The sequence below is a fragment of the Lathyrus oleraceus genome, chromosome 5, assembly GCF_024323335.1.
Source record: "Lathyrus oleraceus cultivar Zhongwan6 chromosome 5, CAAS_Psat_ZW6_1.0, whole genome shotgun sequence".
NCBI classification, from domain to species: Eukaryota; Viridiplantae; Streptophyta; class Magnoliopsida; order Fabales; family Fabaceae; genus Lathyrus; species Lathyrus oleraceus.
In genome coordinates, this window is record NC_066583.1 from 598,784,341 (window position 1) to 598,856,429 (window position 72,089).

Genomic DNA, 72,089 nt, shown 5'->3' on the forward strand with positions numbered 1-72,089 from the left:
GCAACTTAGCTTCCGAGAGCATACACCTTACTCTCTCAATTGGTGTTTGGTTCGTCCTATCTGCTAAACAATTCAACTAAGGAGTTTTGTAAGGAGATTTTCATGTGCAATATCATGTTGCTTGCAATAGGCATCAAAGGGTCCATAATATTCATCATCATTGTTAGAACAAATACAGTTCAGCTTCTCACTTGTTTGCCTCTCAACTAAAGCATGGAATTCTTTGAACTTTTCCAACACTTGATATTTTCTCTTCAAAGTATAAACTCATAATTTACTAGAACAATCACCAATAAATGTAACAAAATAAATTTCACCACTAAAGGATTTTGTAAGAACAAAAATTGTTCTACAACAGATTCCTTGATTTTGATGATAACAAAGGATGAAACCAAAAATGGCACCCTAACGAAAAGTTTCTAAGTGTGCAGGGTTCTAAAGAAAGAAGAAATGAATCTGATGATGTCATCAGATGTACAACAAGATCAGATACAAATTCTAGAGTATTAGGAGCAATCTGAAGTGGAAGCACGTTCAAGAAAGTCTAGAAGCTCTGACTCTGGACAAAACTGCAAAGTATCAGAAGCATCTGAACATGAAGTAAAGTCTAGAAGCTCTGATTCTGGAGAAACGTTATCTGTATATTCTGAAAGTTATCAGCGCCATCTGAACTCTCAAGAGATCAACATCAGAAGCAAGATTCCAAGATTCTCCAGAAAACACAAATACTCTGATTATGGATTTGCTAATCATGAAGAAATAACGTTCAAGTCAAGTAAAGATTTTCAAATAGATTTCCTAAACAGAGAAAGAGACGTTAATCTCCACTTCCAAGAGAGAAGATACTACTTGTGGTAAGTAGTCACTTCAAAGACGAAAAGTTAAACTGCAGAAGCTATTTAAGTGATGGAGTAAACTCAGTTTAATATCCACCAGATTCAACCACTACTTCAACTCATATATAAATAGAGCTGCAATCAACATTCAGCAATAAGAAATCAACTAGCCAAACTACTGAATTATTTCACGCTCAAGAAAATCATCTTTGCTCTCAAAGAATTTCACTAAGCTTTTGCTTATTAAGTGAAAAATCTGTTCTTAAGTTTGTAATACTTGCTTTCCTAGAAGCACTCTAGATTACATATCTTGTATCTTTTATTTGTTTGATTTCCTCAAGTGACTTTGTGTGGTCTGTAGACTTGAGAAGACTAAGAGATTTTCTTCTCTCTTAGGTGTTGTTTGTAATCTTTCAAGATTAATGGATTAAGTCCTTGTTGAAGGTGAAATCACCTTGGCCGGGTGGACTGGAGTAGCTTTGTGTTATAAGCGAACCAGTATAAAATCCTTGTGTGATTTTCTTTTTGAAAAGCGCTTATTTTTCCTAACAATTCAAACCCCCCCTTTCTTGTTTTTCTCACCTTCAATTGGTATCAGAGCTCCGGCTCTGTTATTGATTTTCTAATCAAACACTTAACCGTGTAGAGAGATCCAGTACGAGAAAAATAATGGCCCACTCAAATGAAAGAGATTCTTACAATGCCAAGCCTCCTGTTTTTGATGGAGAAAAATTTGATTACTGGAAAGACAGAATCGAAAGTTTCTTTCTGGGTTATGATGCTGACCTCTGGGACATTGTCACAGATGGATACAAACCTCCAGTCTTAAATGGAGCTGAAGTTCCCAGAAGCAAAATGTCAGAAGATCAGAAACGTGACTTCAAAAATCACCACAAGGCCAAAACAATACTTCTAAATGCTATATCATACAACGAATATGAAAAAATCACCAACAGAGAGACAGCCAAAGATATACTTGACTCTCTGAAGATGACCCATGAAGGAAACTCCCAAGTCAAGGAGACGAAGGCTCTGGCGCTTATCCAGAAGTATGAAGCCTTCAAGATGGAAGATGATGAAGCTATAGAAGCTATGTTTTCCAGATTTCAAACTCTTATTGCAGGTCTTAAAGTGCTAGACAAAGGATACACGACTGCAGATCATGTTAAGAAGATAGTCAGAAGTCTGCCAAAGAAATGGAGACCAATGGTTACTGCTCTGAAGTTATCAAAGGATCTGAACAATATCAGCCTTGAAGAACTTGTTAGCTCTCTCAGAAGCCATGAGATAGAACTAGAGGAGGATGAGCCTCAGAAAAAGAACAAGTCAGTGGCGCTTAAGTCCAGATCTGAAAGACGGAAGCCTGACAGAACCAAAGCTCTCCAGGCAGAAGCTGAAGACACTGACGATTCTGAACCAGAAGACTCTGATGATGAAGAAGAGTTGTCCCTACTAACCAGAAGAGTCAAGCAACTCTGGAAAAAGAGGAACAACAACTTCAGAAGACCTAGACCCAGAGGGGATCGATCAGAGTCAACTTCAAAAGGTAAAGCTAACAAAGATATTACCTGTTATGAATGTAAAGAAACAGGTCATTACAGAAATGAATGCCCTAAGTTGAAGAAGGACAACCCTAGGAAAGAAAGCTTCAAGAAAAACACCTTCAGAACAAAGAAAGGACTGATGGCTACCTGGGATGACAGTGAATCTGGATCATCAGAATCTGACTCTGATGAACAAGCCAACGTAGCACTTATGGCTACCACATCCAGCTGTTCAGACGAAGAATCTGAAGAGGTATTTTCTGAACTTTCTAGATCTGACTTAGAATCATGTTTGTCAGAAACTCTTACTTCTTATCAGAAATTAAAACAAAAGTTTAAAAACGTTAAAGGTTGTCTTAAAGCAAAATTTGAAGAGTGTAGTGAACTTGAGATAACAATTCTATCACAAGAAGATACAATCAAATCTTTAACGTTAGAAAGAGATGGAGCTAAAACAAAAAGCTTAGAATTAGAAGAAGCGTTGTCTCAAGCACCACAAACTTCAAATGAAATTATTTATAAATATGAAGAAGCCTTTCAAAAATTTCTGAAGAATGGAATAGACAGGAGTATTATGGCATCCATGATTTATGGAGTAAGTCAGAATATTAAAAGGGGAATTGGGTATGATCCTAAGGAAGATGAAACCTCTACCAGTAACCAAATTAAATCGCCTTTTTCATATCACTACACACACACACAAGAACACAAATTTAAAAATGCTAGAAGACCCAAAGTTGTAAGAAACTCTGGGAAAACTAATCTGAAAGGACCCAAGAGATTCTGGGTACCGAAAGATAAGATTATCTATGTTGCAGATATCCTATGCAGCAAAGTTCAGACACCAGTCATGGTACCTGGACTCTGGATGCTCGCGACATATGACGGGAAGAAAGTCTATGTTCCAAAGCCTGGAACTTAAAGACTCTGGATTCGTAGGCTTCGGAGGAGATCAGAAAGGAAGGATCAGAGGCTCTGGAACTATTGGTAATGGTACTCTTCCCTCTATATCTGATGTTCTTTATGTAGAAGGATTAATGCATAACTTGTTATCCATAAGTCAATTAAGTGATAACGGTTATGATGTAATCTTTAATAAAAAAAACATGTAAAGCCATTAATCAGAACGATGGCTCTGTCCTTTTCACAGGCAAGAGGAAAAACAACATTTATAAAATAAATCTTTCTGATTTAAAAGATCAAAATGTTAAATGTTTAATGTCAGTTCACGAAGAGCAATGGGTATGGCATAGACGCTTAGGCCACATTAGCATGAGAAAACTTTCTCAGCTAACTAAACTTGAGTTAGTCAGAGGCTTACCTAAACTGAAGTTTTCTTCAGATGCTCTGTGTGAAGCTTGTCAGAAAGGAAAGTTTTCAAAAACATCTTTTAAAAAGAAAAATGTTGTTTCTACCTCTAAGCCTCTGGAGCTTCTTCACATTGACTTATTTGGTCCTGTGAAAACAGCATCAGTCAATGGAAAGAAGTATGGACTAGTAATCGTTGATGATTATAACCGCTGGACATGGGTAAAATTCCTAAAGCACAAGAGTGAGTCTCACTCTGTATTCACCAGTTTCTGTTCTAAAGTGCAAAAAGAATTTGACTCTAAAATTGTTAGAGTCAGAAGTGATCATGGTGGAGAATTTGAAAATAAAGATTTTGAAGAATTATTTGACTCTAATGGAATATCCCATGATTTCTCCTGCCCTAGAACTCCACAACAAAATGGAGTTGTAGAGAGGAAGAATAGGACACTCCAAGAGATGGCCAGAACCATGATCAATGAAACCAATGTAGCAAAGCACTTTTGGGCAGAAGCTGTAAATACAGCGTGTTACATTCAGAATAGAATCTCTATTAGACCTATTCTGGAAAAGACTCCCTATGAACTGTGTAAGGGAAGAAAACCCAACATCTCATATTTTCATCCTTTTGGATGCATTTGCTTTATATTAAATACTAAAGAACATCTGAACAAGTTTGATTCCAAAGCACAGAAAGGTATTATGTTAGGATACTTAGAACGCTCTAAAGGCTACAGAGTATACAACACAGAAACCAAAATTGTGGAGGAATCAATTCATGTTAGATTTGATGATAAGCTTGACCCTGAAAAGTCAAAGCTAGTTGAAAAGTTTGCAGATTTAGATATCACTCTGGTAGAATCTGAGAAAACTCCAGAAGCAACCGTCACTCCAGACTCTGAAGAAATTAAATCTCCAGAAATTCCAAGGAAAGTTAAAAGTCGTATTAACGTATCTGAAGATTTGATTTTGGGAAACAAAGATGAACCTGTTAGAACCAGATCTACCTTCAGAACTTCTGAAGATATTCCTCTGGGACTAGTGTCTCTGATTGAGCCTACGTCCTGTGATGAAGCTCTTCAAGATAACGATTGGGTGGCAGCTATGCAAGAAGAGTTGGATCAATTCTCCAAGAATGATGTCTGGGATCTCGTTCCTAAACCCAGAGGCACTCACGTCATTGGAACCAGATGGGTTTTCAGAAACAAGCTGAATGAGAAAGGAGAAGTTGTCAGAAACAAAGCACGACTGGTAGCTCAAGGTTATAGTCAACAAGAAGGTATTGATTATAATGAAACTTTTGCTCCAGTCGCGAGGTTAGAATCTATTCGTCTTCTTGTATCTTTTGCTATTAATCATTCTATTAAACTATATCAAATGGATGTCAAGAGTGCATTTCTTAATGGTTATATTTCAGAAGAAGTGTATGTCAATCAACCTCCAGGCTTTGAAAACTCAAATTTTCCAGAACATGTTTTTAAACTTAAGAAATCCTTATATGGACTTAAACAAGCTCCCAGAGCTTGGTATGAACGCTTAAGCAATTTTCTTCTGGAACAAAATTTTATCAGAGGGAAAGTTGACTCTACACTCTTCTGTAAAAACCTTAATAATGATCTCATGATATGCCATATTTATGTTGATGATATTATTTTTGGTTCTGCTAATATCTCTGTTTGCAAAGAATTTTCTAAGTTGATGCAGGCTGAGTTTGAAATGAGTTTAATGCAAGAACTAAAGTTCTTTCTGGGAATTCAAATCAATCAAACTCCAGAAGTCACGTACATTCATCAAAGCAAGTACATTAAAGACGTTCTGAAGAAGTTTGACATGACTGAATGCAACTCTGCAAAAACACCTATGCACCCGACTTGCATTTTGGAGAAGGAAGAGGTAAGCAACAAGGTTTGTCAGAAGCTCTATCGAGGTATGATAGGCTCTCTTCTCTATCTGACTGCTACTCGTCCTGATATTCTCTTTAGTGTCTGTCTTTGTGCCAGATTCCAATCAGATCCTAGAGAATCTCATTTAACAGCAGTTAAAAGAATTCTTAAGTATCTGAAAGGAACTCCTAACCTGGGCCTGATGTATGAGAAAACATCAGAGTATAGACTTTCTGGTTACTGTGATGCAGACTATGCAGGAGATAGAATAGAACGAAAAAGTACTTCTGGAAATTGCCAGCTTCTGGGAAACAATCTGATCTCCTGGGCTAGCAAAAGACAGTCAACTATTGCTCTATCAACTGCAGAAGCAGAATACATCTCAGCATCACTGTGCACAACTCAGATGCTCTGGATGAAGCATCAGCTAGAAGATCTTTAGATATTTGAGAGTAACATTCCTATCTTTTGTGATAATACTGCTGCTATTTGTTTAAGTAAGAATCCCATTCTACATTCCAGAGCCAAACACATAGAAATAAAACATCATTTTATCAGAGACTATGTTCAGAAAGGGATAGTAACATTGAAGTTCATTGATACAGAACATCAATGGGCAGATATCTTTACTAAGCCTCTAGCTGAAGATAGATTTCTTTTTATATTAGAAAATCTGAACATTAAAAATTGCCCTGAGTAAAATTTGGCTCTGAACATGTAAAAAGAGACTCTGATAAAAACAAATACACTTCTGCCTCTGACTCTGATACTTCTACAAGTTAAGGAGACATCTGAGTTAGAAATCTTCAGAAACCAATCCTTTGGTATTCCTGAAGATCAGATACATCAACACGTGGAGCATTAAACGTCTAACCCTAGAACTTCTAGACAGCTGTCAATAGAAATCAAAGGTCAGAACGTTTGAAATCTCCTAGAGCAGTGTGCGTACTGTTAGGATTAGACATTCATTTATTAGCTGTAATCATTTTTCCCCCCAAGCGTGCTATTTTGAGTGTTGTGTCTAACGCATTCTGAGGTGTCGTTTTGCATGTGTTTTTCTTAAAGTATATAAACACTTTCTCTCACATTTCACACTTATCACTCTCACTCACTCTAAAACCCTAAACCCTCTCTCGAAGCATTCTCTGCAAGTTTCTTCATCTTCATCTTCTTCTTTACAATGGATGCTCAACAACAACAACTGTTCAACTACTCACAGCAAATGGAGTCAAGTTCCACCGCTCAAACCTCTAGTATTTCAACTCCAACCGTCACCGGTGTTTCTATAACCCCTGTTTATCAAGAACCCCACATTCTTGACCGAGAACGCCACATAAACCTTTCAACTCCCTTTGAAGGTTTGGATGTTTTGTGTGAATCTTTGGTTGATTTTGACAACCTAAGAAGAAATGGCGTTGATCTCACTAAGGAACTTCGTCAACAAGGATGGGAAACCTACTTCAACAGGCTTTATGGTCCAATCTACCCTCTTCTGGTCAAGGAGTTCTGGAGACATGCTGATGCAGATGACCAATTCATTGTCTCTTTTGTTCTAGGGGTAAAGATTGTTATCACTGAAGCATCAATTGCCTCCTTGTTGAATATGGAGGAAAGTGGAGGAAAAAGGATTTACAACATTCCTCCCAGGTCTAAACGCATCACTGAAGTCATCAACCCAACTATCTTCAAACCAAATGTTGAAGGAAACCCCTCTAAAAACAAAGAGCTACACCAGAACCTCCGAGTGTGGCTAAAGATCATTCTGGGTACTATTCACCATCGCCCAGCCTCCAACTCCTCTGATTACATAAATGCTGATCAAAAATGCATTTTATACTGTATTCAGAAGGGTATCCAGATCAACCTCCCTGTTCTCCTGTTCAGATATCTGAGGGATTCTGTCAAAGAAACCAGAAACAATATGAAGCCAAGGTCTTACATCCCTCTGGGAAGATTGCTTTCTGATGTCTTCATTGAGCATGGATTGGTTGACCAACTGGAAAAGACCAGATGTATGGATGATCTGGCAATTGATGTGGGAAAGCCTCTAAATGCCAAAAACCTCAAAAGCATGGGAATCATCAAAGAGATTAGAGTCAAGCCCACTCTGGATACATCCTGGGAATCTCTAAAAGATCAGAGGAAGATGCCTCATGGCCTGGCCAGATTCTTCAAGAATGAGCCCAGAGACGCTGTTGCTCTCTATCTTCATCGTCTGCTGGAAGAAGGTATTGATGTCTCTGATTTCAGCCTCGATGACTGTCTGGACTCTGAAGAAGATTTAGTCAGATACAAGAGAGGTGTTTCTGAGAGGAAGATAGCACCACCAGCAAAGAAGGCCAGACTTGACGGAGCTTCTGGAAGCGGATCTTCAGCTCCTCTGCAAATCTCAACTGGTAAGTCTGTTCCTCCTGTCTCCTCTAATCTTCAGATGGCTTCCTCTAACCCTCTCTCCTCTCAACCCATTTATACTACATCTGAAATCCCACCCTCAATCACCAGAACCTCCCAACCTACACCAGTTCTAAACATAGTCAGAACCTTCATTCCTCCCTCTATACCTGCACAAACTCACCAAAGCACTTCTTCTTCTTCATCATCCTCTATGCCAGAATCACCTCCCTACGTTACTGTTTCCTCTGACCCTGAACCTTCTGATCCTGACTCTCCAACAATAGCCACTCTATATGCTCATAGACTTGCTTCACAACAACCACAAACCACAGAACCTGAAACAACTTCACTTCCACCACAACAAACAACCACCATCCCCTCTGAAACTCTACCCTCTGAAATTCAACCATCTGATCCTTACACCTCTGATATCACCCCTCCAATTCTTTCCGCTGTCCCAGAACCAGAATCCGAACCTTTAGATTTAAACCCACTTTATGCTTCATCCCCCAGTCTTCAACCAGAAGCAGAATCTGAACCTCAAACCTTGAATCTCAGCCCTCCACCTCATACCTCTGAACCAGAACCTGAACCTGAGCTTTCTAAACCTACCCTTAAGGAAGCCATCTTTATGATTGCAGAGGCTTCAGCTCAAAAGGTTGATTCTCTGGTCACTAACTCTGAAATCAGTGATGATCCTGAATCTGTAAGGACACACTGGAACAGAGTCATTGGCTGGATGACATCAGAGTCCTTTAGGCTGAAGAGCATATCTGAACAAGTCAGAAATGACTACATCAGAAATGCTGAGGTAAGACTCCAGGAGAGACTTGCCAGAGAGGCTGAAGCCAGAAGGCTTGAGGAAGAGAGGTTGGCTAGAGAAGCAGAAGAAGCAAGAAGAATAGAAGAGGAAAGAATTGCTCAGGAAGCAGAAATCCTAAGGCAACAAGAAGCTGAAGCTAAGGCTCTGGCAGATGCAGAAGCTCAAGCTGCTGCAGAAGCTGAAGCCCAGCAGGCTCTGACTCAGGGGGAGTCTTCAACTGCTGTTCCCATGATCCTTCAGACTCTGAAGGACCTTAAGGAAGATCAGAACATCCTCCGAGACAGAATGGACAAGCAAGATACTGTCAATGAGAACATCCAGAAGATGCTTGCCATGATCTTGCAGAAATTGCCTCAGAACCCTTAGGCACTTAGGATTTTTTGTTTTGCTTGCCTTCTTGTTTTTGCTTTCTTGTTTTGCTGACTCTGATGTCTTGTGTTCTCTTGGTTTTTCGTTTCTGCTATATTTTAATACAATGTTTTGTTTTTCTCTTCAATTATTTATTTTCTATGTCTTTTTGATTCTGACAAAAAAGGGGGAGAAATCATTAAATAGCTCTGATGAAAATTGTCTAAAAACCTTATGCACTCTGCAACAATTGTAGAAATAGCTCTGATAAAAATAACTCTGATTAAATAGCTCTAACATTAAATTTAAGAAATTGCAGAAAGTTTTCAGACATCTCATTACTTGGAAAGCTCTGGTAAGAACTTCTGAACTCCCTAGCACTAACTCAGGGGGAGCTTTTGTCTATCTGATCTTATTTTATTCATGTTTCATCTGCTATTTTAAGTTGTTTTGTCATCATCAAAAAGGGGAAGATTGTAAGAACAAAAATTGTTCTACAACAGATTCCTTGATTTTGATGATAACAAAGGATGAAACCAAAAATGGCACCCTAACGAAAAGTTTCTAAGTGTGCAGGGTTCTAAAGAAAGAAGAAATGAATCTGATGATGTCATCAGATGTACAACAAGATCAGATACAAATTCTAGAGTATTAGGAGCAATCTGAAGTGGAAGCACGTTCAAGAAAGTCTAGAAGCTCTGACTCTGGACAAAACTGCAAAGTATCAGAAGCATCTGAACATGAAGTAAAGTCTAGAAGCTCTGATTCTGGAGAAACGTTATCTGTATATTCTGAAAGTTATCAGCGCCATCTGAACTCTCAAGAGATCAACATCAGAAGCAAGATTCCAAGATTCTCCAGAAAACACAAATACTCTGATTATGGATTTGCTAATCATGAAGAAATAACGTTCAAGTCAAGTAAAGATTTTCAAATAGATTTCCTAAACAGAGAAAGAGACGTTAATCTCCACTTCCAAGAGAGAAGATACTACTTGTGGTAAGTAGTCACTTCAAAGACGAAAAGTTAAACTGCAGAAGCTATTTAAGTGATGGAGTAAACTCAGTTTAATATCCACCAGATTCAACCACTACTTCAACTCATATATAAATAGAGCTGCAATCAACATTCAGCAATAAGAAATCAACTAGCCAAACTACTGAATTATTTCACGCTCAAGAAAATCATCTTTGCTCTCAAAGAATTTCACTAAGCTTTTGCTTATTAAGTGAAAAATCTGTTCTTAAGTTTGTAATACTTGCTTTCCTAGAAGCACTCTAGATTACATATCTTGTATCTTTTATTTGTTTGATTTCCTCAAGTGACTTTGTGTGGTCTGTATACTTGAGAAGACTAAGAGATTTTCTTCTCTCTTAGGTGTTGTTTGTAATCTTTCAAGATTAATGGATTAAGTCCTTGTTGAAGGCGAAATCACCTTGGCCGGGTGGACTGGAGTAGCTTTGTGTTATAAGCGAACCAGTATAAAATCCTTGTGTGATTTTCTTTTTGAAAAGCGCTTATTTTTCCTAACAATTCAAACCCCCCCTTTCTTGTTTTTCTCACCTTCAGATTTAACTTTAATGGACCACAAACATCAGAATATACCAATTGAAGCAACTTTGACTTTCTTTAGGGAGGACGTCTCTTGAAGGATACTCTAGTATGCTTAATAGCCATGCAATGAGAACACTTCTCCAAATATGCATTCTTTAATCTTAGAAGAATATCATTTTCAGCCAAAAAATTCAACCCATTTTCACTAATATGACTAAGTCTTCAGTGTCATAAAGATGTTTCCATGTCGATAGCTTCACATTGTCCCTATAACCCAAAGCTTTTCCAATATATATAGTTTATAAAGTTTCTCCCATCTAACCATAACCAAGTTACCTTTGTTGAGTTTCCACTTTCCATAACCAAATTGATTGTCATAACCATAATCGTCAAGTATATGCACAGAGATCAAATTAAAGCGGGCATCTAAAGCATGTTTGACACCTCTAAGAAACAATTGCATTCCCATGTTGGTTTGCAAGCAAACATCACCAACACCAATTACCTTAGATACATTATCATTACCCATCTTCAACGCTTTAAAGTCACAAGAAGTATAAGATATGAATAACTCATTCCTTGGTGTAACATGCAATGTATCACCGTTGTCAACTATCCACATGCTCTCGTTTGATACAAGACTAACACCACTCGTGATCACAGAGAATAACAAGATCATCACTAGTAGAAATAGTAACATGATCATCATCATGATCTCTTTGTTTATACTTACCATTCTTGTCTTTATTATCCCTTTTCCATTGATAACATTACTTATGTATGTGTCTTATTTTGTGAGAATACTGATACTCAAGATTATTGTATCCCAACTCGAACTTGCTTCTGATATTCTCTATCACCTTTCAGTTCCTTTTTCTTTCCAACCTTAAATACTCAGGAATATGTTTAGTATATAATGGCTAATATAGATTATTTAAGTTGAGACATAATTGAAACAAATGAAAATTTATAAAGAAATTGATGAAAATTATATAAATGGGTTGTCACACTTGATCGGAAAAATAGCAAGTGTACTATTTTTACCGATGTAGTAATAAGGAGTTTTATTTCCAAGTATCGATCTCAGGGATTGCGTAGGAAATACTTATTTTACTTTGATTCTATTAGAACAAAAAGAGAATGGTTTGGTTGTTTTGGGAATTTTAACAATAAACACAAAAGACAGTAGTAAAATATAATTGATTAAGATAAAACATGCTAGGGTGAATGGTTGATTTAACCAGTTATGAATTCAGTCAAGATTTCCTTAATACACATGAAACAGTCAATTACCTAACCTCATAATGTTCTTCCTTAAGTCCTTAAAGAAGAAACTATTAAACTACCAATTCTTATCAAATGTCCATTCAATAAATCCTTGGCTTTAATCATAAACAATATCGGGGTTTGCGGTGATTTACAAAAGTTACTAGTCCTAGATGATGCAATTATAAATCCAATTGTGTGAAAACCCTAACAATCACAATCCTGTTATTGATAGTCATAAATCAAATTGTATTTGTCTGATACAAAAGCATAATAACATCACACAATTGAATTGAAATACGTAACATGGTAATAAGGAAATCATTTGTTCAAATTCATAACATACGATCAAATCAGAACCACCCCCCTAACATGGGGGGTTTAGCCTCTCATAGTATTCAAAGAAATCATAGTGTGAAAATTAAACATTACAAAGAACTAGGAGATTTTGATCTTCAATGGTCGATGCCCTTGAATCTCGCCGTCTTCAAATCCTCCGTAGTAGCTATCTTTTCAGTGCAGTGTTTTCTTTCGTACGTCAAAAAGTATCTTCTCCTCTCTCTCCCAAGTCTTCTAATAGTTTCAGATCGATTTTCCCCAAGCAAAAAGTCAAAAATACCCTTAATGAGCAGAATAGATCCACATGACAAAAATTGAAGTTTCTTAGTCGCGCCCATCAACACGGGCCGTGTGGATTCACACGGGTGCCCGTGTGTGCTCTCCAACATGAGTATTTTCAGAGCAAGCTACAGAGGCATCAACACGGGCCGTGTGGATTCACACGGGTGCCCGTGTTAACCCTCTGTTTTTCCTCTCCGAGCTTTCTTTTCCTGACAAACAACACGGGCCGTGTTGTTGCACACGGGGGCCCGTGTTGACCTGCTGTATCTTCATATTTTTGCCTTTCTGAGCATCCACAACTCCACTATTAGTTCTTTTAAACCTGTGCAACGACCTGTGACAATAACACTACCAAATTGAAGCATAAAAGAGACTTTTTGACATAAACATGTAATAAAGTGAAATGCGATAACAAACTAACAAAACATGATAAATGACTATGAAACAACTATAAACAAACACAAATCTTACCAAAGTGATGAAAATATGTCGGATTAAAGGTGGGAATTCAATGGAAATGGTGACCGATCACAACCCCAAACTTGTCTCATTGCTTGTCCTCAAGTGATGTATTGAGTCCAAACAAAGGTCACCCACGAATTCATTTTCCACAATGCAACCTTGTCCTTCACAATTTGTGTTCTTCCTTTCCAATCAAGTTTCCGATTTTCCCGACTCAGACAGTTCGCCACATTTCCACATCAGAAGCCTCGTTACCTGCAAGCTTTTTCACACACTCACAACATCTCTCATGGTTAGGGTGTTTACACTCACAGCACAGTATGCAATACCAAACTCTTAAATTTGAATACATTCTAATTTCACTACAACAGCAGATTCCACACACTTTACGATGTCTTTTAGGTTGTAATGGGGCTTGGGTACGGTGGGATGAACACAGAAATGGATAACAAATGGTTTTGAACTCGACATTCATGTTGTGTGATTTTTTCTTTCTTTTTTTTTCGTGCATAACTTATACTCTGGGGTTAAATTCACCTTTTGACTCTTTTCAACTCAATTCTTTGTGAGCATTTTATAGGTGTTAGAGTCTTAAGTCTCGGCAAATGCATTTTTCTCTTTTGTTTTTCTTTTTCTTTTTGGACATACACATATCTCTTCTTTTTGTATTACTTAGGGATCTCTTATTATGCACTTGCCCTATCTTTCAAGATTACCACCCCAAACTTAGCTTTATGCACATCTTGTAACTCACAACAATCATGCCGAGTGATGGAAGAAATGAATGATTAGTGGTTAACATGGGGTTTATTATGAATAAAATGGCTAAGGCTCAACGGGGTTCACGAAGGGAAAACATACAAATAGGGATGGCTAGAAAGGCTCTGGGCTAAACAAACAACTTGCCTCAGTGTGTGTTGTCATGCTGTGAAGTGTCAAAAGAACATACGCAAAATCAGAGTGGTAGAGTCATACCTGGCTGAACTCTTATGCTAATGTTTAGTGTTTGACTTTTGTATTCTCACCATGTTGGTTAGCCTTACAAGCTCTGAAGCCTCCTAGTGTCATGTGGTTTCTTTTCTGATTCGGTTCTACCATACCGCTCTCTTGGTCCAGTGTCACCAAATTGTGTCCGACTTTACTTTCTCATGGTTGCATCAACTTCCGGGGTACCTTATCAGAATAAGTATGAGGGGTGTCTTTCATCCACTACCATCGATCTCGGATTCCTCCAACCATTTCTCATCACTCTGTACACACAAGTAAACAACAAAAACAAAAAAAAAAAAACGACGACAACAAAAGCAAAAACCTGTCATACCCCAATTTTGTCCGGGCATATTTAAATTTTCATAAAATTAATTTCATTTTTAATTTGTATCATATGCATAGCATGACATACATTCCATTATAAATAATACCTAGAATATCAGTCAGGATAAATTTATTGAAAATACATACAAATCGGTTGAATTATTTCTCAAGAACATGCACAAATCAGCGGGTAAAAAGTTTCAAAATTAAAATTACAGACACCAGTATTATTAATCTACGGTTCATGTAGTTTAATCTGGTGTACTCGTTGTATTTTTTCAGCGACTATTTCGGTTGCATTTTGACCCGCCTGAACCTTTTAACTGGTGCAAATTTATTTCAAAAATTTAAAGAAGTGTCGTATTTTTTCAATAAATATATTTTATGCTGATCATTTTAGTGTGTCCGATTTAATTTTTCGGGCAAATTCCCGCCCGATCTTCATTCATTTTTTGATCCATTTATTTTTATTTTTCTAATCAAGATATCATTTGAATAAATTAGAATTAATTAAATAATTAATTGGAATTTATTTTTATGAATTAGAATTAATTACATAATTAGTTTGAATTTATATTTGGTGAATTGATTTTACTTTTTAAAATAATTGCCAAATACTTTATAATTTCCAAATTTCAAAAATGAATAACGAGCATTGCATTGGATCCCTTCTAAAAAACGTCAGCCTAGGGGTGGACATCGGTTGGGTTGGATCGGTTTTCGGGCCCAAATTCCCAATCCGACCTAACCATCGGTTGGAAAAAACATAACCAAAACCGACCGGTTTGCAATTCGGTTATTATCGGTTTCGGTTTTGTTCGGTTCGGTTTCATAATGCGGTTTATTCGGTTTTAAAAATAATTGAGCTCATTCCAAAATAAACCCAACACAAGTGGATTTTATCTAGGATTTAAATAGCACAATTTTATACTAGTCTTTAAACTTTTAGTTTACTTATGAACAAAAAAATAAAACAATATATCTTAAAACTTATGAAATTGCTGCATTTTTCGGAAATGGATTGAACAATCATTGTAGAGGAATGATATCCATGGAGCAACTTAATAAATCTGTAGAGGAATGAATATCCATGGAGCAATTCTAAAACATGAATTATGAAATCAACATTTTACAAAGTAAAATGTTTTGGTACTCTGATTAACAGCCAGTCAGGGGAAGCAAGGTTACAATTTAGTATCATAATATCATTGAAATCCATTAGAATGACAATTGAATCAAATCTAAGCAAGAGATGCTTTAGGTTGGCTTCTTTGCAAACCTGAATACATGATAAACATAAATTTTGTTTTTCATTTTAAACTGCTGCAACTCAAGGCAGCAAAACAATCCTTTTAATTTTATAGATGCATGGGAAGTAGTATTAGATAATGAAAGAAATGCAAATGTGGTGTCTGGGAAATCCTTTTAATTTTAAAGATGTATGAGAAGATGTATTAGATAATGCAAGAAATACAAATGTGGTGTCTTTTTATATATAGGCATACAATTATGCACCACATTAGCATTTTCCACAAACAAAAATTCATCACTAACACACACTCATATACACACGAACACATTACACACCTTGTTAGCAATTTCGATAAACAAATATTCATCAGTGAAAGGCGCCATGTGAATCCTGCACCGGTAAAAATCTCAAGGTTAGGAAAAGACATTAATTAGATGATTAGAAACATTGCGGAGGAAATCAGCATAATTCCAAGCGCCTAGTTGTTTCTATTTTTTAAAGAAAAACACTTGAATTAAAAAATAAAAAAAAAGGTTTAAAAACTTGACGACAATCAAATGTTCTTCAGACAAAAAATATTTAAAAATATATATTAATGATCTCTGAGGAGCACAAACAATTTATTTTGAATGGAAAAATAACCACTACAGGTTTTATAAGCTTATCCAAACAATTCAACAAATTTATTATAGAAATGCCTTTTATAAGATTGTCCAAACAAAATCCTATACCATTGTGCAAAGTATATCATTTAGAACAAGTTAGGATCAACTCCTTGAAAACTCATACTTGGCTAAAGAAATTTGAAAAGGAAGATAGTTATCTGGCACTAAACTCCCTTAGTAGAATAATATTGTCATGATCATGTTAGTGTTGCCATGTCCGCTACAATAAACATAAGAAAGGGAGCTAAGTTTACCTTCCCACCCCAGGAAACATTTTCCCAGTAGGAGTGAGAAACCTATCTCTGGCAATGACATAAGACTCCAGCATTCTCTCATTAACTAACAAAGTGCCTGCATAACAACAAAGGAATTTTCCCAGCTTATAAAACACTATCATTTCAAAACTTTGTGCAGCAACTTAACATTTAGTTCTACACTACAAAGCAACAAAAGAAAAAAACTACTGTATTTGACAAGACAACATACACATGTTATAAATTCTAAATTGAATAGCAACACTTTTATTTTATCCAGACTTATCAAAGGAATCATAATATGAGCTTACCCATGGGCTCTGAGATCAGAATATCTGCTTTCTCTGGCAACTCAACATCCTCAACTCTACCTTTAATCACCTAAGTAAAATGATTAATATGTAAATTAGTTCGCTGAAAAATAAGATACCTACTGAAAATTGATTGTTATAGCGATAAAACTATGAAATAAATCTCACTGTAATTCGTTGAGCCAGTGTTGGGTTTCCTGCTATAAGTTTACGGGCATATTCTGCCATTTCAGATGCTTCCACAGCATAAACATGTTTTGCACCGGCCTGAAACACCAAGGTTTTTGATTTAGTTAGAGGCAACGACACTATCATATGCTACAACTAGGATTGAGCAAAATTAAGATGTTGAGCTACCTGAGCAGCAAATAATGACAAAATACCGCTACCAGCACCCACATCAACTACTACACGGCCAGTAAAATCAGCCCGGTTCTCAATAACCGCAGCATAATAAGTTCCTATATCATCACACAGGCATTAAACACAGGCATTAAACACAACATTGAAGCATCTGCAAGAATCACAAGCAAACTTAGAGCAATGTACATACAGTTAACTAATCTTATAAAAAGTTTACTGCACCACCAAAAACAGATTAGCATAATCCCAGTATACTGCACCAAAAAGTTTACTGCACCACCAAAAAGTTTACTGCACCACCAAGAGAACATTACACAGGCCATCTCCTCAAGTAACATCATCCCAGTATACTGCACCACCAAAAACAGATTAGCATAACATGCAGTATTCAAACTCAGTTTGTAAGCTTGAGCACAAATGCAAAAGAAATACAAGTGACATTATGTTTGTGTACTTCGGTAAGAACAATTGCATAAGCCCAAGACAACGTGCCTGATGACCAGCAAACGCAGTAGCTACTGAAACGGTTCCATCCTTAGTTTCAAAAAATGACTCCAAAAAAGAAAGGCTTGTCTTATTGAATCACAAAGTGACTCCAAAATATTCAAAAATTCACAGCTGCAAATCAAATCAAATCAGTATAGTTAAACCAATGTAAGACATAAAACAAAACTATATTTTTCATACCTAGGCGAGAATTAAACAGGCCCAGCCTGTGTAGGAGCAGCTGCTCCACCAGTAGCTACTTGAAACTCTACAAGTTGTTTAAACATACGTTAAACATATAGCAAGAGGCTTAATTTTAACAAATATTTAAAATAATGTTAAAAGAGACAAAGTTTTCATTAATAACGTACCTGAAACAATTGATTCACTAATCTCATATTCTTCAGTCATATTAAGGACATTTAGATCATTGTCAAAAGGCTTCAACCAGTTTTGAGTACATATAAGCGCTTCGACCATATCTGGACTCAAAGAGCTCCTATAGATATCTAAAATCCTCCCCCCCGTGCTAAAAGCACTTTCTGAGGCTACACTAGAAACAGGTGTTGCCAACACATCCCGAACCAAGGTTGCTAATATAGGATAACGGGTGCAATTTTCCTTCCACCAATTAAGAATACTAAAATTTTCCCCCTCCCCGCAACAAGGGTCACCTAAGTACTTCTCTAGTTCATTTTCATTTTCAATTGTGTCTTTTTCCTTCAGATGTTTCTTAAAAGCATTAGCCCTTGTAAAAGGTGATGGTTCTTTTGGTTGGGAAGATGCTTCTCCAAGGGAAGTGCTCCCTGGTGCACTTAAAGGACTAGCCCCAACATTCTTATCATGATCAGATTTATGCCAATTATATAGTTTAAACAAACTAGTTTTGACACATTCAATATTTTTCTTGGCAAGGTCACTAGAATGCCCATACATATCATTAAAAGACCACTCAATATAGTTAAACTTAAACCTAGGATCAAAGATCACTCCATAGTAAAGAAAATGATTCACTTTTCCCACATCCCCCCAATACTTATCATATTTAACCTTCATATGTGAAATCATTGGAGCCACATAAGAATTCAAGTTAAATGAAGCTTCTTGAAGCTCACACAAAATTGAAGACAAGTTATGAAAAGCTAAATGCAAGGACACTTCTTGCGAAGTTGAAAACACTTTGGTTGCCTCATAGAAGGTTTGTAAGAAAACCACAAAAGCCCTAACTTTTTTCCAATCCTGAGAACCGGGTGGACCGGTAAGGAGGTCAAAATATTCGATGTATCCAGGATCCTCATCAATCATATTGTCAAATGCAGCTTCAAACTTTTCAGCAGCATCCAACATTAGGTAAGTGGAATTCCACCTTGTAGAAACATCAAGACAAAGTTTTTTTTTACAAGTTATGCCCGCAAGTTCAACACACTCCTTAAACTTCATAGCTCTTTGTGGAGAAGACCTTACAAACCTAACAGCAGTGCGAACTGATTCAATAGACCCTTCATGTTCTTTTTCACCATCTCTCACTACCAAGTTCAAGACATGGGCAGCACACCTCATATGCAAATAATCACCTACACCCAGTAAAGCATTCTTGCTCTTAAGTCTTCTATCCAAATAACTCACAGCCACATCATTTGCTGTTGCGTTATCCAGGGTAATTGTAGACACTTTCCTAAGCCCCCATTCCCTCAAAACGTCCTCGACTTTCATGCCAATGGTATCACCTTTGTGATTTGGAACTAAAGAGAAACTAATAATTTTTTTTTGGTACTTCCAAGCAGTGTCAATGAAGTGTGCAGTGGTGGCCATATAACTAAGGTTTTGTATCGAAGTCCAACAGTCTGTGGTTAGTGCAACCCTAGTACAATCAGATTTAAAAAAGGCTTTAAGACGTGACTTTTCAGCTAGGTAAAGCTGAAAACAATCCCTAGCAACGGTCCTCCTAGTAGGGATAGCCATTTGGGGTTGCAATTGTTTACACATTTGCTTAAAACCAACACCCTCAACCACTCTAAAGGAATGTTCATCAAGGATAACAAAGGTATTAATGGCCTTCCTACAGGCTGCAGCATTAAACCTTTGACTAGTTGGAACTAAAAACCCACCCTCGCCGCTTACAAGGTTTGTCTGATTGGGGTCTTTCAACAAAAGGGCAGGGTTTTTGTAACACACTTTCGAGTGAGCTAGCATGTTAGAAGTACCATGTGTTTTAGGGTCACATCGGTACCTTTTATGACAGTGTTTACACGCGGCTATAGGTTCAGGCTCATCCGGTAAAATGTTAAACTCTTCCCAAACCGTAGAAGTTTTTCTACTACCACTAGCATTAGGTTTCCTTTTTCGAAGTGGAGGGAGTGCAGTACCAGCAGCTGCTCCTATAATTCATACATTTAAAAATGACAGCATAACATGTATCACTTATTAAACAAACACTCAGTATAAAAATGACAGGTGATGGCATTACCTTGACTCACTCCTTGATCTACAACTCCGCTAGGAACTCCAACTCCTTGCAAGCTAGGAACTCCAACTCCTTGCAAGCTACTTTTGCCGCGCTCCATCTTCCAGTACCAAAACACAACCAACAAAACAAGAATTGTCAATTAGAAACATAAAGGTGGGTGCCGGAAGTCTAATGACCTATAAGAGATCTGCCAATTTATGGATGGTGGAAGCATAAAAGATGGTAATGTGCATATCAGAATTCGGAAGTGCAGACCTCAAGAAACAATATCTACTTAGAAATCATTTGTTTTTGTTGGTCGGTATAGATTAATATAAAAGTTGAGTGAGTTTTGTAAGATTGGTCACTAAAATTTTCACCTGTGTACATATATAATTGTCAAAATGATTATATAAAATCTCAACATTTTGATAATATCTCGGGAAGTTTTACACTTGTATGTACTGAAGTAGATAGTATAGAAACATGTACTGTTTTTCTCCTCACTTCCATATTCTTGCTTTTCTCTTCATTCATTTAGGCATGTGTTTTAAAACTATGATCAATCTTGTATGTGCTCAATTAGTAATGATTTGTGAACATATTGTTTAATGGTGGAATGCATGTAGTCTCAGTTTCTCTAATTTTTCTTATCACGTTATGAATGCATTTGAAGCTTGTGAGGCCCAACGGTACATATTACACTCATATTAAAAAGTGATGAAAAATCATTTGAAAAAAGAAGTGTGATTACAGAAAACTAGTACCAGAAGTGTGATTACCGAATTCTACTTCATATCCTTTAATATACCAACGCGCACCAATAATTTTCCTGCCATTATATGAAAGGATAAATGTTTAAGAACTGCATCTACTATAGCAGAACTAGAAATAAATTTTAATGATATGCATCCACTGCTTCTTGACATACAGTGTTGTTGAGTAGGCAACCCAAACTCAAATTTCTCTTCAGATGCAAGACTTATGTAAGAAAATGATTATTTCTTCATAGCAGTAACTTGTGTAATGCTTGAAAAAAGTGATTTCAAACTTGTGTAAGAAAATGATTATTTCTTCATAGCAGTAACTAATGATTCTTCATACTATGATAACGCAACAGCAAATGAAAAAAGTGATAGCAGTAACTTGTGTAATGCTTGAAAAAAGTGATTTCAAACTTGTGTAAGAAAATGATTATTTCTTCATAGCAGTAACTAATGATTCTTCATTTGCTGTTGCGTTATCCAGTAGTTATAGCTTTAAAAATCACTTTTTAAAAATCACTTTTTATTTGAACAGCTAGTTATTAGTAGCTATAGATAACATGAAGTTTATAACGGCCAAGAGTAAAACCTCAGGCTTCTTATTCCGGAAGTTGTCGGCGAGCTGAGTAGGAACAATATTTACCGACAACACCTTCACAAAATCAATCTGAAGAAGCAGTTTTAGAATCGGAGTTAAAACAAAACAAAGTCAAACCCATCAGAAATAGTTCAACCAAACTTAACATTTCAACCATAGTCAGAGAGAAAGAGAGGGAAAGAGAGAAAGAAAGATAAGGAGTAACTTACATCGGTGGTGATTTGTGGTTGAATAATGGACGGCGACGGTTCTTCGTTAAACAATGAAACCACGAACTAGCATCAACCGAAAAATTGGAAGGTAGAAAGAGTTAGTTCTTAAACGATGAAACCACGAACTGGAAATTGAAAGGATGAACCCTAGAATCAACCGATTACCTGAGAGAATGATGAACCCTAGCGGAGTAACATTGCTGTTTGTGCGTATGAATCTCACGAAGAAGTGGAACTAATGAATTGAGATTTGAGACTGAGAGAAGTGATGAACCCTAACGTTGCTGTTTCTACTGAACCCTAGCGAAGAAGTGGTCTATAACATAATTTGAAATTTCTACTGAACCGGTCGGTTTAGGATATCATCGGGTCCATAAATTCAAACCTAAACCGACCGGTTTAACCCATGTGAACCCAAGATTATTCAAACCGTCAAACCGAAAAACCGACTCACCCGAACCGGTGTCTAAGGGGCCACACGGTTTGGTCGGTTTGGGCTGGGTTTCATTAATTTGTCCAGCGCTACGTCAGCCTATTCAACGTCTCTTTTCACTCCGCACAGCTGGCACCTCACCTCACTCCACTCATAACAAACTCACACGTCTCTCTCTCATAATTCCCTATACTAGCGCTGGACAAATTAATGAAACCCAGCCCAAACCGACCAAACCGTGTGGCCCCTTAGACACCGGTTCGGGTGAGTCGGTTTTTCGGTTTGACGGTTTGAATAATCTTGGGTTCACATGGGTTAAACCGGTCGGTTTAGGTTTGAATTTATGGACCCGATGATATCCTAAACCGACCGGTTCAGTAGAAATTTCAAATTATGTTATAGACCACTTCTTCGCTAGGGTTCAGTAGAAACAGCAACGTTAGGGTTCATCACTTCTCTCAGTCTCAAATCTCAATTCATTAGTTCCACTTCTTCGTGAGATTCATACGCACAAACAGCAATGTTACTCCGCTAGGGTTCATCATTCTCTCAGGTAATCGGTTGATTCTAGGGTTCATCCTTTCAATTTCCAGTTCGTGGTTTCATCGTTTAAGAACTAACTCTTTCTACCTTCCAATTTTTCGGTTGATGCTAGTTCGTGGTTTCATTGTTTAACGAAGAACCGTCGCCGTCCATTATTCAACCACAAATCACCACCGATGTAAGTTACTCCTTATCTTTCTTTCTCTCTTTCCCTCTCTTTCTCTCTGACTATGGTTGAAATGTTAAGTTTGGTTGAACTATTTCTGATGGGTTTGACTTTGTTTTGTTTTAACTCCGATTCTAAAACTGCTTCTTCAGATTGATTTTGTGAAGGTGTTGTCGGTAAATATTGTTCCTACTCAGCTCGCCGACAACTTCCGGAATAAGAAGCCTGAGGTTTTACTCTTGGCCGTTATAAACTTCATGTTATCTATAGCTACTAATAACTAGCTGTTCAAATAAAAAGTGATTTTTAAAAAGTGATTTTTAAAGCTATAACTACTGGATAACGCAACAGCAAATGAAGAATCATTAGTTACTGCTATGAAGAAATAATCATTTTCTTACACAAGTTTGAAATCACTTTTTTCAAGCATTACACAAGTTACTGCTATCACTTTTTTCATTTGCTGTTGCGTTATCATAGTATGAAGAATCATTAGTTACTGCTATGAAGAAATAATCATTTTCTTACACAAGTTTGAAATCACTTTTTTCAAGCATTACACAAGTTACTGCTATGAAGAAATAATCATTTTCTTACATAAGTCTTGCATCTGAAGAGAAATTTGAGTTTGGGTTGCCTACTCAACAACACTGTATGTCAAGAAGCAGTGGATGCATATCATTAAATTTATTTCTAGTTCTGCTATAGTAGATGCAGTTCTTAAACATTTATCCTTTCATATAATGGCAGGAAAATTATTGGTGCGCGTTGGTATATTAAAGGATATGAAGTAGAATTCGGTAATCACACTTCTGGTACTAGTTTTCTGTAATCACACTTCTTTTTTCAAATGATTTTTCATCACTTTTTAATATGAGTGTAATATGTACCGTTGGGCCTCACAAGCTTCAAATGCATTCATAACGTGATAAGAAAAATTAGAGAAACTGAGACTACATGCATTCCACCATTAAACAATATGTTCACAAATCATTACTAATTGAGCACATACAAGATTGATCATAGTTTTAAAACACATGCCTAAATGAATGAAGAGAAAAGCAAGAATATGGAAGTGAGGAGAAAAACAGTACATGTTTCTATACTATCTACTTCAGTACATACAAGTGTAAAACTTCCCGAGATATTATCAAAATGTTGAGATTTTATATAATCATTTTGACAATTATATATGTACACAGGTGAAAATTTTAGTGACCAATCTTACAAAACTCACTCAACTTTTATATTAATCTATACCGACCAACAAAAACAAATGATTTCTAAGTAGATATTGTTTCTTGAGGTCTGCACTTCCGAATTCTGATATGCACATTACCATCTTTTATGCTTCCACCATCCATAAATTGGCAGATCTCTTATAGGTCATTAGACTTCCGGCACCCACCTTTATGTTTCTAATTGACAATTCTTGTTTTGTTGGTTGTGTTTTGGTACTGGAAGATGGAGCGCGGCAAAAGTAGCTTGCAAGGAGTTGGAGTTCCTAGCTTGCAAGGAGTTGGAGTTCCTAGCGGAGTTGTAGATCAAGGAGTGAGTCAAGGTAATGCCATCACCTGTCATTTTTATACTGAGTGTTTGTTTAATAAGTGATACATGTTATGCTGTCATTTTTAAATGTATGAATTATAGGAGCAGCTGCTGGTACTGCACTCCCTCCACTTCGAAAAAGGAAACCTAATGCTAGTGGTAGTAGAAAAACTTCTACGGTTTGGGAAGAGTTTAACATTTTACCGGATGAGCCTGAACCTATAGCCGCGTGTAAACACTGTCATAAAAGGTACCGATGTGACCCTAAAACACATGGTACTTCTAACATGCTAGCTCACTCGAAAGTGTGTTACAAAAACCCTGCCCTTTTGTTGAAAGACCCCAATCAGACAAACCTTGTAAGCGGCGAGGGTGGGTTTTTAGTTCCAACTAGTCAAAGGTTTAATGCTGCAGCCTGTAGGAAGGCCATTAATACCTTTGTTATCCTTGATGAACATTCCTTTAGAGTGGTTGAGGGTGTTGGTTTTAAGCAAATGTGTAAACAATTGCAACCCCAAATGGCTATCCCTACTAGGAGGACCGTTGCTAGGGATTGTTTTCAGCTTTACCTAGCTGAAAAGTCACGTCTTAAAGCCTTTTTTAAATCTGATTGTACTAGGGTTGCACTAACCACAGACTGTTGGACTTCGATACAAAACCTTAGTTATATGGCCACCACTGCACACTTCATTGACACTGCTTGGAAGTACCAAAAAAAAATTATTAGTTTCTCTTTAGTTCCAAATCACAAAGGTGATACCATTGGCATGAAAGTCGAGGACGTTTTGAGGGAATGGGGGCTTAGGAAAGTGTCTACAATTACCCTGGATAACGCAACAGCAAATGATGTGGCTGTGAGTTATTTGGATAGAAGACTTAAGAGCAAGAATGCTTTACTGGGTGTAGGTGATTATTTGCATATGAGGTGTGCTGCCCATGTCTTGAACTTGGTAGTGAGAGATGGTGAAAAAGAACATGAAGGGTCTATTGAATCAGTTCGCACTGCTGTTAGGTTTGTAAGGTCTTCTCCACAAAGAGCTATGAAGTTTAAGGAGTGTGTTGAACTTGCGGGCATAACTTGTAAAAAAAAACTTTGTCTTGATGTTTCTACAAGGTGGAATTCCACTTACCTAATGTTGGATGCTGCTGAAAAGTTTGAAGCTGCATTTGACAATATGATTGATGAGGATCCTGGATACATCGAATATTTTGACCTCCTTACCGGTCCACCGGTTCTCAGGATTGGAAAAAAGTTAGGGCTTTTGTGGTTTTCTTACAAACCTTCTATGAGGCAACCAAAGTGTTTTCAACTTCGCAAGAAGTGTCCTTGCATTTAGCTTTTCATAACTTGTCTTCAATTTTGTGTGAGCTTCAAGAAGCTTCATTTAACTTGAATTCTTATGTGGCTCCAATGATTTCACATATGAAGGTTAAATATGATAAGTATTGGGGGGATGTGGGAAAAGTGAATCATTTTCTTTACTATGGAGTGATCTTTGATCCTAGGTTTAAGTTTAACTATATTGAGTGGTCTTTTAATGATATGTATGGGCATTCTAGTGACCTTGCCAAGAAAAATATTGAATGTGTCAAAACTAGTTTGTTTAAACTATATAATTGGCATAAATCTGATCATGATAAGAATGTTGGGGCTAGTCCTTTAAGTGCACCAGGGAGCACTTCCCTTGGAGAAGCATCTTCCCAACCAAAAGAACCATCACCTTTTACAAGGGCTAATGCTTTTAAGAAACATCTGAAGGAAAAAGACACAATTGAAAATGAAAATGAACTAGAGAAGTACTTAGGTGACCCTTGTTGCGGGGAGGGGGAAATTTTAGTATTCTTAATTGGTGGAAGGAAAATTGCACCCGTTATCCTATATTAGCAACCTTGGTTCGGGATGTGTTGGCAACACCTGTTTCTAGTGTAGCCTCAGAAAGTGCTTTTAGCACGGGGGGGAGGATTTTAGATATCTATAGGAGCTCTTTGAGTCCAGATATGGTCGAAGCGCTTATATGTACTCAAAACTGGTTGAAGCCTTTTGACAATGATCTAAATGTCCTTAATATGACTGAAGAATATGAGATTAGTGAATCAATTGTTTCAGGTACGTTATTAATGAAAACTTTGTCTCTTTTAACATTATTTTAAATATTTGTTAAAATTAAGCCTCTTGCTATATGTTTAACGTATGTTTAAACAACTTGTAGAGTTTCAAGTAGCTACTGGTGGAGCAGCTGCTCCTACACAGGCTGGGCCTGTTTAATTCTCGCCTAGGTATGAAAAATATAGTTTTGTTTTATGTCTTACATTGGTTTAACTATACTGATTTGATTTGATTTGCAGCTGTGAATTTTTGAATATTTTGGAGTCACTTTGTGATTCAATAAGACAAGCCTTTCTTTTTGGAGTCATTTTTTGAAACTAAGGATGGAACCGTTTCAGTAGCTACTGCGTTTGCTGGTCATCAGGCACGTTGTCTTGGGCTTATGCAATTGTTCTTACCGAAGTACACAAACATAATGTCACTTGTATTTCTTTTGCATTTGTGCTCAAGCTTACAAACTGAGTTTGAATACTGCATGTTATGCTAATCTGTTTTTGGTGGTGCAGTATACTGGGATGATGTTACTTGAGGAGATGGCCTGTGTAATGTTCTCTTGGTGGTGCAGTAAACTTTTTGGTGGTGCAGTAAACTTTTTGGTGCAGTATACTGGGATTATGCTAATCTGTTTTTGGTGGTGCAGTAAACTTTTTATAAGATTAGTTAACTGTATGTACATTGCTCTAAGTTTGCTTGTGATTCTTGCAGATGCTTCAATGTTGTGTTTAATGCCTGTGTTTAATGCCTGTGTGATGATATAGGAACTTATTATGCTGCGGTTATTGAGAACCGGGCTGATTTTACTGGCCGTGTAGTAGTTGATGTGGGTGCTGGTAGCGGTATTTTGTCATTATTTGCTGCTCAGGTAGCTCAACATCTTAATTTTGCTCAATCCTAGTTGTAGCATATGATAGTGTCGTTGCCTCTAACTAAATCAAAAACCTTGGTGTTTCAGGCCGGTGCAAAACATGTTTATGCTGTGGAAGCATCTGAAATGGCAGAATATGCCCGTAAACTTATAGCAGGAAACCCAACACTGGCTCAACGAATTACAGTGAGATTTATTTCATAGTTTTATCGCTATAACAATCAATTTTCAGTAGGTATCTTATTTTTCAGCGAACTAATTTACATATTAATCATTTTACTTAGGTGATTAAAGGTAGAGTTGAGGATGTTGAGTTGCCAGAGAAAGCAGATATTCTGATCTCAGAGCCCATGGGTAAGCTCATATTATGATTCCTTTGATAAGTCTGGATAAAATAAAAGTGTTGCTATTCAATTTAGAATTTATAACATGTGTATGTTGTCTTGTCAAATACAGTAGTTTTTTTCTTTTGTTGCTTTGTAGTGTAGAACTAAATGTTAAGTTGCTGCACAAAGTTTTGAAATGATAGTGTTTTATAAGCTGGGAAAATTCCTTTGTTGTTATGCAGGCACTTTGTTAGTTAATGAGAGAATGCTGGAGTCTTATGTCATTGCCAGAGATAGGTTTCTCACTCCTACTGGGAAAATGTTTCCTGGGGTGGGAAGGTAAACTTAGCTCCCTTCTTATGTTTATTGTAGCGGACATGGCAACACTAACATGATCATGACAATATTATTCTACTAAGGGAGTTTAGTGCCAGATAACTATCTTCCTTTTCAAATTTCTTTAGCCAAGTATGAGTTTCAAGGAGTTGATCCTAACTTGTTCTAAATGATATACTTTGCACAATGGTATAGGATTTTGTTTGGACAATCTTATAAAAGGCATTTCTATAATAAATTTGTTGAATTGTTTGGATAAGCTTATAAAACCTGTAGTGGTTATTTTTCCATTCAAAATAAATTGTTTGTGCTCCTCAGAGATCATTAATATATATTTTAAATATTTTTGTCTGAAGAACATTTGATTGTCGTCAAGTTTTTAAACCTTTTTTTTTTTTTTAATTCAAGTGTTTTTCTTTAAAAAATAGAAACAACTAGGCGCTTGGAATTATGCTGATTTCCTCCGCAATGTTTCTAATCATCTAATTAATGTCTTTTCCTAACCTTGAGATTTTTACCGGTGCAGGATTCACATGGCGCCTTTCACTGATGAATATTTGTTTATCGAAATTGCTAACAAGGTGTGTAATGTGTTCGTGTGTATATGAGTGTGTGTTAGTGATGAATTTTTGTTTGTGGAAAATGCTAATGTGGTGCATAATTGTATGCCTATATATAAAAAGACACCACATTTGTATTTCTTGCATTATCTAATACATCTTCTCATACATCTTTAAAATTAAAAGGATTTCCCAGACACCACATTTGCATTTCTTTCATTATCTAATACTACTTCCCATGCATCTATAAAATTAAAAGGATTGTTTTGCTGCCTTGAGTTGCAGCAGTTTAAAATGAAAAACAAAATTTATGTTTATCATGTATTCAGGTTTGCAAAGAAGCCAACCTAAAGCATCTCTTGCTTAGATTTGATTCAATTGTCATTCTAATGGATTTCAATGATATTATGATACTAAATTGTAACCTTGCTTCCCCTGACTGGCTGTTAATCAGAGTACCAAAACATTTTACTTTGTAAAATGTTGATTTCATAATTCATGTTTTAGAATTGCTCCATGGATATTCATTCCTCTACAGATTTATTAAGTTGCTCCATGGATATCATTCCTCTACAATGATTGTTCAATCCATTTCCGAAAAATGCAGCAATTTCATAAGTTTTAAGATATATTGTTTTATTTTTTTGTTCATAAGTAAACTAAAAGTTTAAAGACTAGTATAAAATTGTGCTATTTAAATCCTAGATAAAATCCACTTGTGTTGGGTTTATTTTGGAATGAGCTCAATTATTTTTAAAACCGAATAAACCGCATTATGAAACCGAACCGAACAAAACCGAAACCGATAATAACCGAATTGCAAACCGGTCGGTTTTGGTTATGTTTTTTCCAACCGATGGTTAGGTCGGATTGGGAATTTGGGCCCGAAAACCGATCCAACCCAACCGATGTCCACCCCTACCCTATACCTAGGCACTCACAACACAATTCAGAGAAAGGACTCTCTCATCTCTCTCTCAGACTGGCTTTCCCTCACTCACATTTCTCTCTTTTCTCCCTCACAAAAAAATCACTTCATCTTCCTCCTTCAACCATTTCCGCCTCCGGTCACCACCACTCTCCCCAAATCGAACCACCTACGACCATCACAACCCTCGCCACTAACAACAACCCATGTTCGCCCACGATCTACTCTCTCCGGCCGCCGCGATCCACCCGTTTCACCTCCTCCGTCCAAGATCCACAGCCGACACCTCTTCAACGCTACCGACAACGGCCAATAAACCCCCGCCTCCACTTCCCATTCATATCTTCATTTCCAGATTCCGCCCGCTCTAATCTCCACACAACAAACGCGACTACACCATCCCTCGCCGTCCAAATCAAACCACACCACCGTCAACTCTTATCGCTCTCCAATCGCCCAACAACAACAACCAAAGGTCCCTTCTCTAAGTCTACATCTTCGTTGAAAAAGAAGCATCCGATCTGTTACAACCACGACAAAAAAAACACCAAATCGATTATAGTTAAGAAAAGCTCAACGGCTCATCCTCCGCCGGGAGACGCTAAAGTCCGACGAACTTAGCTCATCGCGTCACACCACCATCGAAGACGTCTTCTTCCTTCCCATCTCCGGTAACCACCCACCATCCGTCACGACTAGCTACTTCCGTCCACACCCTTCACCGGTAACCTTCCAATCATTCAATAGAATTTGTTCTTTCCTTATCTTCCTATTTTCTTTGATTTGTTTCGATTGGGGATGTTAAACTGATATGTTAAGATTTTATGGTATTCTCGTTCTGAACAAAAAACTGAAGAATTAATTTCTCATAGCATTCCACTTATGGTATTGAACGTACATAATTTAGTTCACAGGATTGGTTATGGTTACCCTTGTATTTTGGCTTTGTACAGGAGACCGGCATGGAGAGTTTTGTATAATGTTCTATAATGAATGGATAAATATTAAGTCTTGACAACTAATGAGAATTTTCAAACTGAACTGATATTGTGTTTGTCACAGTAGATTGGTCATTAATCTTGGTTTGATACGATTTTGTAAATATTATAGAGTTGATTAATATATATTTTTTTTGTTTGTTTTTGTTTTTCTCATATCAAGTAGTCAAACATTACAATCACATAGATTTCTTTTTTTGGGGTTTTAGATTAATGATTTCACTATTCTGTCATTTGGATCTTATACTGTATTGAAGTTAGTTTCTACTATGACAAAAATCCCAAGGCTAAAACTTATTCCTTACATAGTTCCAAATTATTGAGCTAATTGGTCTCTGTTCAAGTTAAGTAGAATATAGATAATATTAATCATAATTTTGTGATTATATTGATAAGTGATTATTAAAAATTATAATTATATTGACATTTGTTTGTTGAAACATTTTAGTGTATATAGACTTTGACCCAATTTTGTCATGACATTATTGATCTTTGACAATTAAATATGAACTTTGTGAATATAATTCATTTCTAAATGAGATTTTCATTCCCGGATTCGGCAATCTTATGCCGGTATACCGCCAAACTTCAATAAATTAATAGAATAATTCGCCGCGTTTGGATTTTGCAAATAACATTAATCATTGTTATCTCGCACAAACCGGTTTGAGCACACCAATTGAATTTGTGTAAATCAACATTATCAGATATTTTCATTCTTTTGATTAAATTATTCAATTAACTTAAATTTTGTTTAATTAATTGATTACTATTAATTAATTTTAATTAGCATGATTATTTGAGCTTAAGTAAAATAATTTTGATAATTAATTTTAATTAAGTTACTTAATTGATTCAATCAAATCTTAAGAAATTAATTTGGTTAATTAGAAATTTATTGATTTATTTCATTCCAATTCACCATCAATTCAAACCAATTTCAAAAAGCACAAACCACAATTCTCGATTCAAATATCGAGCCCATTTTCAAAAACACCTTGGTGAGTCGATCGCTTTTATGCATCGCCATCAACCTCACATAGCTTACTCTTGGGCTTTCTTACAATGAGACCTATTTGATTATTGATTAATTGAGTAGATGAATAATACACTAAATAAAATTAATTTCATTCATAAACACGAATTCAAATCATTTTCCAAATCATCTTCTCTTAACATAAATTTTGGGATGAAAAAGATATAGGGAGCGTACGCTTCACTATTTCTCAAGCACTTGAATAATTGGCGTACGCCATATTGCACGAGTTCTTGTCACCCGATTAAACCTTAATCATACACATTCAAATCACATTTTCTAAATCAATTACAAATGTTAAATCCTTTTAATTCTACATTTCAGATAATAAAAGGATAGGAGGCGCACGCCTCACTATCTTTCGATTATTCGAATAATTGACGTACGCCACATTGCTCGAATCTTCGTCATCAATTTAAAACGCAATCAAATACGACATCTAAAAACATATCTTTTACAATTTAAACCTCGGGTAATAAAAGATGGGAGGCGTTCGCCTCACCATCTCTCGATTGTTTGAATAATTGGCGTACGCCATATTGTACGAATCATCGACTTCCGATTAATACATTTTAAATAAACTTGGATAAAGGAATAAGTGGCGTACGCCTCATTATTCTTTGAATAAGCAAGTAGGAGGCGTACGCCTCACTATCGTGCAGATTCAACGTCCACAAACAAACTTTCAAAATAATTCGAACGAAAAAGGGGTAGAAGGCGGTCGCCTTATTATTCCTCGAAAGAATTGGACGATTGATGTACACCACATTGCTCAATCTTTCGTCGTTCTTCAAAAACATCTCAAACACATTAAACCCAACTTCTCGCCCCCGAGCGATCGAAACCAAACACCCAAACATATCAATTCAACTTGTCACCCCCGTGTGACCAAAAATCTTTTCAAAAAGAACACTGTTAATCTTTTCTAATGCACACAACAAACTAGTGCTTAAGCCTCCGCCGAGAGTAGACAAGCCAGCGTTTAGCCGTTAGAACGCCGACCTACACAGTCGTTCAAACAAAACACACCAAAACCGTAGTTGCCTGAACTACGAATGCTCTAATTTCTTTATTGCATCATAAGGATACGTAGGCAGGAGATTGATGTATCTTCGCGAGCACACTAATAAAAAACCTCCCCTTTCTCCTTCCTGAGGTCTCCATCCATATTATGTTATCTATTTTAAATCACTCGAAGAAAGCAAATAACATTTAATTAACATTCAAATAGCAAATTAGACTAAAAGGTTCTCGTTGAGTACAACGGACGTGAGGGGTGCTAACACCTTCCCCTTGTGTAATCGACTCCCAAACCCGAATATGGTTGCGACAACCATTATTCTATATTTTTAAAGGTTTTATCGATATTTTCCTATTCCTTCATTGGGATAAATAAAGTTCGGTGGCGACTCTGTTCGAACATAATTTTTTTCGCGACCATCGCGAGGAATCGTATTTTTCGAGATGCGACAAAACCCAAGAACATAAACAAATTGAAAACAAATTAAAACATGAAAGGAACCCCCCCCCCCCCACACTTGAACTAAACATTGCCCTCAATGTTTAAATCCAAATACAAAGGGGACTTACAGCGATTACTGTTGTTGAGGAGGCAGAGGATCGTGCGGGAAATGCAACATCATACGTTGCATCATGACTTGTATGTCATCCATGATTGTCCCTTGTCAGAACAATTCCACACCCTGTCTGGCCAATTCCACACCTTGTCTGGTTTGCTCGGTGCGGAGGGTACCCATCTCAGTTTGGATCCAACCTCACTGGTCCTTAGACATAAAAGAGGATCCTTCACCATGTAGGTTTGAATCCTGTGGGGGTGGCATAAATTGCGCTTCTGGCCTCTCATCTTCCTCCATTTCATCACCTGAAAAATCCTGGTCATATTGAGCATTGTCCCCTACAGATGGGGCTGAACCTGTATACAGCCAGTTAGCAACATTTGCAATGCTAATGGAACCAGGTGCTGGTAATGCAAGCACTTCCACATTATGAATCACAAGAGAGTAATAAGTCGGCATGATTGCAATCATTTGCTGATTGACGAGAGTGTTCATGTCGATCTTTGTCTAACCCACCACCACCACCACCAGAGAGACTTCTCGGTGACTATGGTGGAACCAACACTCCGGGTGGTTGTATGACAATTGTCAACCAACCGGTTAATGTAGAACAATTTCAGCTGCATCCCAGCATAATTAATCAACTCGAAAGGCGATCCTTTTCTGGAAGAGTGAATGAAGATGCCAACAAGCATCTCCAAAGGTTTTTGACTATGAGCATAACACTGAAAATTCCTGGACATGACGAAGAAGCAATAAGGCTTCGTATGTTCCCAGTCACTTTAGCAGATAAAGCCGAAGAGCGGTTCTATTCCTTACCGGCTGGCAGTATCACTACATGGGAGCAGATGGAAACAACATTCTTGCAGGAATATTTTCCCGCATCTGTGTCACTGAGGAAAAGATACGAGATCCTTAACTTCAAGCAGAATGAGGGTGAGTCACTAGGAGATGCCTATAAAAGATTCAAAAGAATCCTAGTGGCTTGTCCTACTCACAACATGGATGAAACTGAGCAGATGCAAATGTTTGTTAATGGTCTCCGAATTCAAACGAGACAAATCCTTGATTCAGCAGTTGGTGGCTCAGCTAACTTTGCAACAGCCACCGGCATGAAGAAGATAATTGAAGCAATTGCCTCAAATGAGCATCTGGAGTTGTATGATAGAGTGTCAAGCAAATCTGCAGTTATTGATTTGAAGCTGGAAACAAACAAACAGGTGAAAATTGAAGAAGCAGTGGCTGCAGAGGTAGAGAAAAGGTTGAAAGTGTAACACCCTTCTAAAATACCCCAAATATTTAATTAAAATAACAACATATATCAATCAGAGTAAATATGCAATTAAGGGTGTCACACAATCACTTCACACCATTCACCATAATAACTGTCATGCTCTTTTATTAAATCAAATCATAAAGCAATTGCACAATACGCAGCGGATAGAAATCAAATCAATCATGCAAAACATGTAACACATTACATGTAAAATTATTCAACAAGGTAAAACATCCCGTCCCGATGTTACATCTATCAGAGCATGACCCACTAAGGAGACTACACTAGACTCCAAGGACTAGCTTCTACTCAATCACTGCTCGTTACCTGAAAACATAGTTGTAAGGGTGAGTTCCTCAATCGATATAATAAGCATTATAAAATATCATGTAATGCTAAGTAAATAACACATTAATCACCCTAATCATATCACACATTTGGTAACGGCAACCTCCACTCAAACATCATAATCATGCTCAACATAAACGTCAAAACACACGTATAATATTGGAACACATCCATTCATATTATACACAATACATACATTATGCAATGAGACTCCATGCATGCGGTACCGACTATTCGTGAACATATAGTTCACCTCACCGATCAAACCCAAATACGGCTACCAAGCCCACTAGTCCCACTCATTTGAGACCTAGTGACTCACTCACTAATTCCTCACCACGGGAATTAGCTACCACCCCAAGGGCCATGCTATGCACGCTAATTCACCTAGCATGCAAACATCAACAACAGTCCATAATGACTAACTCACTAATTCCTCACTATGGGAATTAGCTACCACCATAAAGGCCACAATATGCATGCTAAATCACCTAGCAATGCAAAATCATCAACAATAATCCACAATGGACATATGCTCACACTCTAAGCCATAAACAGTCCATTCACAATTGCATACATAACATATACATTCACAGCATTATGCATACCATCATACATTCATCAACACATGTATCAAAACATCATATCATGTCAAATAATTAATCACAGTATTAGCACACTCCACTAATACCTATACTACTCAAAACAGCGGGAATTAATCCCTATTACATCATACGCCAATATAGGCCAAACACCAATTATGCACACATTATTCAAATATTAATTTTTCCAATTTCCAACAGTGTTAACCGGTTAACGCCCTAGGTTAACCGGTTAACGCAACACAGAACACGCTTTCTGGCAAAACTCAACAGTGTTAACCGGTTAACGCCCTGGGTTAACCGGTTAACACAGACAGAACAACAATTTCTCAGAAATCACAACAGTGTTAACCGGTTAACGCCCTGGGTTAACCGGTTAACGTAAGCAAAACAGCAATACTTCACAATTCCTAACAGTGTTAACCGGTTAACACCCTGGGTTAACCGGTTAACGCAAGACAGAAAGCTGTTCCTGCGCTAACACGAAGCAGAATGCAGAATTCTCCGCATTTTCCGCCGTTGGAGGACTTCCGGACCTCCGATTCCGATTCCGTAAAAAGCTATACGTTCGGGAAATCACAACTCACACAAATACAGATTCAATTACAGCTTTAACACAACTTATCCAACACAATTTCTCATCATTCAACATCCCAATTAGGGCCAATTCAACGGTTTGTCACTACCCATTACATGTTAACCCATAATACCCATTAAACGACGATAAACCCCTCTTACCTGAGTTAATCCGGCAATCCCTAAGCTCCAATCTTTTCCGTTCTTCAACCCTTGCTCTCTTGCTCTTCCTCTTTGCCCTTTCTCCCTTTTCAGCCGCTTCTCTGCTTTTCACGTAAAACCCTCTTTACCAAAAATGAAACTCTTTTCTTATTTCCCACTTATATACTTTCCAATAATTATTATTCCAATAATAATAATAATAATAATAATCCAATAATTCCAATTACCTAATTAAATTAATAAATATAATATTAACTTAAATTAAATAATTATCTTATTTTTATCGGGGTGTTACAACTCTCCCCCACTAAAAGAGTTTTCGTCCTCGAAAACATACCTCAAGCGAATAACTCTGGATAGGACTCCTTCATCTGACTCTCAAGTTCCCAAGTCACATTGCCACCTGTTGGTCCTCCCCAAGCTACCTTCACCAAGGCAATCTCTTTACCCCGCAACTGCTTCAACTCTCGATCCTCGATCCTCATAGGTGATGTTTCAACAGTCAGGTTATCTCTCACCTGTACATCATCCACTTGGACCACATGCGACGGATCAGGAATGTACCTCCTCAACTGAGACACATGGAAAACCTCATGCAAATTCGCAAGTGACGGCGGTAAAGCGATACGATAGGCTACCTCCCCTATCCTCTCCAAAATCTGATAAGGACCAATAAATCGAGGTGTCAACTTCTTCGACTTCAAAGCTCGACCAACCCCAGTTATCGGAGTAACACGAAGAAACACATGATCTCCCTCTTGGAACTCAAGTGCCTTCCTCCTCTTGTCGTGATAACTCTTCTGACGACTCTGAGCAATCCTCATCTTCTCCTGAATCATCTTAATCTTTTCCGTAGTTTGTTGAACAATCTTCGGTCCAACCACAACACTCTCACCGGACTCATACCAACATAAAGGTGTCCGACATCTCCTACCATACAAAGCTTCGAACGGTGTCATACCAATGCTCGAATGAAAACTATTGTTGTAGGTAAACTCAATCAAATAACAATCCCAAGCACCTCCCTTTTCCAAAACACAAGCCCTCAAAAGATCCTCTAGTGACTGAATCGTCCTCTCAGTCTGACCATCAGTCTGCGGATGATATGCAGAACTCAATCTCAGCTTAGTTCCCAAAGCCTTCTGCAAACCTTCCCAAAACTTCGATGTAAATCTAGTATCTCTGTCCGAAACAATACTAGACGGAATACCATGCAAACTTACAATTTTCTCAATAAACAACTCGGCTAATCTCTCTAACGGATAATCCATTCTGATCGGAATGAAATGAGCCGATTTTGTTAATCTGTCGACAATCACCCAAATAGCTTCAAAATTCTTAATTGTCCTCGGTAAACCAGAAACAAAATCCATACTGATACTATCCCACTTCCACTCTGGAATAGCCAACGGTTGCATTAGCCCAGACGGCTTCTGATGCTCAATCTTTGACTTCTGACAAGTCAAACAAGAATAAACAAAACTCGCAATTTCTCTTTTCATTCCCGGCCACCAGAATAGCTTTTTCAAATCATGATACATCTTCGTAGCTCCAGGATGAATACTCAGGCCACTACGATGTCCTTCCTCCAGAATACTCCTCTTAAGTTCGGTAACATCCAGAATACACACCCGATTACCAAATCTCAAAACACCATTCTCATCAACTCTGAATTCACCACCTCGACCTTGATTCACTAGAGTCAACTTATCAACCAAAAGCACATCGGATTTCTGACCCTCTCTAATCTCATCCAGAATACCACTCGTTAACTTCAACATTCCCAATTTAACACTATTGTGAGTACTCTCACACACCAAACTCAAGTCTCTAAACTGCTCAATTAAATCCAATTCCTTAACCATTAACATAGACATATGCAATGATTTCCGACTCAATGCATCAGCCACTACGTTTGCTTTACCCGGATGGTAATTCAAACCAAAGTCATAATCCTTCAGAAACTCTAACCATCTCCTCTGTCTCATATTCAGCTCTTTCTGATCAAACAAATACTTCAAACTTTTATGGTCACTGAAAACCTCAAATCTTGACCCGTACAAGTAATGCCTCCATAACTTCAGAACAAATACCACAACTGCCAACTCTAAATCGTGTGTCGGATAGTTCCTCTCATGAACCCTCAGTTGTCTCGAAGCATAAGCTATAACCTGCTTATTCTGCATCAACACACCATCCAAACCCAACAATGAAGCATCACAGTAAACCTCAAATGGTTCTGACGGACTTGGTAATATCAGAATAGGAGCAATAGTTAACCTTCTCTTTAACTCTTGGAAACCTTCTTCACATTTTGAGTCCCAAACAAACGCTTGCCCCTTTCTAGTCAACATCGTCAACGGTAACGCCAACTTAGAAAATCCCTCGATGAACTTCCTATAATAACCAGCCAAACCAAGAAAACTCCTTATCTCAGAAACTGACTTCGGAGCTTCCCACTTAGATACAGCTTCTATCTTAGAAGGATCAACAACAACACCATCTCTTGAAATCACATGACCAAGAAAACTAACCTCTTCTAACCAAAATTCACACTTTGACAGTTTAGCAAATAACTTCTTTTCTCGTAGAACTCCTAAAACCACTCTCAAATGCTCAGCATGCTCTTCTTCAGATTTCGAATACACCAAAATATCGTCAATAAACACCACAACAAACTGATCTAGGTACGGATGGAAAATCCTATTCATATACTCCATAAACACTCCAGGCGCATTAGTCACACCAAAAGGCATTACAGAATACTCATAATGTCCATACCTTGTTCTGAAAGCAGTCTTCTGAATATCCTCAACTTTCACACGTATCTGATGATACCCCGATCTCAAATCTATTTTGCTGAACACACTCGCACCAACCAACTGATCCATCAAATCATCAATCCTCGGCAAAGGATACCGATTCTTGATCGTCACTTTATTCAGTTGCCTATAGTCCACACACAACCTCATAGTACCTTCTTTCTTCTTAACCAATAACACTGGTGCACCCCACGGTGACACACTCGGACGAATAAATTTCTTATCCAACAGATCTTCCAACTGACTCTTCAATTCAGTTAACTCAACAGCAGACATACGGTACGGAGCCATCGACACCGACCTAGTACCAGGTACCAAATCAATCGAGAACTCAACTTCACGCTCTGGCGGTAATTCATTCACTTCTTCCGGAAACACATCAGGAAAATCACACACCACAGCTAGATCGCAAATCACCAGTTTATCTTTAGCCTCCAAAGTCGCTAACAGCATAAACAACTCTGCCCCATCTGCTACTGCCTCATTCACCTGCCTCGCTGATAGAAACAAATCCTTTCCTTCCTCAATCTCAGGAAAGATCACAGTCTTATCAAAACAGTTGATATAAACTCGGTTACACACCAACCAGTTCATACCCATAATAACATCAATCTGCACTAGTGGAAGACACACTAGGTCCATTCCAAAGTCTCTACCAAAAATACTCAAAGGGCAATTTAAACAAACTGAAGTAGTAGTCACTGAACCCTTCGCAGGAGTATCAATCACCATACTCCCATGCATCTCAGATATCTCTAATTTAAGTTTCACAGCACAATCCAAAGATATAAAGGAATGAGTCGCACCGGTGTCAATAATAGCTACAAGAGGAAAGCCATTAATATAACACGTACCTCGGATCAAACGATCATCTGCAGAAGTCTCAGAACCCGATAAAGCAAAGACCTTGCCTCCCGACTGGTTCTCTTTCTTCGGCTTAGGACACTGTGGACTGATATGACCCACCTCTCCACAGTTGAAACAAGTCACAGTCTTCGACCGGCACTCTGCAGCCAAATGACCACCTTTTCCACACTTGAAACACTTCCTCTCAGCACTGGTACACTCATGGACACGATGTCCAGCCTGACCACATCTGTAACACTTACCAGGGGCACTAGAGTCTCCCCCACTAGGCCTCTTCATCCCACTCTGTCTCTGGAAACCTTTGCCAGCTGCATACAGTTTCCCACGATCATTCTGATTCTTGCCTTTCCTATCAACCCTCTGCTGATAGCTCTCCGCTCTGGCCTTGGTATCCTGTTCAAAGATCCTGCAACAGTTAACCAAATCAGAAAACACTCTAATCTGTTGATACCCAATAGCCTGCTTGATCTCGGGACGTAACCCGTTCTCAAACTTCACACATTTTGAAAATTCCCCAGTAGCCTCATCATAGGGAGTGTAATACTTCGACAGCTCTGTGAACTTAGCAGCATACTCAGTAACAGACCGGTTGCCCTGCTTCAATTCCAAGAACTCTATCTCTTTCTTTCCTCTGACATCCTCTGGAAAGTACTTCCTCAGGAATCTCTCTCTGAACACCGCCCAAGTGATCTCAGCATTCCCAGCAGATTCCAACTCAGTGCGGGTAGCAACCCACCAATCATCTGCTTCCTCTGACAGCATATGCGTACCGAACCTGACCTTCTGGTTATCGGCACACTCAGTCACTCGGAATATCCTCTCAATCTCCTTCAACCACTTCTGAGCACCATCTGGATCGTATGCTCCCTTGAACATTGGAGGATTGTTCTTCTGGAACTCACTCAGTTGACGAGCAGCTCCCATTCCCACAACATTCGGATTTCCCCCAAGTACTCCAGCTAGCATACCCAGAGCCTCAGCAATCGCAGCATCGTCTCTTCCTCTTCCCGCCATCTCTATTCTGAGTTAATCCAACAAGATAAAACAATAAGTACTGATAGGGTTACACAACACCTATCCCGTACAGGGAAAACAGAATAATTACGACTCGACTCGATCGACTATGCTCTGATACCACTAATGTAACACCCTTCTAAAATACCCCAAATATTTAATTAAAATAACAACATATATCAATCAGAGTAAATATGCAATTAAGGGTGTCACACAATCACTTCACACCATTCACCATAATAACTGTCATGCTCTTTTATTAAATCAAATCATAAAGCAATTGCACAATACGCAGCGGATAGAAATCAAATCAATCATGCAAAACATGTAACACATTACATGTAAAATTATTCAACAAGGTAAAACATCCCGTCCCGATGTTACATCTATCAGAGCATGACCCACTAAGGAGACTACACTAGACTCCAAGGACTAGCTTCTACTCAATCACTGCTCGTTACCTGAAAACATAGTTGTAAGGGTGAGTTCCTCAATCGATATAATAAGCATTATAAAATATCATGTAATGCTAAGTAAATAACACATTAATCACCCTAATCATATCACACATTTGGTAACGGCAACCTCCACTCAAACATCATAATCATGCTCAACATAAACGTCAAAACACACGTATAATATTGGAACACATCCATTCATATTATACACAATACATACATTATGCAATGAGACTCCATGCATGCGGTACCGACTATTCGTGAACATATAGTTCACCTCACCGATCAAACCCAAATACGGCTACCAAGCCCACTAGTCCCACTCATTTGAGACCTAGTGACTCACTCACTAATTCCTCACCACGGGAATTAGCTACCACCCCAAGGGCCATGCTATGCACGCTAATTCACCTAGCATGCAAACATCAACAACAGTCCATAATGACTAACTCACTAATTCCTCACTATGGGAATTAGCTACCACCATAAAGGCCACAATATGCATGCTAAATCACCTAGCAATGCAAAATCATCAACAATAATCCACAATGGACATATGCTCACACTCTAAGCCATAAACAGTCCATTCACAATTGCATACATAACATATACATTCACATCATTATGCATATCATCATACATTCATCAACACATGTATCAAAACATCATATCATGTCAAATAATTAATCACAGTATTAGCACACTTCACTAATACCTATACTGCTCAAAACAGCGGGAATTAATCCTTATTACATCATACGCCAATATAGGCCAAACACCAATTATGCACACATTATTCAAATATTAATTTTTCCAATTTTCAACAGTGTTAACCGGTTAACGCCCTGGGTTAACCGGTTAACGCAACACAGAACACGCTTTCTGGCAAAACTCAACAGTGTTAACCAGTTAACGCCCTGGGTTAACCGGTTAACGCAGACAGAACAGCAATTTCTCAGAAATCACAACAGTGTTAACCGGTTAACGCCCTGGGTTAACCGGTTAACGCAAGCAAAACAGCAATACTTCACAATTCCTAACAGTGTTAACCGGTTAACACCCTGGGTTAACCGGTTAACGCAAGACAGAAAGCTGTTCCTGCGCTAACACGAAGCAGAATGCAGAATTCTCCGCATTTTCCGCCGTTGGAGGACTTCCGGACCTCCGATTCCGATTCCGTAAAAAGCTATACGTTCGGGAAATCACAACTCACACAAATACAGATTCAATTACAGCTTTAACATAACTTATCCAACACAATTTCTCATCATTCAACATCCCAATTAGGGTCAATTCAACGGTTTGTCACTACCCATTACATGTTAACCCATAATACCCATTAAACGACGATAAACCCCCCTTACCTGAGTTAATCCGGCAATCCCTAAGCTCCAATCTTTTCCGTTCTTCAACCCTTGCTCTCTTGCTCTTCCTCTTTACCCTTTCTCCCTTTTCAGCCGCTTCTCTGCTTTTCACGTAAAACCCTCTTTACCAAAAATGAAACTCTTTTCTTATTTCCCACTTATATACTTTCCAATAATTATTATTCCAATAATAATAATAATAATAATAATCCAATAATTCCAATTACCTAATTAAATTAATAAATATAATATTAACTTAAATTAAATAATTATCTTATTTTTATCGGGGTGTTACAGAAAGCACTAAACATAGGTGCTCAGAAGGTGGCTCAAGTGCAACAGGCACCAAACGATGTGTGTGGCATTTGTAATGGACCACACAATATTGTTCATTGCTTTGCAACACCGCAGCAGATAGAAGATATCAAGTTTTTAAAGCAAAACAATCCCTACTCCAACACATACAATTCGGGGTGGAAGAATCATCCCAACTTTGCATGGAAGGATCAGAAAGGGAATGTGCAACAGCAGGTACAGGGTCAATATCAAAACCAATATCAGTAACGGCAACAACAAGTCCCTAAGAAGGCAGATTGGGAGATTGCAATTGAAAAGATGGCAGCTCACAACATCCAGTTCCAAGAGGAGACTCGAAATAATCAGAAGAACACTACAACATCCATAAAAAATCTTGAAATTCAGATGGGTCAAATTGCTCAACAGTTAGCTTCCAATTCACAGGTACCTGGCACGCTTCCCAGTGGGACAGTTGTTAATCCACGTGATCAAAGTCACATTAAAGCAGTGGTCACAAGAAAAGGAAAATCTAATAAACAACAAGTTGACGAACAGGTCGAAGAAGATGGGTTGTTGGAAGTTGACTTAGAGATTAGAGAAGAGCCAAAACAAGCTGAAGAAGTGGTGGTGAAGCCGGCAAGTCAGCAAGAGAAACAAAAACCAAAGATCATTCTTCCTTTCTCTACGAGAACAAAGAAGCAAGATCTCCATGAATTTTTTTTTGAGAAATTCTTAGAATTATTCAAGAAGCTCGAGATCAACATACCTTTTGTTGAAGCTCTAGAACAGATGTCGATCTATGCCAAATTCATGAAAGACATCATATCGAAGAAAAGGTCGATCGAAGGCGAGCCGGTTATGCTAACTGAAACTTGTAGTGCTATTTTGCAGGGTCTAAAAATTCCGATGAAGAAAAAAGATAGAGGTGTTGTCACTATTCCTTGCACCATTGGAGACAGATCATTCAAAAAGGCACTGATCAATTTGGGAGCAAGTGTTAGTCTAATGCCCCTTTCGATTTACAAAAAACTGGAGTTAGGAGAAGTGCAAGACACTCGCATGACACTACAATTTGCTGATCATTCTATGAAGAGACCATATGGTATAGCAACAGATGTTCTGGTGAAGATTGATAAATTTGTTTTCCCGGTGGATTTTGTGATACTCGAGATGCCAGAAGACGAGGAAATCCCTCTCATTTTGGGAAGACCTTTCCTTGAAACTGGAAGATGCATGATAGATATTGAGGAAGGAACTATTACCCTCAAAGTCTATGATGAAAAGCTCAAAATTGATGTGAGAGACACTATGAAATTCAAGGATGACGAAGGTGCGAGTAAAAGTATTGAAGTTCTAGATACAGTGTTTGCTCAATCTTTGCAGATTACAACACCAAAGCTTCCCTTGAAAAGAGTTTTAAGCTTATCAATCATTGAGGATACTGATGGAATAGATGAGAAAGAATCTGAAGTTGTGTCTATGTTAAAGGCACAACCTCCTTGGATTCATTCTCGACCACAACGGTGGGAAGAGCTTCGACCTAAAGTGTCTCCAGAAGAAAAGCAATATATAAAAAAGGGGATAGAGTTGAAACAATTACCAGAACATCTCAAATATGTCTTTCTTGACAATGAAGAGAAATGTCCAGCAATCATCAATTCAGGTTTGAGAGAGATCCAAGAAGAAGAGCTAATTAAAGTACTTAAGAAATACAAGAGTGCTATTGGGTGGGCGATGGACGATTTGAAAGGAATCAGCCCAACACTGTGTATGCACAAGATTTTGATGGAGGATGGTCAGAAACCTGTTGTTCAACCTCAACGGAGACTGAACCCAGCTATGAAAGAAGTCGTTCGCAAGGAGGTTGTTAAGCTTTTAGATGCAGGGTTGATTTACCCAATATCTGACAGTTCGTGGGTGAGCCCAGTTCATGTGGTACCAAAGAAGGGAGGAACAACTGTGATAAAAAATGAGAAAAATGAGTTGATCCCCACCTGTACTGTAACAGGTTAGAGAGTCTGCATTGACTACAGAAGACTGAACACTGCAACCAGGAAGGACCATTTTCCCTTACCTTTTATTGATCAGATGTTGGAAAGATTGGCAGGTCATGATTTCTATTGTTTTCTGGATGGGTATTCAGGGTACAACCAAATTGCGGTGGCACCTGAAGATCGAGAGAAAACGGCGTTCACATGTCCGTATGGAATCTTTGCTTATAGAAGAATGTTGTTTGGATTGTGTAACGCACCAACAACATTTCAGAGGTGCATGACATCCATATTTTCCGATATGCTTGAAAAGCATATGGAGGTATTTATGGATGATTTTTCTGTGTTCGGGTCTTCTTTTGAAAATTGTTTGTGTAATCTGTCACTTGTGCTGGAAAGATGTCAACAAACCAATCTGATCCTGAATTGGGAGAAGTGTCATTTCATGGTGAGAGAAGGGATAGTGCTAGGCCATAAAATCTCCCATAAAGGAATTGAAGTTGACAAGGCAAAAGTGGAGGTGATAACCAATCTCCCTCATCTGGTTAATGAGAAAGGTATACGAAGTTTCTTGGGACATGCGGGATTCTACCGTAGGTTCATCAAAGATTTCTCCAAGATCGCAAAACCGTTGACTAGTCTGCTTGTGAAGGACACTCCATTTCTGTTTGACACAAAGTGCAACGAGGCCTTCGAGGCCCTGAAGCATAAATTAGTGTCTTCTCCTATAGTGATCTCGCATGACTGGTCTCTACCCTTTGAGATAATGTGCGATGCGAGTGATATAGCAGTAGGGGCAGTCTTGGGGCAAAGAAGAGACAAACTCCTCCACGTGATCTATTATGCCAGCCATGTGTTGAATCCAGCTCAGATGAGTTATGCAACTACAGATAAGGAGCTATTGGCGGTGGTGTATGCCTTTGACAAATTCCGGTCATACTTGTTGGGAACAAAGGTAATTGTTTATATGTTCATTTAGGCATTTTTGTACAATTGCTTTGAAGCCCAATTTGGGCCTTTCGTTGATATTACCTCCTAAGGCAGCATGAATCTCTTGCGTAAGTTCAGTGCATCTCGTAACCTAAAAAGGGGACAATAAGGATTCCTTTGTGAGGATCGAATGATTATGCTCATCCAAAAAGGCGACAAGGAACCCTCTATGAGGATGCAATGCTTTTGATTGTCTCAATGGATGACAAGAATCTCATATAAAATATTATATCGCCTCAAAGGGTGGCAAAAACCCCTTGTAAGGATCCAGCATTTGCGATTGCCTCACAGGGTGACAAGGATCTCTCTATGAGGATCCAATAATCCCATATAAGGATGTAACATATTATATCACCTCAAATGGAGACAAGGATACCTCGTATATATTCAGCATTTGTGATCGTCTCACAGAGCAACAAGGATCCCTCTATGAGGATCCAACATTTATAATTTCCTCACAGGGCAACAAGGATCCATCTATGAGGATCCAACATTTCTATTGTCGCACGGGGCGACAAGGATCCCTCTATGAGGGTCCAGTGTTTATGATCACCTTTCAAGGTGGTTTCCTTATATTTCTTACAAAGAAAAAGAGGAGAGACAATAATGCAAACATCTACAAAATAATAAAGAGAGGAGACTCATTAAAAACCCTTTCCCCCTCATGAGGCACAAGGGAAAAGAGTATGTCCCCAAAAAACAATGTGTCCTTACAAATGACAAAGATATAATACTCACCTGATTAAAAATAATGATAAAGCAAATAAACAATGATAAAGTAAAAATGCACCAGGGGGCTTACCACTAAGCCTTTAGTTTCCAATCTTCTCATTATTTTGAGGGGGAGATTCCCAACCTTAGAGAGCTTCTTCTTGCGACTTAAGTCCTGAACCAACCTTCCTGGTACTAATTGAAGGGAAATCACAATAGAATACACAATGAAAAACAAAATTTCCCTTAAGTTGATCTTACGAATGAGCATGATCAGTGATAGAAACAATTACCTCTTGAGACGATTAAAACCTTTGATGTAATATCAAATGAATGATCACAAACGATTAATGATAATCAACGCCTCTACTCATCCCACACGAATATGATGCCTTCAATATCAGTGCTAGTTGCTATGAATGAAGACTTTTATGTGTGTGTGTGTGTGTGTATGTGTATGTGTGTGTGGGGGGGAGACATAATGAGAGAGAGAGAGAGAGATATATATTACTACGAGGTTTCATAAACCTAATTTTATAAAATGTAAAAGCTTCTACACAAGGGTTCTATTTATAGAACCACTTGTGTGGGTAATAAGCTGAAAAAGCTCAACTTAAGTGCTTCATATGTAAAATAATAATATTATATTATTATAATAACTATTATCAAAAAAACACTTTTATTACTATTATATTTAATAACTATTAATTTAATAATAATAATAATAATAACTATAATTATTATATTATATGATGTTCCGTATTCCACTTAAGTACGTCGTACCTTACCGTGTTCCATAATTCTCTCATATACATTATGTCTTATGTTGTTCCTTATCATCTCTCTCATCAATATGTCTTTATGTGTGTGACCTTGTAGGTTCTCGTGACATTGACAATTATATTAAATCATGTGTTTTATATAATAAAAAATGAACGGTATCTAGAAACACATTATTGTTGCACAAGTCACGAAAATGTTATGTGATATGACAAAACATTTTCGTGATAATGTTTGTGTGTACAATAACTCTATTGCCATGATGTCTATATTAAACATAAGGCATAGACCATGTCACCCATGTTTAGTTTAATATTAGGCTCTTAGACATTTATCCTATTAGGCGGGATGGGTAAAATCCATCTAGGTCACTCATGTCCCTCGGTATGATTTATGGAGTACCCATCAACTTTATTTATGGTCATCTAGTTACGGACAATGTTCAATAAAAAATAAAATACTTGACTCCTTCTGAAGGTGAGAAAAATACACAAGAAATGAGGGTTGAATTGTGCATATGAACATGTTCAGAATCTGATCTCATAGTTGTCTCCTTCTGAAGGTGAGAAAAATACACAAGAAATGAGGGTTCAAAATATGAACATGTTCAGAATCTGATCTCATAGTTGTCAGCAGCGGAATGAATAATAAGCAATAAATAAAGTAACATACAAAGTTATCTTGGTTTCTCTCCTAAACTGGGAGTAGTCCAATCCCCCTATCTAATAAGATATTTTCATTATAATCAAACTGATTACACTTTGCTCAAGTAAACTAACAAGAGACTTCAACTTCTCAATCATACTAGAAAGAGACTTCTACTCAAGCACACAAACAAAGGAATTCTTTTGCTCGAGCACACATGCAAGAGGCTTCCACTTAGGCACACAGGCAAGATACTTCTTTTGCTAGAGCACACAAGCAAGGGACTTTCACTGCTCAAGTAAACTAGCAAGAAACTTACTATACTCTAAACGAATAGTTTAGGAGAATAGATAATAACTATACTTGATGTAAAATAATAAGTATTGAAGTGAAGGAACACACACAAGATTGTTAAGCACTTAATATTTCTAAGATATACAAAGATAAGAAATCTTAAGAACTTGTGTAGTAAACAGATACAAACTTTAGTGTTATTTTTCTTTAGATGGTTCATTCGTTATTCGATAGTTGGGTTCCCTTCCTTCAAATCTCCAACTCATTTTATAGAGGAAGAAAAAGAGTCATTGGAAGGTGACTTGCACAAGTGTTCTTTGTTGAGAAGCATTTCCAAGAGAGACGTTGGAAGATGAATTCGATTAAGATCTTCATCCTTTGTGTAATGACTTTATCCACTGTGTATTTCTCATACTAGGTATCTACAAGATGTTGGGGGAGACTTAAGAGGTTACATCAACTTTCCTTGAGCCTTACACTCAGAACCCCTAGTTGACTTTTCCAAAAGGTTGGCTTTGACAAGATATGTCTACTTTAGAGATAGAGTACGAATCAGAAGCTGAGTACCTTTAGCTAAGATCTTTAAAGTCTGAGATGTCACCATAAGCTGAGATACCATGTTCAGATTTTGATCCTTAAGAATATAAGTCCTTTAGCTTCTCTTCATATCCTTTTATCAGGGTCAGTTCTGAGTTGAACTTTAAGCTTATGATCCTGCATACTTTAACATATGTTAGTATAACCAAGTGTTATTTAAATATTTTGTTATCATCAAAACCCAAGGGATTTGAACAATTTTCCCCAACAATCTTCCCTTTTTTGATGATGACAAACAAAGGTATTTAAGAACAACGATTGTTCAGTTTAACTAACTTAATGACATAAGAGTCTGAGGTTTGTAAGTTGCCATTGAGTCTACTAGTTCAAAGGTTGACTTTTATAAGCTCCCCCTAAGTCTTATCTAAGTTATTTAAACTTATCTTGATAGCAAAATAAAATAAACTTCAGATAAAAACAATATTAATATATGTTCAGGTGTATATAAAAACATTCGAAATGCTTTTATCCTCTTTAAATACTCCCATGATTTTCTTCCCTTTTTCTCATCAACAAAAAGAAATTAAAATAGGTGAGTAGAGAGAGAGAGAGAGAGAGAGAGAGAGAGAGATAGAGAGAGAGAGAGAAAACAAATACTAATAAAAAAGATAAAGAGTAAACCTCAAAAACTCATGATAGGTAAGCATTTATTCCATAATTTTCAAGATAGTTAAAGCTAGTTTCTGACAACATAGCATAGGAGGCGAAGAACAAGACTCGAGAAACATAGTCTTCAAGATTGATAAAGTTTAGCCAAAAACCTCTCTATAAAATCAGATGTTATATCATAAACCATATCACATTCCTCTTGAAGAGTTTTTCTTTGCAACAACAAAAATGGGGAAAATAAAACCATTCAAGGCTAAAAAGGGAGATTTTGAATAGGAGATACGCATTTTGATGAAGAAACATGCAAAGAAAGAAAAGCATAAATTTGAAGAATTTGAAAAGACTCGGAGATCCACAGTTGTAGAAAGAGAAGGCACATTTGTTGGAGTCTCTGAAAAGGGAAAAACCACAGAAACAGATCTGAAAAATATCAAGAAGAATGAGTGGGATGAGGGCTGGAAGGCTTATTTTGAGACACAAGAATGGACAAATGATCAAATATGAGAACTCCAACTGTCTTTGAAAAAAATAGTAATAGTCTTTAGATTCATATTATGTAATGTCTTCTTAAACAACATTTACATTTTGCAACTACTTTATCTATAAACTTCCTTTGATATCCATCAAGATTGTGGTAATGCTCATCAATAAAAAACTTGAAAACAAAAGTAATGCATTAATAAACAGTTTAGAAGCAATAACACGAGAAATAAAGAAAACATTTCATTTAAGTAGAAGGTAACACAAAATAAAACAACCAATAAAAACAACCAATAAAAAAAGGAGGAAGATTCGTCCAAAAAGACCACTTTGACCCTTAAAAGGGTCAATAACTTTAATAGCTTCTGGTATCTTTAACTTATCACCCCATATTTGTGAAGTAACCTCAACCATAATTTTCTCTACTCCTTGTTAAATGAAGAGTTCTGAAAGTACATGTCCATAAGGAATGAAGGATGACTTTCCCTCGTGAAAGGATATGAGAGTCATCTTAAGATATTCAAACATAACATGGGAAAGTTTGATCTTCAAATATGAGTTGAGAAGAAGCAGAAAAGCCTTTTGATCAATATCTAAAGAGTCCAGATTCTTGTTCTTTAGCATAAGGTTTAAGATCAAAATTTGATACCAGACAGATGCCATGAAATTAAGATTAGAGACTTTAGACAAATCAGATATATTATCAAAGATGAGGTGAAAAGGAAAAGAAGATTCTCAGAAGAGCATGTCTGGAGTAACACTTTCATCCTCACAGTTTATTGCATTAGCATTAGAGGTGAGGGTGGTGGTGATAGGGACACCAAATACTACATAAAGAATGGCGCACTCTAGATTTAGTTCTTGGACATATGCATTTACCCATAATTCTTTGACCATATTAGGATAGGTAGGACCATAAATCATATCAAAGAAACCATCCCAACCATTTGAAGATCAAAGCCATGAACCATCATTTCTTCAAAGTCAACGAGTCCTTCAATGATAACTATTAAATGGTTTTTTTGGACCAATATTAGATCTAGAGGTAATCTCAGGAAATGGTTTTCACAAAAGATAAATTTTGGCAAGGAAGGTAAAAGAAATGAGTAAAATAATTTCCAAGAAATGATACTCCCAAAGATATAGTCAAGTGTATTGTCAGAAAGGTGCAAGACAATTGTCTTTGCTTTAAGATCATTCAAAGATAATATTTTAGAGAACCAAAACAAACATAAAGTACAAAAAAAAATTAAAAATATATGAAGATATGACAGAGGAGAATATACACAAAAATTAAAGAGGTTTCACATCATTACCCTTTAGACTTTACCCATTCAACCATTAAGCAAACAAGACAATTAATAAGCATGTGAATTTTTAAAGTGGAACAGGTGTCAGAAGAAGACAAAATAGTTTTCCACATAAATGTTATTCGAAGCAAATAATCCACTCTAGAGTCTTAGAGTCTTAGAGTCTAAAGTCTTTCAGAAGCCACTTTTCACCAAAGGCAGTTTCCAAAAATCTTACTGAAGCTACTTCTGACCAACACCATACTTTGATACTCTATTCAGAAGCAAGCATTATTCTTAAATAGATACCATGTTCGGATTCATTTTTATAAAATCAAATCTTTCAATAGCTAAGGGTTTTGTAAATATGTCAGCCCATTGATGACTAGTATCAGTGAATTGAATATCTGTTACACCATTCTGAATATAATCTTTGATAAATGGATGTTTTATTTCAATATGCTTGGTTATACAATTTTAACTGGATTCTCTATTACACAAATAGCAACAGTATTATCACAAAATATAGGGATACTATTTCCACAAATCTGATAATCCTCTAGCTGATATTCAATCTAGAGTAGTTATGTACAACATTTTGCAGCTAAGATGTATTCTACTTTTGCTATAGATAAAGCAAGAATTGTTTGTCTCTTACTATCCCATGATATTAGGTTTCCACATATGAAATAACAGTTTCCACTAGTGAATTTTCTCTTAATTCTATCCCTAACATAGTCAACATCACAAAATACAACTAGCTTATAATATAGGGTTTTTTATAAATAAGTCCTACATTTGTTGTTCCCTTTAAATACCTAAAGATTCTCTTAAGAACAGATAAATGAGTCTCTATAGGATTTGATTAGAATCTTACACACAAACATACACTGAACAATATATCCAGCCTAGAAGTTGTAAGGTAAAGCAAGGAACCAATCATACCTCTATACAACTTCTGATCCATATTGGTGCTACTTTCCTCCTTATTCGGATTGTAGGTTGGATGCATATGAGTTGTCATAATCTTGTAGTCTTCAAGATTAAACTCATTCATTAGATCATTTATGTACTTGGACTGATGAGCATGAGTTTAACTTTTACTTTGGATTGATGAGCATGCTCATCTTAAACTCAACCCATATAGTCTCAGAAATCTCTTTGCAAAGAGAGGCATTGGCATAACCAAAAATTATGTCATCAACATAAACTTAGACAATTACTATTTCCTTATTCAAAGTCTTTCTAAATAGTGTAGTGTCAACTTGACCTTTTTGAAAACTATTTTCTAACAAGAAATTACTTAGTCTATCACACCAAGCTCTTTAAGCTTGTTTGAGTCCATAAAGTGATTTCTTAAGTTTAAAAACAAAATATGGGTGGATCGAGTCCTCAAACTCAGGGACTTGTTTAACATACACCTCTTCGTACATGAATCCATTTAAGAAATCAATCTTGACATCCATTTGATATAAAATAATATCATGATTAATAGCATAAGATATAATAAGTCTGATTGCCTCTAACATTGCCACAGGTGCAAAGGTTTGATAGAAATCTATACCTAATTGCTGACTATAGCCTTGAGGTATAAGTCTAGCCTTATTTCTCACCATTTATCCTTGATCATTTAGTTTGTTTTTGAACACCAACTTTGTTCTAATAATGTTCTTTTGACTTGGTTTAGGAACCAGATCCCAAACATCATTCCCCTAGAGTCTGTTTAACTCTTCTTGCATAGCTACAATCCACATATCATCTAATAAAGCTTCATCAATAGAAGTTGGCTTTATCAAGGAAATAAATCCTAGCACAAATTTATCATCTGAATGTTGATATAGCTCTTAATGGATCATCTTTATTTCCAATTATTAGCTCTTATAGATGAGAAGCTTTATACTTGAAAGACTTCTTGGGTTGAGTTTAAACTACTGAACCATCTTGGGCTTCTTCTAAATTTGCAACTTCTGGGTGAGCTTCATAAATTTGGTCAGCTTATGGTATACCATCTTTTGAGCCACTAACTTCTGAAGGTCCAACGTCTAGATAATCTTCAGAAACCTCAATATCTACAAAACTTTCAATAGTCTTTTACATGTCATAATCAGGCTCTTTGTCATTGAACTTAACATTTATAGACTCTTCAACCATTATAGTTTTAGAGTTATACACCATGTATGCTTTAGAGCGTTCAAAGTATCCTGAAAAGATACCCTTTTAAGCTTTAACATCAAATTTCTTTAGATAGACTTTATTGTTTATAATGTATAATGTACAACCAAATTGGTGAAAATAATATATGCTTGGATTCATCCCTTTAAATAGTTCATATGATATTTTGTTCAAAATTGGTCTGATATAGATCTGGTTCTGAACATAACAGGATGTATTAACAACTTTTACCGACAAGTATTTTGGAAGATGATTTTCATGGATCATGGTTCTAACCATTTCTTGCAAGGACATGTTCTTTTTTTCTACAACTCCATTTTGTTTCTGAATATAACAGGATGTATTAATAACTTTTACCGACAAGTATTTTGGAAGATGATTTTCATGGATCGTGGTTCTAGCCATTTCTTGCAATGACATGTTATTTCTCTCAACAGATCCATTTTGTTGAGGAGTTCTAGGAGAAGAGAACTCATGGATAATTCCAGTTTTCACAAAAGTTCTCAAATGGCACATTTTCAAACTCACCACCATGATCACTTTTGACTTTTAAAATTTTATATTCCTTTTCAGATTGAACTTGTGTGCAGAATATGCTAAATACTTCATATGATTCATCTTTATTTCTAAGGAATTTAACATAATTCCATCTTCTATAGTCATCAATAATGACTAATCCATATTTCTTCCAATTGATTGAAGCAGTCCCAACATGACTAAATAAATCAATGTGAAGTAATTATAAGGGTCTAGATCTTTTCATATTTAAAAAAAGTTTTGTTAATATTCCCTACTTGACATGCTCCACAAAGATCATCTGAGTGATAATCAAGATCTGGCAGTCCTTTAACATGTTATAACTTGTAAGTTTAGAGGTCAATCTCTAGTTAACATGGCCTAACCTTTTATGCCAGACCCATTTTTCCTCACTCGCTGACATAAGTCAAACTACCTTTTGATCAATCAATTCAGAAAGATTAATTTTATAAACATTTTCTTTCCTCTTACCTTTGAATAAAATGGATTTGTCATACTCATTTTTGACTGAACAAAAGTTCTTATTAAACAAGACTTCATAACCACTGTCACAAAATTGACTAATGCTCAGTAGGTTATGTTTGAGTCCATTTACTAACAAAACATTATTAGCAGAGTTTAAGGAATTACCAATAGTAATCATACTAATGATCTTCCATTCTTGTCCTTCTCCAAACCCCACACTTCCTTCATCTTTCAGAGTCAGGGTTTGAAACATATGTTTTTCTCCTGTCATATGACGTGAGCAACCATTGCCCAGGTACCATGAATTTTGTCTTGTTTCTCTCTTTAGGCATATCTGCATCAAACATAATTTCAGACTTAGGTACCCATAATCTTATGGGTCCTATAGTGTTAGTTCTAACAAACTTCCTGTCGCATCTCGAAAAATACGATTCCTCGCGATGGTCGCGGAAATATTTATGTTCGAACAGAGTCGCCACCGAACTTTATTTATCCAAATGAAGGGATAGGAAAATATCGATAAAACCTTTTAGAAAATAGAATAATGGTCGTCGCAACCATATTCGGGTTCGGGAGTCGATTACGCAAGGGGAAGGTATTAGCACCCCTCACGTCCGTTGTACTCAACGGGAACCTTTTAGTCTAATTTGCTATTTGAATGTTAGTTGACTGTTATTTGCTTGGTTCGAGTAATTAGAATTGATGATAGATATGGGTGAATACCTCAAAAGGAGAAAAGGGGAGGTTTTTTATTAGTGTGCTCGCAAAGATACAACAATCTCCTGCCTATGTATCCTTATGGTGCAATAAGGAAATCAGAGCATTCGTAGTTCGGGCACTACGAATATTTGGTGTGTTTTGTTTTGATGAACGACTGTGTAGGTCGGCGTTCTAAAGGCTAAACGATGGCTTGTCTACTCTCGGCGGAGGCTTAAGCACTGATTTGTTGTGCGCATTAGAAAGGATTTAACAGTGTTCTTTTGAAAAGAGGGTTTTGGTCACGCAGGGGTGACAAGTTGAATTAATGTGTTGAATGTTTGGTTTGTTTCGATCGCTCGGGCGCAAGAAGTTAGTTTGATTTGTTTGAGATGTTTTTTGAAGAACGACGAAAGATTGAGCAATATGGTGCACACCAATCGTCTAATTCTTTCGAGGAATAATAAGGCGACCGCCTTCTACTCCCTTTTCGTTCGAATTATTTTAAAAGTTTGTTTGCGGGTGTCGAATATGCACGGTAGTGAGGCGTACGCCTCCTACTTGCTTATTCAAAGAATAATGAGGCGTGCACCACTTATTCCTTTATCCAAGTTTATTTAGCGTGTTTTAGTCGGAAGTCGATAATTTGAGCAATGTGGCGTACGCCAATTACTTAAATAATTGAGAGATGGTGAGGCGAACGCCTCCCATCTGTTGTCATCCGAAGTTTAATTTAAGAAAGATATGTTTTTTAGATATTGTATTTGATTTGCGAAAATAGTTTGAATTTATTCGATTGTGTTTTAATTTGATGACGAAGATTCGAGCAATGTGGCGTACGCCAATTATTCGAATAATTGAAAGATAGTGAGGCGTACGCCTCCTATCCTTTTATTATCGGAAATTTAGAATTAAATGGTTGTAGAATTTGTAGTTGATTTAGAAAATGTGATTTGAATGTGTATGATTAAGGTTTAATCGGGTGACAAGAACTCGTGCAATATGGCGTACGCCAATCATTCGAGTAATTGAGAGATAGTGAAGTGAACGCTTCCTATATCTTTTTCATCCCAAAATTTAAGAGAAAATTATTTTGAAGTTTGAATGGCTTGGAAAAAAGGTTTGAATTCGTGTTTATGAATGAAATGAAATTTATTTAGTGTATTGTTCATCTACTTGATTAATCAATAACCGAATAGGTCTCATTGTAAGAAAGTCCAAGAGTAAGCTATGTGAGGTTGATGGCGATGCTAAGAGCAATCGACTTACAAGGGTGTTTTTAAAACTGGGCTCGATGTTTGAATCGAGAATTGTGGTTTATGCTTTTTGAAATTGGTTTAGATTGATGGTGAATTGGAATGAAATAAATCAATAAATTTCTAATTAACCAAATTATTTTCTTAAGATTTGATTGAATCAATTAATTAATTTAATTTAAATTAATTATCAAAATTATTTACTTAAGCTCAAATAATCATGTTAATTAAAATTAATTAATTAATTAAATAAAATTTAAGTTAAATGACTAATTTAATTAAAAGAATGGAAATATGTGATAATGTTGATTTACAAAAATTGAGTCATGGTCACAAAATGTGCTCAAGAACCGGTTAGGGCGAAATGACAATATGGTCGATGTCATACGCGAGGTCGTAACGCGGTGAAATTGGTCCATTAATTTATTGAAACTTTGGATGATACAATGACATGGAACTGTCGAGTCCATTAATAGAAAGAAATCGGTCTTACATAATACAACACAACGAGATGGTAAAGGACTATATTCCTTATGTACTAGGTTTATTACAATGACAACATGCTCAATTAAATCAAAACAAATAATGCTCACCTTTAAACCATTTTCGAGAACAAAAATAGGTGAATAAAATTTAACACTCATTTGACTCTGTCAAATCTCACACTACATTCACATTCCACAAAACTCAAATGAAGAAAGTGAAAGCATAAGTTCAATACATCTGAACGTTCTATCATTTATTTTTACACAGAATGAATGGTCACTTTAACTAAATCCTTATCAAACCAAAACATGGCACAGGCATTAATCATATTGTATTTGAGCTTTGTGAAGCTTTTGAATATGAAAACAAATATGCTTTTGCTGAAGCAACATAACCACCAACATAAATCCCAATACCAAAATAGCAGAAAACAGCTAATAAGTCCAATTGGATACCATAAAACAATAAAGCCTAAACAGACCCAATTAAAGAGATAACACTTCATCATACTGTAAGAGAGGAGCAAAAAAAACTAACATCATGAATTATCTTTCCTACTGCATATTTGACCCAATCCTGATATCATTTGCTATTATGCCAAGTTAAAACAAAAATCTATGGAATTAGAGGTAAACCAACCGACCTTCGTATGAACGGCAAGATTTGAATCAAACTCGTGATATGGACCAGATGTTAGCTCATGAAAGATTGCGTCGAACAACAGATCTTCATGCCTTTTTACTCCGAATGAACGACCAATCTTCCTTCAACGGACTCGTATTCTGATCCCGAACATAAACCAGTAACTACACAACGATCCACACAACTATGGAACCATGTACTACCACCGCTTTTACTGTGAACGCGACTGAAAGCTTTGAGTACGCCGTCCTTTGAAACGAACTGTTAAGCTGACGATATCCGGCGTGTTGTTAGAGTACGTTCGTCGACGGAAGATGGACGGAGTGAGCGAAGGTGTACTGTAAGATTTAGGTCGCGATTTGTGGTTCACGATGGATCGATTTGTGGAGAGAGGCCAAAGTCGTCGTTGATTGGAGCTATGTTGACGGCGGATGATGGTAACGGAGGGTAGCGGTGGTTAGGGGTTTGTCGCTTGGCGGTGTGTCGAAGAGTAGATCGCGGAAGCGGTGGTGGTGGTTTGAAGGAGTTGGCGGCGTTTCGTGGTGGTTTGGAGAGATGGAAGGTGCGCCGGTGAAGAAAGGGTGTGAGGGTTTGTGAAGGTTGTGCGAGTTTGAGCAGTGGTTGTGGGTTGCGAGTATGACGGAGGAATGGCGGTAGTTATGGTGAGGGAGAGATGAATGAATCTCCCTTTTTATTTTTTCTGATTTTCCAGAATGGAGAGGGAAGAGAATGACGTTGGGAGAGGCCGATGAATAGTGTAGTCTGAATTGTTTTGTGAGTGGGTAGGTATAGGGAATTATGAGAGAGAGACGTGTGAGTTTGTTATGAGTGGAGTGAAGAGTGACACGTGTCACACTGCTATTGGATCCTCAAAATTCACCAAATCTGTTCCTTCTTATCCATTTCTTTTTCAGATTGAGAAATATTTTTATGAATAAATCTAAACTCACATTTTTAACCTTCTTCTCACTATACTTTAAAAATTAATAATTAAGCAAATCAAAATAAATTCAACAATAATTATGATTATTTACACTAATTATTTTAGTTAAATAATTAACCTAATAAAAATAGTTACCGATTATAAATATAAGCCGGATATAAATTTGCTTGGAAAATTAAATCGGGCACACTAAAATAATCAGCACAAAATATACTTATTAAAAAATACAGTGTTTCTTCAAATTCTGAAATAAATTTGCACCGGTTAAAAGGCTCAGGCGGGTCGAAATGTAACCGAAACAGTCGCTGAAAAATACAACGAGCACACCAGGTTAAACTGCGTGAACAGTAGATTAATAATACTGGTGTCTGCAATTTTAAATTTGAAACTTTTTACCCGTTGATTTTGCATGTTCTTGAGAAATGAATTAACCAATTTGTCTGTATTTTCAATAAATTTATCCCGACTGATATTTTATGTGTTATTCATGATGAAATGCGTGTTATGCTTGTACATATGATGTAAACTGAAAATGAAATCGAAGTTATGAAAATTTAAAATGCCCGGACAAAATTGGGGTATGACACTTCCTTTTTTAGCTTTTGCTTGATAAAAAGGTCTATACTCATTCTAGACTTTTTTTTATTATAATGGTTTTGTCTTGGATAAGTCTTGACTTTGGCTTCTGAACTCTTTCGAACCTTTTATTCATAAGTCTGAGTTTTGATTTCTTTAAAACCTTTGACTTAAGAGTTTTGGGTTCTAGATTCTTCAAAACCTTTGACTTTTTAATGTTAGGTTCTGATTTCTTCAAGACCTTTGACTTTGAAGTCTCAGATACTTATTTGTTTAGAACCTTTAATTATGTTTTCTCAGGTTCTGATTTGTTCAAAATTTTGCCTTTATCAAAAACAGACACAAAATAAGTTTTCAGTTTTGTTTGAGCAATGCTTAAAGAAGATGGGTTTGCGGGTTTTTTCAATAGTTTAGTTTTTCGATTATAACATATTTCATTGTAACCCATACCTTCTCCTTTTCTCTTACTTACTCCATATATTATGGAAGTAAGTTTTGTTCTTTCTAGACCAGTTATGATAAAATCTTGATGAGCCATTTCATGCTAACTCAAACATTTTTCAGACGATTTATTTACTTGAGCAATATGATCTTTTTCTAAAGATTCAATTTTATTTTGAGAAGATTTTAGTTCCTCTTTCAGAGGATCATATTGCTTTTTTAATGTTTTCATGTGTCTTGCTTTATCTTGGCAGTGACTCATGAGGTCTTCAACAAAAGAGATCAGATCAGAACGAGATAGATTAGAAAATACATTATCTTCTTCTTTAGAATTTGAATCAGACGTTGATTCACATTCTGTGCCAGAGGATGTGAAAGTCATCAGTTCCAGATTTGCTTCTCCTTCATCTTTATCTGAATTGTCTTTACCATCAAGTTAATCTCATATTACCATAAGACTTTTCTTGAATTTACTTCTGAAGTTGTCCTTCTAAAAGCCTCATTTCTTTGGCATGTCTTCTGTAGATCAGGACAATCAGCTTTGAAATGACCAAGCTTCTTGCAGTTAAAACAATTCTCCTGATCACCAACTTTGTCTTTTAAACCAGAGCCTTTGAAGCCACTGCTTCTAATAGAGAATATCTTATTCCTTTTTGTTAGTTATTGAAACCTCATAATGATAAATGTCATTTCCTCGTCATCAGAGTCACCATCACAAACTTCTTCATCAGAAGCTTCTTCTGATTTTCAGACTTTTGAGGATCTAACAACTTTACCATGATATTTTTCACCTACTGACTTTAAATCTAGTGATTTAGGTTTCTTCATAGGATCATCTCCATTCAGCTCAATCTCATGGCTTCGAAGGTTGCTTATCATACTTTTCAAGGCTCGACGTATTCGGTTCGTTAGCCTCTTGAATAGTTACGACTTTAGGTTTGTATCTAGCAGGGAGAATTCTCAAGATCTTACTTATATGGTCCGATATAGTGTAACTTTTGTTCAAAACCTGAAGGCATGATACAAACACTTGAAACCTATAAAACATGGTTTCAATATCTTCATCATCCTTCATTTTGAACATCTCATAGTATTGTATTAGAAGGTTAACCTTAACCTATTTGACTTATTGGTTTCCTTCGTAAGTAAAACACAAAGACTCAAAGATAGTTTTAGCAGTTAACTTATCAATGATTTTGATGTACTCATAATGAGGTAGGGCTTCTATTATAATGCCTCTAACTTTATGATGTTTTCTGTAAATTTTCTCCCGAGTTGGTGTTAGAGTTTTCCTATTGATTACCATTCCAACACCATTAACTTCAATGTTAATGTCGTCTTCAATGATATCCCACAACTCATCATTAAGACCTATGAAATAATTATACATTTTACTTTTTCACCATTCAATCTGAGTGGAGTCACCATTTAATGCAAGTGGTCTAGCTGAGTAATGACTCTTATTAGTAGTATTATAGCCATAGGGTGTACCACCACTACCAGTCGTTCCTGATGCACGCGACATGAAGGAACATGTATTTTTCTCACGATATTTTAATGTACCAATGTAAAATGTTCAGCATAAATCGTGCTCTGATGCCAACTGAATGTGAGAAAAATACAAAAGAAAGGGGAGTTGAATTGTGTATGTGAATTCTTTTTCACTTCTAATAAATCGACTTCAAAATATGATCTCAGAGTTGTCAGCAGCGAAATGAATGATACGCAAGAAATAAAGTAACACACAGAGTTATCCTGGTTCCTCTCCTAAACTGAGAGTAGTCTAGTGACTCTTGTCCAATAAGAGATTTTCACTATAATCAAACCAATTACACTTTGCTCTAGCAAACTAGGAAAATACTTCAACTGCTAAATCACACTAGAAACAAACTTTTGCTCAAGCACACATGCAAGAGGCTTTCGCTCAAGCACATAGGTAAGAGACTTCTTTTTCTCGAGCACATAGGCAAGAGGCTTCCGCTCAGGCACACAGGAAAGAGACTTATTTTGCTCAAGCTGACAGGTAAGAGACTTCCAATACTCAAGTAAACTAGCAAGAGACTTCCAATACTCAAGTAAACTAGCAAGAGACTTCCTATACTCTAAACAAATAGGTTAGGAGAATAGATAACAACTATACTTTATGCAAAATAAAATAAAAAGTATATAAGTGAAACAACATGCACAAAATTCTTAAACACTTATGATTTCTAAGATATTCAAAGATAAGAAATCTTAAGAACTTGTGTAGTAAACATATAAAAACTTTAGCTCAAAGTTGTGCTCAATGTTGTTCTTATTTAGATTATTGGTTCGTTATTTGATAGTTGGGTTCCCTTCCTTTAAATCTTCAAATCCTTTTTATAGAGGCAGAAAATAGTCGTTGGAAGGTGACTTGCACAAGTGTTATTTGTTGAGAATCATTTCAAAGAGAGACGTTGGAAGATGAATCCAATTAAGATCTTCATCCTTTGTGTAATGACTTTATCCACTATGTATTTCTCATACTAGGTATCTATCAAGATGTTGGGGCAGACTTAAGAGGTCACATAAACTTCCCTAGAGCCTTACATTAAGAAACCCTAGTTGAATTTTTTCCAAAAGTATGGTTTTGACAATATAGGTTTGCTTTAGAGACAGAGTACAAATCAGAAATTGAGTACCTTTAACTAAGGTCTTCAGAGTATGAGTTGTCACCAGAAGCTGAGATACCATGTTCAGATTCTGGTCCTTTAGAATCTGATTCATTTAGCTTCTCTTCATATCCTTTTACCAGGGTCAGTTCTGAGTTAAATTTTAAGCTTATAATCCTGCATACTTGAACATGTATTAGTATATCCAATTGTTCTTTAAATACTTTGTTATCATCAAAACCTAAGGGATATGAACAATTTTGTTCTAACACCTATATATATGGTCCATAGTGGTTTCAGGTCGAAGGGTGGTATACACCATTATCACCATGAGAATAACTTATGACACTTTGCATAACATTTTATTTAGTATTCTCGTAGTGGGTCAATCCAGTATAAATATTATTCCTAATATTCCTAGTATTCCTACCTATGTGAAGACTTGATAACTCGTTATCCATGATCCATGAGATGTGATCATTAGTCAATTCACATAATAGTCCCAATGCTTTAATGTTATCCCATTTCACAATAAAGCCCGACTATAAATACTTTAAGAATAATGTCCTTATGTTTAATGGGATCTCATGATTAAGTCACACTTAACATTTCATTAAACTGAGTAATTACTCTAGGGGCTTTATTATTTTGGAAAGACAAACATAATACATAAGTGCTTTTTAATTATTAATAAATAATTTGATACAAGTACCAAGTTCTAAAAAAACTATTGGCCTCTAGGGCTTACACCGACAATCTCCCACTAGCACTAGAGTCAATCAAGCATACACCTAATACCCATAGATCTAGTTTGCTCGTCATGCTTCTACTGTGCAAAAAGCTTTGTTAGTGGATCAATGAAATTCTCCAATGTTGGTACTTGGAATATATTCACATCTCTTAGATTTATTATCTCTCAAATAAGGTGATATTGCATAAGCATGTGTTTGGATCGTTGGTGAGATCTAGGCTATTTATCTTGTGTGATAGCACCATTGTTATCACACTAGAGATCAACGGGATCCACAATGATAGGTACTATGCCAGCTTCACTAATGAACTTCTTGATACAAGTAATTTTTTTTGCTTCATTTGAGGCAACAATATACCCAGTCTCGATTGTAGAATCAACAAATATATCTTGCTTTGAACTTTTACAGCTCAATGCATCACCATTTAAGAAAAACACATAACCATATTTGAGTAATATGTCATCTACATATAATATCAGGAAGACGATCTTGCTCCCACTAACCTTCTTGTAAACATAAGGCTCATATTCGTTTTGATGAATCCATATTGTTTTACTATTCCATCAAAACAAAGATTCTAGCTTCTGGAAGCTTGCTTCAATCCATAAATTGATCGTTGTAACTTGCATATCTTTTAGACTTCTTATGGTATATCAAATCATTTTGGTTGTATCATGTACACATCCTCAAGAATATTTTGGTTAAGGAAATAAGTCTTGACATCCATCTTCCATATTTCATAATCATGATATGCAACGATTGCAAGTAAAATCTAAATAGATTTAAGCATTACAATTGGTGAAAAAATTTTCATCATGGTCTACCCATGAATTTACTTATAGCCCTTAGCAACCAGTTTTGCCTTATAGGTATGTACCTTACTATCCATGTTAGTCTTCCTTTTCAAGACCCACTTGCATCCTATAGGATTAACTCCTACATTAGGCTCTACCAAGGTCCAAACATGGTTTGTGTACATGAAATCCATTTCATATTTCATGGCTTCTAGGCACTTCTCGGACTCAGGACCAGTAATGGCCTCTTGGTAGATCACATGATCATCTTGATCCATGAGAAATACATTACCTTGATCTGTTATAAGATATTCATATCTTTGAAATTACTGACATCTTGCTTGACCTATGTTGGTCTTGTTCTACTTGAGCAGGCTGATTTTCCTCAACTACTTGTGTTTACTGTTCTAGTTCCTCTATATATGTATTAATGCTTTGTGATTCTTGAATTTCTTCAAGATCTACTTTCCTCCCACTTACTCCTTTGGAAATAAAGTCCTTTTCAATAAATACTCTAGTTCAAGCAACAAACACTTTGCTTTCAAAAGGATTGTAGAAGTAATATCATATTGTTTCTTTAGGATACCCTATAAATAAGCATTTTTCATATTTGAGCTCAAGCTTAGTTGAAATTTGTCACTTCACATAAACTTCGCAACCCCAAATCTTTATAGAAGACATATGTTATTTCTTACTAGTCCATATCTCATATGGTGTCTTCTCAACCTTTTTGGATTGAACATGGTTAAGTGTGTAAGGTGTTGTCAATAGTGCATGTCCACAAAAGGAGTTTGGAAGATCAGTGTAACTCATCATGGATCGAACCATGTCTAACAAGGTTCGGTTTCTTCTCTTGGATACACCATTCCATTGTTGTGTTCCATTAAGAGTTAGTTGGGATAAAATCCCACACTCTTTTAGATGGTCACTAAATTAAAGGCTTAAATATTCACCGCCTCGATCTAATCTAAGGGTTTTAATAATCTTGCCTAGTTGGTTTTATTCTTCATTTTTTAACTCTTTGAACTTTTCAAAGGATTCAGATTTATGTTTTATTAGATACACATAACCATATCTACTGTAATCATTAGTAAATGTGATAAAGTATTGAAAATCTCTTATGGATGGTGTGTTTAATGGGGCACATACATCAGTATATAGGAGGTCCAAAAGATCATTAGTCCTTTCACCTTTTCATGTGAATGGGGACTTTGTCGTGTTTCCAGTTAAGCAAGATATGCATGTCTCCTATGATTCATAATCAAAAGAGTCAAAGAGTCCATCTTTATGGAGTTTGGAAATGTGTGTCTCACTTATGTGGCCCAAGCGACAACGCCAAAGGTAAGTTGGATTTAACTCGTTATGTTTCATACTTTTAGTATTAATGTTATAAATAGGCATTTCAAGATCAAGAACAGACAATCCATTGTTCATTTGTGTAATAGCATAAAAATAAACCATTCAAATAAATAAAGCAACAATTGTTCTTTATTATGAATGAAAAACCAAACTTGTCCAAACAAGAAGCGAAAATGATATTCCTAATAATTGTAGTTACATAATAAAGTTCTCTAACTGAATTATTAAACCACTAGGTAAAGTCAATACATAAGTTCCTACGGCTAAAACAACCACTTTTGCTCCACTGTCAACTCCTATATCAACTTCACCTTTTGCCAATTCTCTACTCTTTTTTAGTCAGTACATATTAGTACGAATGTGAGAACCACATTCAGTATCCAATATCCATGATACATAAGTATATAAATATATTTATATAACAAAAATACCCGAAGTTGAAGTATCCATTGCATTATTCTTATCTTTCAGATACCTTGGGCATTTTCTCTTCCAATGTTTGATCTTTCTGCAATGGAAACAAGTGTCCGCATTTGTTATACCTCTGCTAGGTTTCAAAGCATGAGCAATATGTTTGGGCCTGGAAAATTCCTTGCCTTTCCCTTTACCACAATGCTTGGTGAATTTTTTATTATGTTTGAGGACATGACAATCCTCAGGTTTTGGTGTCAATCCAGACAATTTATCCCAGATCATTTTTCCTTGTCAAGAATTGATAGTAAAATGTTGTTAGAGTTGTTTATTGTCATGATAATCTACATAAAATATTGTGAAGATATCAATATTGTTCATACATATTGAATCATACATTTGATTAAATATGATCCCACTATTTTACTAAAACCAAATGACCCTCACCATTTGATTCAGAAAATCTCGTTGGAAGATATTATAGTGGATCGAGATCCATATTTCACTTTGTTTTAAGTAAACGTTAGGCTGATTACACAAAGACATAATTAGTCACAGAGTCCCTTGATTTAATTTAATGTTTCACTTTAGTCCATTGTCTAGAAAACGTTACATGTTAGTCCCTTAAAATCTGTTTTGTTAGTCAAGTTGGTCCTTTCCGTTAAATTTTGTAAAAAAAAGTTAAGTTGTGCACATGTGGCATGACAGTGTGGCAAAAGTCAATATAGTGACTCAACAATTTTATTAAGGGACTAAATTGAAACCTTATAATTATTGAAGGGACTAAACCAAGAAAGTTAATAAAACTACGATTACAGTGCATTTATAACATGTTATTTACTATAGTAGAATTTCATAGCATTTTGGATTAATAAAACCTTTCATATCAACGTAATCTTAAATTTAATGGCATTAAACTAGAATCTTATTACATTATGTAAATTCAAACCAAAATCATTAAATCAAAATGGTATTAAACATGTTCCAAAATGACATAAAGTGTACGAAGACACAACTAAACATAAACATCGTTTACTAAATCTTATACATAATCTATGTTTTGATTCTAAACATTGAACTAATATTTCATCAAATCTAACTCTATTACTTGATCCTAGAAAGCGTATATGTAATTCTTCATCAAATTTGGATGAACCTCATTTTTTTATCTTTGCAAATGAATTTGGCTATTTCAGCGCACATTCTTTTAGTAGTATTCTTAATTGCATCCAATAGCTTCAAAGTTGATTACCCATCATTAAATTCACATGTTTTGCATCATAGTAATTCATAGACTAATTATAGGAACACTAAAATTAGCTCTTGCATCACAGTAACCATTTCACTATAGTAGCAGTGCAAAAACTCTAAAACAAAATTACATGAAAATTCCATTATGGGAGGATGTGGGATAAAGGCATATTCAAATTTCACAATGGTACCACTATCCCCATCCAGAGTAGATTCATCAATTTGATCACTACTGATTTGTTTATAATCCAGATAGACTACAATGGAAGAATAATTGTTGGAATGTCGTATTAACCATTGAAAAACAAATGTATTTTTTGGTGAAGACCTAGGTGTATGCTTTTTCTACTAAATTACATTACAAATGAGTGACCAACGAGGTTTTGTCTATTTAGAATTTCCCACCATAAAATTATCATCAAGTTTTTCAAATGGTACCAAAACAAACAGGTTTTCCATTTTACAATCATCAAGAGACTCCCCTTGATTATATTCAGTTTCAGAAATCTCTCGTAGAGCACAACTTTCATAATTCTTCACACTTTTTATTAGTAAAAATCACCAACGATCTTGAAGATAAATATGGACCTTCATGTAATTTTCCTGTCATGACAACAACAAAGGAAAAAAGCAACATAAGACCACCGATGAATAGCAATTATTCATACACAAAAATAAATCATAAGCTTCTGAACCAAATCACCTCTACACACATTCAACATAATATCAACCTGAAAATTAAAAGAAACACAATCAATTTCACTTTCCAAAAACCGATAAAATCTTCCAACGGCTCATTCATCATTTTCCCTCACGAAACAAAGTTGCTTTAAATTGCAGAAGCATTAATAAACGGTGACATCTGAATTGAAAGTCTTCGTAGATCGCGACAATTTTATTTGCACGCTTTGTTCCATATCTAGGATTTTTTTCTCCCGTTCCTCTCTCTTTCTTTGTATTCTCTCTCATTTGCAAGCTTTATTCCAGATCTAGGGTTACTTAAGAAAAAAAATTGTTTCAGCAATTAATATTCATAATAATATATTCCAAATAATAAAAAGTCCATGTAATATCCAACTAGATTGTCACTCAGTATAACTTAACAATTTTTCACAAAATTTTACGGAAATGATCAAATAGGCTAACGAAAGTAGTTTTAAGGACTAACATGTAATGTTTTTTAGATAAGGACTGAAGTGAAACATTAAATTAGGTTAAGAGACTAAAAGATGCATTAAGCCTTGCAAAAAAACTTGGTTATTTAGGTAGCCTCTCATTCCAATTATATCTAATACAATTCTTAAATATTATCAATTTGGTGAATAACTCCTTATTCAAATTCATCGTATGGATTGTTTCAAACTTTTGCTTCTAAACATATATAATCTTATTATAATTAGTTTAGTTAAGTTGGACCCAATATTTTAGCAATTGGATATTACATTTATTTTATCGCATCTTACTAATACAAAACATGCACCTCGCGTTAGGCGAAACCTACATTATTCGATACTAGTCTTGATGAGTGTTAAAAATTGGAAAGTTTAAACTTAATATTTAATTTGAGGAAATTTTAATTAGTTTGATCTCAACAGCTTATTGATCATATAAATCGTCTCTCACATGCATCAACATACATTCACGTGCATCAAAATACATAAACAAAATGAAACAGTTATGACACTTACAATAATTGTTCTCTCAAACCAAAGAGATAACTTAAGTTAAACCTAATAATGATTTATGTTTCTCCAACTTAGATCTCCATGGTTGTCCTCCTTTGATCTTGTCATCTTCTTTTCTTCGTTATGTTATATTACTTTAAAAAAAATACTCATTTCACATACGAAGGAGTGAGATGAGAAAAAAGTTATATAAAGAGATTAGAGAAAGACACGACACACATGTCATATTTAAAATCCTAAAATAAAAGAAGTCTAAGTCCATAACCGATCACCACAAAAAAATAATAAAAAACACATTTTTTAATTATTATTATTATTAAATTATATTAATTAAATAAATTAAATTAAAGTTTAACAATTAATCATATTATGTAGTTATCCGAGATTTCGTTGTTCGGTTAAAAGGTATACCAGATTATTTAAAATAAATAAATAATAATAACTTATTATTATAATGTAAATTATAAGGTAGTATTAAAAACCATTCACAAGATAAATGTATAAACCATTTATAGAGTAACACAGTAAAACCATTTATAATTTAATAATAATATAATAAAGTTTAATAATATAACAACAACTTTGTTCTTATGCTTTGATTATCAACGGTGGCATTTTGTAACAATAGTAAGTATACATCTCTTTTTCTTTAAAAAATAAATAATAATAATAATAATAATAATAATAATAATAATAATAATAATAATAATAATAATAAGGGTTAATTACAATTTTAGTCCCCATTTTATTTTATTTTTAAATTGTTATCCCCCATCTTAAAAACCGCCCTTTCCGTTAGATCTATTAGTCAAAGTCAAAATAAAAGTCCATTTGGCATACAACTACGTTGATGTGTCATATGTTCATTTTCAAGATCACCAACATCATCAAAATTTCAAAATAAAATTCCAAAATATTACATTTGCCATGGAATAGAATCCAAGTCAGATTATATGCTACACAAGACACTTTACCACTGTGCCTCTTTATATTTATTAATTTAATTTATAAATTAGATATATGAATGGTCAATTAGGAGTGAAGATGAACATTGAACTAAATGTTTACAAACCGTGAACTCTAACTTCAACTTGCTTCTCTTTTCTTTTCTGCATCATCACCATGGCCTCAACATGTTGGAGATGCTTCTCAAATGCAGACAAAATGTGAACCCAAATGTTAAAAAATGTTGGAGATACTTCAACTCTATAAAGATTTTGTTTTGTTTTATTTTGTTCCAGATCTGTAAAGATTTTGTTTTGCTCTAGATCTGTGAATATTTTATTTTGTTTTGTTCCAGATCTATAATCGAAAAATGGGAACCTATTGTTCGTGGAAAGTTCAAAGTCAGTGGAATTTGCGACAAAATTTGAAGCAGCCGAACAAAGCAAAGTAAGAACAACGACAAACAAACCAACTTTAACATCCAAAGCGACATAAAATAGAGCATAGAAAACAACATAAAAGAAACCAAAGTTGAAAATCAAGACAGAGGGAATAAAGTGAAAGAGTGTTTGGGAAGGAGAGAAAATAAGAGGAATGGAGTAGAGGAAAAGAATAGTGGTGAAGAGGATAGGTCAAACAAGGAATACATGAACTATGATGCTAACTGGGTTGTTGTGATAAGAACCATAAAAGGCGAAGTGTCTTTTCCAGATTTAATAGACTCATTTTTTTCGTGTTTTTTTCTGGTCACACGAGAATGGAATTTATGGAAAACGTGATTACTTAGATAAATTCAAAACCATTTATATATTGTTTGGTTCTCTTCTTAGAAGTTGTTGATTTGTTTTTTTAAAGATATGGGAGAAGAGGTTTGTGCTAAGTTGGACTCATTGAAAACCAAAGTTTCTATTCTTGCATAATTAGAACCAGTCCTAAGATATCTATGAGTATTGCAAATGCAGTTTCCAAAATAAATTTATTGATTATGGGTTAATGTTTAATTGGATGAATTTGGTGCATCTATTATGAATATGGGTTAATGTATCTTATTGAATTGATGGTAAATGTATGGTATGTTAATATATGTTTTATTCGTGAAATAAGTAAATAAACATTAATAAGCCTAGTGGTACAATATCTTTCCAAGTAACCATGGTGACCATGGTTCAATTTCTTTTGAAGGCAAAAACTTTTGGGGGGTTTACTTTTGAATTTTAGAGACCTTGGTGATGAAGATGATTGTTTGTCAACTCAACTGTCGCGTGCATAAACAAACGCCGTTTGAGCAAAATAGACAAAAAGGACTTTTATGGTGTTGTTTGAACAATTAAAGAATTAACTTTGAACTTTTTAAAATTGTGTTGGTGTAAGCCCTGGAGGCCAATACTTTTGGTACTTGTATCAAATTATTTATTAATAATAAAAGGCTTTTTCTTTATTATGGTTGTTTAATAAAGTCCCTAGAATAGCTAGCCCGTTTAATGTATCAAGTATGACTTAATCATGAGATCACATTAAACATAAGGACACTATTCTTAAAGTATCTGTAGTCGAGCTTTATTATGAAGTGGGATAACACTAAAGAATTAAGACTATTATGCATATAGACTGATGATCACATCTCATGGATCATGGATAAGGAGTTATCAAGTCTTAAACATAGGTATGAATATTAAGAGTAATATTTATACTGGATTGACCCGCTATGAGAATACTGTATAGAAAGTTATGCAAAGTGTCATAAGTTATTCTCATGGTGATAATGGTGTATACCACTCTTCGACCTGAAACCACTATGGACCCTATGTAGAGTCGACTGCTTTATTGTTGATCAAACGTTGTCTGTAACTGGATAACCATAAAGACAGTTGATGGGTACTCCATGAAGCATGCTGAGGGACATGAGTGACTTAGATGGAATTTGCCCATCTTGCGTAACAGGATAAATGTCTATGGGCCCAATATTGAACTGGACAAGGATGACACGGTCTATGCCTTGTGTTCAATATAGACATAAGGGTAAAAGGGTAATTATACGCATAAGTATTGTCACAGAAGGAATTGTCAGATCACATGACATTTTCGTGTCTTAGGTAGCAATGATGTGTTGCTAGATACCGCTCACTGTTTATTATGTTAAATGCATGGTTTAATATAATTACCAATGCCGCGAAAACCTACAGGGTCACACATAAAGGACGGATTGATGAGAGATAGAGTAACTAAGGAACACCGTAAGATACGGTGCACTTAAGTGAATTATAGAACATCGTAAGGTACAGTGTACTTAAGTAGAATACGAAATATGGTAAGGTACCACATGCTTAAGTGATTTTGGGCATATTGTAAGATATGGGTCAAAATACACTTAAGTGGATTTTTTAGCTTGAAGCCCACACAAGTGGTTCTATAAATAGAACCCTTGTGCAGAAGCATTGATTGCGGTTGCATTATTTTCGTTCTCTCTCTCTCTCTCTCTCTCTCTCTCTCTCTCTTTCTCTTTCTCTCTCTCTCTCTCTCTCTCTCTCTCTCACACACACACACACACACACACACACACACACACACACACATTCGTACCAGCTAGCACTGAGATTGAAGGAATTCGTTCGTGTGGACTGAGTAGAGACGTTGTCATCGTTCAACGTTCGTGATTGCTCCGTAGATCTGCATCAAAGGTTTTGATCGTCACAAGAGATCTGCACTAAAGGTAAATATTCTATCGTCACAAGAGGTAAATATTCTA

At 36.2% G+C, this 72,089-nt stretch overlaps 1 protein-coding gene and 1 long non-coding RNA gene across 2 annotated transcripts; both read left to right on the forward strand.

The window, feature by feature from the left end:
- The first annotated feature begins 26,226 nt into the window (after window positions 1-26,226).
- LOC127086844 (uncharacterized) lies at window positions 26,227-26,801 on the forward strand. The gene is made up of 3 exons (XR_007789653.1): window positions 26,227-26,501; window positions 26,605-26,671; window positions 26,741-26,801. It is a non-coding gene; the product is annotated as an uncharacterized LOC127086844 (long non-coding RNA).
- A 115-nt stretch (window positions 26,802-26,916) lies between these two features.
- Window positions 26,917-29,105, forward strand: LOC127082309 (probable histone-arginine methyltransferase 1.3). Its single transcript, XM_051022547.1, has 7 exons — window positions 26,917-26,925; window positions 27,008-27,140; window positions 27,260-27,363; window positions 27,454-27,552; window positions 27,651-27,720; window positions 27,935-28,031; window positions 28,555-29,105. Exons 1-7 carry the CDS (start codon window positions 26,917-26,919, stop codon window positions 28,634-28,636), a joined length of 594 nt encoding a protein of 197 aa, XP_050878504.1. The 3' UTR covers window positions 28,637-29,105.
- Window positions 29,106-72,089: the final 42,984 nt, after the last annotated feature.

Coding starts and splice junctions, on each gene's coding strand:
- LOC127082309 (XM_051022547.1), top strand. Junction 27,364..27,453: donor TGTCATTATTTGCTGCTCAG/GTAGCTCAACAT, acceptor TTGGTGTTTCAG/GCCGGTGCAAAACATGTTTA. Junction 27,553..27,650: donor CACTGGCTCAACGAATTACA/GTGAGATTTATT, acceptor CATTTTACTTAG/GTGATTAAAGGTAGAGTTGA.